At 33.2% G+C, this 72,089-nt stretch overlaps 1 protein-coding gene, 1 long non-coding RNA gene and 1 pseudogene across 2 annotated transcripts; all 3 read left to right on the forward strand.

Annotated features, from left to right (window-relative positions):
- Positions 1-13,206: 13,206 nt before the first annotated feature.
- Positions 13,207-31,444, forward strand: LOC131616751 (flowering time control protein FY-like). Its single transcript, XM_058888184.1, has 18 exons — positions 13,207-13,674; positions 15,261-15,352; positions 15,448-15,516; positions 15,977-16,081; positions 16,731-16,826; positions 16,921-17,003; positions 17,122-17,193; positions 17,286-17,383; positions 17,714-17,773; positions 17,862-17,922; positions 18,001-18,088; positions 18,426-18,489; positions 19,392-19,470; positions 19,886-19,975; positions 20,909-20,994; positions 21,733-22,223; positions 28,288-28,497; positions 31,186-31,444. Exons 1-18 carry the CDS (start codon positions 13,434-13,436, stop codon positions 31,252-31,254), a joined length of 2,154 nt encoding a protein of 717 aa, XP_058744167.1. The 5' UTR covers positions 13,207-13,433; the 3' UTR covers positions 31,255-31,444.
- A 7,166-nt stretch (positions 31,445-38,610) lies between these two features.
- Positions 38,611-41,888, forward strand: LOC131618464 (putative disease resistance protein At3g14460; annotated as a pseudogene).
- A 4,881-nt stretch (positions 41,889-46,769) lies between these two features.
- LOC131618465 (uncharacterized) lies at positions 46,770-47,237 on the forward strand. Its single transcript, XR_009288855.1, has 3 exons — positions 46,770-46,891; positions 46,962-47,038; positions 47,114-47,237. It is a non-coding gene; the product is annotated as an uncharacterized LOC131618465 (long non-coding RNA).
- The last annotated feature ends 24,852 nt before the right edge of the window (positions 47,238-72,089 follow it).

Genomic DNA, 72,089 nt, shown 5'->3' on the forward strand with positions numbered 1-72,089 from the left:
TTTTGACTTGCAACCTCATATATGCTTGCCTCGTCCCACTCTATTTTTTTGCAGGCTTTGCGTATATGAGTATTTACATAAAATTTTATATTTTTAGATCTAAAGAGTGCAAAGCCCGCGGAAATAAGTCATTTCGCCCTCTCTTTTTTAGAGCGGAACAAGATTTTAGGTTTGCCCTGTCCCCTTTTTTCTTGGCAGGATGCTTGTTTGCCACCCTTAACGAGAGATATAATTATTTGAATCATAAATAAAAATTAAACAAAAATATTAGAAATACCCAATAAAAAGTTTTAAAAATAACCTTACAAATCACTATAAATTACAAATAAGTGGGACATCTATAGAGCCAACATATCAAAGAATTTATTGTTGCACGAAAGATTGAAGGGATTTTAAGAGGGGTTTTTCAAAAAAAAAAAATTATCCTCTTACCGGAATAATCCTGATGAACGGATCTTAATTAAACCACTAATCACAAATCAAACACAAATAAAGATTTTGAATTACCTCTTGAAGCGTGTAACACCCCCTTCTAACCCCCAGAGAAATACTATAATTATGTAGCAAGATCAGAGTAAAATTAGTATACATATCTCACAGGGCGTCACATTTATTTTCAAAAACAACAAAACATACACCTGGTTATAATCATAACACTTATTTAAACTTCGTGTTTTATATGCATATCACAGCGAAATAATTCTTTTCTCAATTGATACTAATCATTTCATCTCATGAAATGAATCATGTATCAAGGCTTAGGCACTAAAGCCACATCATCATATAGTCTAAAAATACAATACCAAATAAAAGAGAGTATCACAAGTATCTCTCAAAACAACAACATGAGTTTAAATAACCAATGTGTTACATGACCAGGACATGACTTACTACCTAAGATAAAACTAAGCAAAAGCTAACTCCTCTGACTATTCCTCGCGAGAAGCACCGCTATCTTAAGTACATGAGTGATGTCGTACAAAACATCATTCCAACAGAAGGGTGAGAATTCATATCATCATAAAAATATATATAATACTAATAAGTAATGCATAACAGACATTCAGCAACTGAATTCATCACATTTCACATATTAATGTATTCAACATTTTCCAATACATTTCATAAATTCACGTATGCAACATTGCTCCACAATTTAAGATACCAAAGATAATTAATCACAATAACACAATGTAACAATTAAATTAATTGTCACATATTTCATATCAAAACACAACATTCACACCGACTCACGTGACTCAAATGCAACTCAATGCAATATGCATGTGGTACTAATCGTGAACGTCAAGTTTACTTCGCTCCAGATCCCCACTAGGATCAAAGCCACCAATATGAACATATAGTTCACCGTTCTAAATCCCCACCATAGGACCAGAACCAACAAAACCCGAAGTATAAGCTCCCCACGAATGCATGTTCAAATAAAAACAAACATATACAATTAAGATTATCCATTCAATCTTAATCATACAAGCATATGACAATAATCCATCACATAAGAATTATCCCACCATTTGCACAAACATACATGTATCATGTTATCATCACCAACAATGCATTCACATAGCATTAACCATCTCAACGCATTAGAAATAACATAGAACATATAAAGCCAAACAATGTTATTCACATCCAACACTCATTCTCAAACCAAACAACACAATTACAAGTCATTTACCTAGTCACATTATTATTAAATCATTGATTGCCAACAAGACCATTTTTATTGAAAAGAATATGGCATTAGCTTCCTAATACTTCGAACGGAGACTCAAATGCAGTTACGGTTCAAAAGATATGAATTGTTACAGTTTGAAAGAGAATGCAAACACTCACGCCATGCATTGATACCATAAAACCTCATTACATACTAAATATATTTATTTCCAAAATATGAAACCATTTTTACAAGAAATTACACTGTATTAGGTTTCTCCAGGTTCGAACGGTGGGTCAAAGGGACACTCGAAACTCAAGTTATGAATTTTTGAAGTTTTACAAAAATCCTGCATTTTTTCTAGGAGCAGCTTTAGGGCTCCCACTCAAATCCCCTCAAAATCTCATCTAAACATCACTATAATACAAATTAAATATATAGTAACCTATATATAACATATATCAACAATTAGGAACCTTAAAACATGATTTATAACACAAAAGTTATAATCCAAATCCAAACCCTAACATTTCAAATCTAGCAATTTCAAGAACAAAATCTCTATTTTTATGCTTCTACCCATCACCTGTCATTATATAAACCCATGATTCAAGGAATGTCCACCCTTACCTTAGACGAAGGCACTTATAGGATTCTTCTTCCTCTTATCCTCTTTTCTCTCTTTTATCCTCTTTTCTTCTCTTCTCTTCTTTATTCACTTCTCTTCTTTCTAATTTTATATCTCTCTTGTTTTGTATAATCCTTACTAACTTAAATCCACTAATGGGCTTAGTAATACATACTCTCACTTTACTTGCTTATTATCATTATTAGGTCCAACTAGTTATTTCTATTCTCACACTCACAAACCCAAATAATATATAATACACATACATATATTCCATTTAATCAATTATTCACATTGATAATGCAATTAAATCACATATCCACCAAAACTCAAATAATTAATTATTCAATACATCAAATAATAATTATCATAGAAATTAAGTAATAAAATAATTACTAAATTAAAAAAGTTGGGGTGTTACAAAGCGTGCTTTAACTTTGATCACGAACATGGAAAATATCATTGTCTCTACGAAGTCCACGCGAGTACAAAGTGGAACGCGATGCTAGCCGTTTCTTGTTATGAGAAAGTTGGCGATTAACTTTGATAGGAAAAAGAACTCCTCTATTTATAGAGAGCTTCTAAAACCCCAATGTTCTTATTTTGGGCTTTTCCAAAATAAGTCCAATATTATTTAATTAAATAAATATTATTTATATTTAACTAAACTCTTTTAATTAAGTAAAAAATATCAATTAAATTAAATCATATTTAATTTAATTAACTATCAATTCTCATTTATTTAATTAAATGATATTTAATCAAATAAATTATATACGTGCTAATGTATTAAATAATTTAAATATTAACACATGATTAAATTAAATCATATTTAATTTAATCATTTATTCCACTATAAGTACTTTATGCGTGTGAACTTGTAGGTTCTCGTAACGTTGACAATAATATTAAATCACATATTTAATATTATAAACAGTAAGCAACATCTAGTAACACATCATTGATACCCAAGTGACGAGAATGTCACGTGATCTGACATAATCTTTTTGTGATAATGATTACGTGTACAATTACCCTCTTGCCCTTATATTGATATTGAACATCAAGATGACGGACGAGTCATCATGGTCATGACGCCCGTCATGGCTGATCAGTCTATAAATTTTGCCTTTTTCCCAAGAATCAATTTTCCCATTTCCTCCATTATATCCACCACTCATACACGGTCTGAAATACTTCCAGTATGAGTTTAACACTATAAATAGGATCCTTATGCATAGTTTTCACAATCCAAGATTATTGAATTAGCAAAAAAAAATTCTCACTCGAGGAATATTGTAACTCTAGATTTTAAGATTGGATCTCATTTGTCTGTTATTGTATGTTACTTTAATCCCGCTGGCATAGTTGTTATACAATTTATTTCCAGCATTTTTGTACCGGAATTAAAGTCTCCATTTGGAGTAGTTGATTATTATATTGCAATTTTATTATTCATGTTCCTATTCTCTTATATTTTTACTTTACTGCCAATGTCCGTGTATGTTTTACTTTAATGTTTATTATTTCAAATATGAACATGAATAAATTATGTATGTTTAGTTACTTCACCTTGCTATCTTGAATTAGTCAAGTTCGGAATGCGATGACTGTCGTACCGATGGTACTCCGACGAGTCGTAAATCAAAGTTTATAACGAGAATTGTTTTCATGTCTCATCAAATTATGTTTTCATAATTAAAGTTCACTACGAAAGCAGTAACATAACGATACCGGTTTCAACTCGAAAAGAATGAAACATGTATCTGACGGTTAGAATTTCATAAATTAATTATAAAATACAACGAAAACACTTTTTAATTGATTTGGATAAATTTGATTTTCAAAACATTGATTTTTACTGATAAACGTACATGCGAAAGCAAACGTTTATAGGTAAAAATCTGATACTAGTTACGTGTAAGCAAGTAGTATCTTTAAATTAAGTTTTCTACTAAAAGCAACTTTTTAAGTAAACAAGAAGCGACTATTTTCCAAAAGGGATTTCAGAGTTGTAGTGCACCCACACAAAGTGGTCGAATAGATTACAGATTCGAAATTCAGTGTCTTACATGTGAAAGCGGGAGGCACATTTAATTTAATTCTCCTTTTTACAAAAAATATTTTCAAGTTATAAACTAAAAGACACGACTTTGTGAGTACTAACAGTTGACGCAAATTGCATTCTAGTCTATCGTTATCATAATTAATCTAAAACCTGTTTATTTTCCCATTCACATGAACAACCTTTTTGCATCGCATTAGCTAAACATAGTAATAGTAAAAGGACGATACTTGTAAATTGGTCTATGAGATATCGATAATATTTTGTACTAAACATGATAAAGCCGTGCATTTGCAGGCCTATCAATAACCTTGGATCCATAATGTCACATCGTTGTAGTGCTCGGGAAGATTTGCTCCGTCGTAGTTTCTGCAATCCTCTCCATTTCTAGTTCTGCAACGGAACAAATGTAAACATACAAACGATCTTTGAATTGTATGAACCTAAAAAAACTTATAACAAACCCTTAACAGAAGTTGCATTACCTCTTCTTCCTAAGGGTTTATGTTTTGATTGCTTCTTCTTTTAGCTTTTGGTTTTGTTTATATTGTCATTAAGTTTTTTCACATGATTGTGCACCTAAGGGTTGATTTCTTGATCCGTTTTTACGCATGAATATTATAGTCAAATCAATATTCTTCTATTCAATTTGTTAAGTTTGTTAATCAGGAACTACATTTGTGAATGGTTTAAGTCATAACAAGGTTGGAATCTAAAAAACACTTTACATTTTGCAAAAATTGAGATTTTGGAAGTGTGGTTCGAATCGCACACTTCTATGACACGAATTAGTATTACAAAATGTCTATAACTTGTTCACTTGCTGTCATGTTTCGAATCACAACATCCATGAATCGAATCATAAAGGTTTATTTCAAATTACATATTGACTAGTTTGAATCAGACGCAATTTGCATATTTTGGAATTTGGTTATGTAAATGTGCTTCAAATCACACACTTCCATGACTCGAATCATATGACTCGTATATTAAAAAATGTGAATCAAAGCATATAGTTGATTTTTCTTATTTCTTGGATCTTTATTCGAATAACTTGATCTCTTGACTCGACTCATACTCTTTGCTTATGTCCCGAATCAAATAACATTTTTATCTCATTTTTATGCTAGATCTTCAGCACATATATAAATCACTTTTCCCAAAACCCATTCACAATGTTTGAAAACATACACATTCACTTTTGATTTAGAATTCACAATACAACTATTCTCTTAACTTTCAAAAAAAAATTGAATGTTGTTTTGAGTTTTGCAAACAAGACCTTTCATATTTACTTATTGCTTTGTCCATTTTCATTCATATTTAAGTATCATCTTCAAGGTATGAGATATGTAAGGATGATTGTTATTGTGATTAATGTTTCCTTTAAAATTTTCTTGAGGATTTTAGGGGTTTGCAAATTGTGTGTATGGTTATGGTTGGGGTTGACAAACTTAGCAGAAAAAAAACCCCCTCTCTATGATTACTTTGGCAGAGCTGTATGGAAGCTTACATGCACAATGAAAGTTCTTCTCAATCTTCAGACAAACAAAGGCCTAAGATACCAGTAGGCATATCAATAAATATCAATGGGAAACCATCGAAGAGTGGAATAGGCATATCAAAGACGAATTACTAGATCATTATACATCCAACATATTATTTTCTTCTTTCTCTATTTTAGTTTTGATTAGAATTGCATGGTTAGGTTTATTGTTCCTTAGAACCGCACGTAGTTAGGTTTATTGAATTAATAGTGATTTCGTTCTTAAATATAAGTTTGTTAGATAGGAACCTTGAAACTGTAATTATAGAATATTATTGTATTAAAGTTGTATGTTTACACAAGTTGTGTAAATGGTTTGTAATTCAGTATATAAATTGATTTTATTTGGTTATTTGTTCTATCTATCATTTAATTTTGTATACCAATTGAGTACTTTATATGTCCAAAAACCAAAAGCATATATTATACACACTTTGCTTTTGCATCGCAAACAATTTTGAAACTACGATTCTTTTGAAAATGAACAGATTTTTAATAAGTCAATTTTTAAGGAGGTCTATTCAATCCCCTCTCCGAGACCGCTGCAATATCACATTCTAGCATAGGCATGACAACAAAACTCATACCCGTAGGTACCCACCCGAACCCGCCCAAAAGTTGACAGTGTTGTACCCCAATTTTTGACCCTGAGATCCCACATCATTTGTGCATAGTATGATGATCATCATCATCATCATCATCATTATTGTTCATATTTCATTTACGAACAAAAAATATACAAAAAAAAGAGAGGTTGTGCTTTGCTTGTTGCTTGTTTCCCAAGGTGGGTGGTTGATCAAAAGACTCAGGCAAGATTAAGGTTTTGAGACCCACAAAGGAGCTCAAACATTCTCATATGCTCAAATGATTATCCCTATCAAAATCTAAGTCCAAGTGTGGCTCAATTCAGGATCAACAACTCCCAATGTCATCTGGCATCAAATTAGGGTTTTTGGCTTAATTCACCTGAGCTTGATTCAATAGAAAATCAACTGTTCAAGACTACCTTTGACTTTTAGGAAATTTGGTCAACCATAGACTTTTAAAGATCAAAATTATCAACATATGATTATTGAAGTCACTTGATCAAGAAAAATCAAGAAAGTCAATCAAGAATCAAAAGTAAAAAAAAGTCAAAGTTAAAATACTTAGAATTTTTTCAAGTATTTAGGCTATAACTTCATGTGCAAGTAACTTCAAATTTCAAGTATGCAACTGAAAAGTATTTCAACATAAAAATTGTAGATCTTGATCAAATGAACAACTTTGTCACATACAACATTTTCCCAAAAAGTGAAGCATTTGGAAGATATGAGCTTACCAACTTTCAAGCCAAAAACACTTGGAAATTTTTTAAGTATTTTGACCTAGTTTTTTTCCTAACTTCATGGCCAATTTTCACCAAGTTCCAAAATGATTTTGAAGAAACAACAAACAAATGGATTGAAGTATGTTGCAAAGGCTTCCCAAAGAGACCATTAGCATGAAATTTCAACACTTGAGCCATGAGATATGAATTTGCGAATAGGGCATCATAACACTTGAGTTTAAGTCATTCCATGAAGAACCAAGTTTTAAATTATGAATCAAATCTACATAAAGCTTGTTTACAGCTCCTATAACTTGTTGGAGACACCATAATTAGATGATTTTAAGTGCTTTTGGGCTATGAACCAAGTGCTTTCACCATTGCCCATTGAATTACTCCATTTATGGCACAAAGTTAACACCTCCATTCTTGTAAAGCTATTTTAATCACCAAGTCAACTTGTCTTGAGCCTCTACATTGTTTCTTCTGCAGCAAAAGCAAGTTAAATATCACAAGAAATCTCTTATGATGTTGAGAAAGCCACTCCAAGCATGCTAAAGGCCTTGTATTTCACTTTGGAACCATAACTTCTTCATTTCTTCATGAAGAAGCAAAAGTACACAATTTGAAAATTATAGAGCCATGTGATCTGATTCCCCCCCCCCCTCACAAGTCACATTTCTTGCCTATAAATAGAGGGCATTGCCTTTTGCATCAGACACACAAGAATTCTCAAAGTCACCCTCTCACTTGAAAATCCATTTTTGTGTCATTTGCATTTTTATAGTCATTTCGAGTTCTAAGCTTGTTTAGTGTCAAACAAGCATTCAAACACTATCCACACACCTCATAAAAGTTGTAGCAACCATCACTTTAGGTCTGTAACCACTAAAACACTACCCTCCAATTTTACCTTTACCATTTGCACTTGGATTTGAGTAGAGCTACATAGTCCACTTTGAATCAAACCAAGCATTCAAACACATCACATATCACCTACAGAAGCTATCCAAGTCATAAAATAGCATCTGTAAACACAGAATCATCATCCACCATTGTCACTTGGCTGAGTTGCAGTTGAGGTCGAGGAAGGAGATTCAGAAGCTTTCAATCCATTCTAAGCATTGAGTTAGCATCCATGAGGTACAAAGAGGTAACTAACTGAACTCAAACTCATTGATAGAGGTACCATTTTGATGAAAACTCGATACCATTGTGTTTAGAATTATTTAAGGATCAAAAGCCATCTGTTATCATTATTTTATTCAAAATGTAGACCATTTAATTTAACTTAGAAACAATTAGGGTTCATCCCTTTTTTCCAGAAATTCTCAAGTTATAGGTTATATAACCTTGCAAATGATACATGTCTGGATTCGTGGTTGAAATGCTGAGTATTTTAGCTGTTTACACTTTTGAAAATGGTCGAGTTATAAGGAAGTTCAATTTTCTGGAACTATTGTTCTTGTTGTTGTGCAACGAAGAAGATGAAGTTGAAAAATTTGAATCTTTTAACTTAGTTTATTTTATATTTATTACAATGCGTATAGTTAATGACTAAAGCGTTTGATTCAGATGGCAAAGGGCGTGTATGTTTAAAGTGTGTGTATAGGGACGCGGGTTCGATCCACCCCTTTTACACTTTTGAATGCTTTATTATTACAATGTTCTTGTTTAAAACGTTTGGTTCAGATGGCGTGTGTGTTTAAAGCGTGTGTATAGGGGCGCAGGGGGTGGCAAAACGGCCCGCCCACCCCGCCTTAAGCCCGCCAAAAAACGAGCGGGGCGGGCATGCCCGTCAAGTGAAATGGGCACAAAAACCATGCCCGCCCCGCCAAGATGGCGGGTTGGCGGGCGGCGGGCTTCCCCGCCTATTTTTATTTATATATATTTTTCATTCTTTTAATAGATTAATAGGTTTTTTTTTACCTTTTAATTAAATTTTTCACTTATTTTTTAAAACAATTTTTTATAAAAGCAACTTTTTAACAAATTTTACTTAGAAAAATATTACATATATTTACAAATAAATATATAAAACAAACCATCAAGAATTGAAATTACTAGAATTAACTTAAAAATAGGGAATTTTGGAGGAGCGGCGGACTTTGGCGGGCGGCGGGCTTTGGCGGGCGGCGGGTTTTGGCGGGGCGGGCTTTGGCGAGCGGCGAGCCTAAAATCCCAACCCACCCCATCATTTTTTGGCGGGTGCGCGGGCCGGTCCGGCGGGCCACGACCCGTTTTGCCACCCCTAGGCGCGGGGTCGATCCACCCCTTTTACACTTTTGAATGTTTTATTTTCTTTTTACCATTTCCAACTTGATTTTATATATTATGAATCAGAGGAGCCTTATGATCAATGCATGAAACCTGGCCCAGTAGTTAAGGTTTTAAGTTGTGAGCAAGAGGGCGTGGGTTCAAGTCCCTTTGGGGCCAAACCAAAATTTTAGCACTTGTTTATTTTCTCTTTTTTAACTAGGGGTGGCAAAGCGGGCGACCCGTCCCGTTTAGGCCCACCCTGTTTAAGCGCGTCCAAAAGTGGGGCGGGGTGGGCCTACTTAGGTGTCTGAGCTTAAAAGTCAAGCCCGATCCATTTACTTACGAGTTGGCGGGCCGACCCGCCAAATTTTATTTATTTTTTATTTTATAATTTGATTTACTACATAATTTATAAATTTTTTAATTATTACCAAAGAGGTTGATAAAATATTTTTTTTAACGACGCACAATAAAACTTGAACATGTCTTAAAAATCAATTACAACAAATTTTTTTTAAAATAAACTCAAGCACAATAAAAAAGGTATCAAAATAAATAAAAAATGAGCAATATGTATCATCCTAATCCTATTTAAAAACTAACTACTAAAAGAATCCAATTAAGAATTTACACAGGAGAAACAGTGATAACAGTTACATTGCATAATACATCACAATGAATAAAATAGTAGTGCATAAAATGTGAACACCTGACTCTCTTACTGGTTACATCATATAGACTCTTATATTGATCGATTCCTTAATAGTTAAATCCTAAATTTGTCACACGTTTACACTAATCAAATCCTTACTTTTCTTAAAATCAACATCTATTTCTAAAGAAAACATGTGAGCCAATGTATTGAAAACTTAATAATTATGCATGCCATACAATTGTTATTTTATTTCAAGCTTTTCCAATCAACACATGTATTAGAAAGTTATAGAAAGAATGTTACAATTATAATTCAATTTGTATGTATAATAATTTAGAATACAATTCAATCAACGCAATCTAAAGAGAAGTGTGTTGTTTTTACAGTAAAAGTTGTTTTAATTTTAAATAAAAAATAAAAAGTTTTCACAAAAAGCCTGCGGGCAAAACCCGCACCGCCCTACCCGCCATACTTTTTAAGCGGGTTAGGCAGGGTGGACCAACTTAAGATACCGAGCCGAAACCCTCATCCAGCCCGCCCAAAATGGCTGGTCAAACGGGTCGACCCGGCGGGCCTAACCCGTTTTGCCATCCCGATTCTTAACCAACTTGTTTATTTTATTTAAAATAGCAAAATTATTTATTTTTAAACCATTTTTTGCACAATACTCATTTATATTATCTATTTTATCAATATAATAAAATCTAAAAAATATTATTTGGGGGTTAGGTTAAAATATCCTTGATGACACCATGTGTCTTTAGACCAACTCTCCTTTAGAGTTTGATATTTTAATCAATTTAAAATCAATTAGGTTTAGGTGTGATTCTAAAACCCTAATTTGAACCCTTGATCATAGCTTCACCATGTTGATATAACTTGTTTGCTTTGATCTCTCCTTGTTTATACTTGTACATACTTGTTGATAATTTTGTCATTGTACATTTGTGCTTTATTTATGGTATTGTCATTGTACATATACATTATGTACTAACCCCATGCATGAGATGTTTATCCAACCATCATACATCATCTTCATTCATATATGAAATGATTCAAAAGTATAAACATTCTTTTATCCATCATCATTTTAGTTTTATACATTGATCTCTTTGTTATACTCAGTTGTTTACTTTTGTGACACATGTTATCACACACACACATGAGGTATTCATGATTGATTGCGTAAGTTATTGCTAAAATTCCAAAGGAATGAGAATGGTATTGACTAAAATTGTCAAGGTACTCAATCTCATTTCCAATCTCTTTTATCTTTGTACTTAGTATTAGTAAAGCTTTGCACCCTACTTGTTTTGAAAATGGTTTTGTATTGTTAAAACTCAACCTTTTTGAAATCAACTCTTGGTTTTGTATTGTTAAAGCTCAACCATCTTCTTTTATTAAACCCCAGCCTTGTATTATTAAAGCTTGGCTCATTTTATTAAAACTTGTCAAGCATGTTAAAACTTAACATTTTAAAAACCCATCGAGTATTGTTAAAGCTCAACACCCAAAAAGATTTTGGCCACTTTGACTCTTTTATTTTTCTTTTAAGAGGAACTACAAAAGCTCTGACTTTCCTACTGCACTTAAGGGGTATGTACACCTGAGACACAGTGTCTTACCGAACTCACTTTTAAAACCTTCTTTTCTCATCCTCCCACTCTATTTAAACAAAAATCACACAAGCATTTTCATAATAACAACAAACAGTAATAATAATATTTTTAAAGAGGTTCCTATGAAATACCATAGATGTGAGGGGTGCTTAAAACCTTCCCCTTGCATAACCAACCCCCGGTACCTAAATCTCAGATAAGTTTATTAGTTTTGATTTTAAAAACTTCTGTGAGTTTTATTCACTCTTTCTCCCATTTCCTTTGGAAACAATAAAGCGCAGTGACGACTCTATTTAACATATATGAGGTAAGTCAATCAATGACTTTGGTCTCACAAATTTCACCGCTACAGACGGGGAAAACCCGCTTTGACTGGGTTTGAATTTTCCGCGATTATAAAATATGGGGATGAGTCGGGTAATGGGGACACTAGTACCCACCTCGATCCCGTCCCCGAACCCCCCCTGTTTATTTCATTATGTACATTATTATTTATTTTTGATAATTTAGAATATTAAATATGTTGGCAATGTTTTGATTATTTGATATGTATTTATTATTTAAAATATTTTAAAAGTATGTATAAATTTTTTTGAGATTGTTTTATTTCATTATTTATAATTTAATTTGTTTTTAGAAAAAAATAAATAGTTCTATTAAAAAAACTATTTTACTAAATGGATGATGGCAGAGCGGGGATACCTGAACCCAAACCCAAACCCGTTTGGGACGAGCTTGGGTTTCAATTCTCCATCCCCGTTTAGGTTTGAAGCGGGAAACAAAGATTGTTTGAGGATTAAAATTTGGATTTGGGAGGTAAAAACCGCCGACCCGTCCTGTTGCCATGCCAATCTCGCCAACAATAATGAGATAAACGATTCAAATGAACCAACCAAATTTTATAGATAAAAGACCAAAGTCACAAATTAAAACAAAGGACAAAAATGCATTTAACCAAAAAAAAAAGGCTATTTGTCTTGACTTTTTTTAAAAATAATTTTGATAGTGTTACATAATTTTGTATAAAAATATTTGACAAAGAATTTTTTTATAGAAGCTTCAACTGTAAATTTGATTTGAATAGTTATTTTTAAAATATGATTTTAAATATTTTATTTATTTATGAAAAAAAATTTGGATATCAAAATTTCAAAAAATCACTTAATTTTTAAGCTATTTCAAATAAATTTTCATAAAAATTTTCATAAAAATCATTTTGGAAATACCACCAGTTTTTTAAAAAATTGAAATTTTAAGTAAGTTTTAGTCTTCAATAATATATTTAAGGTATAAGATATCAAAATGAATGTTTTATTTTAGAAAAAAAAACAAATATAAAAAAAGTTATAATATTTTAAAAAATAATTTTAAAAAATACAAAAAGAAAATCCATTTATTTAAAACCGAAAGAAGCTGGCCCTAAAATTAAACACCAAGAAGAAAACTACTCTGAGTCTCACGTGGAAGAAAAACACTATTCTCATTTTATTTCAGGTTAAAACGTCGTCGTTTGTAGGGTATTTTGTCTTCTTACTCTTTGCTTCCCGCTCCGCTTTCATCGTTCTGCTTCAGTCTGAACCAGAATTTGGGGTTTAGGGTTTTTCTCCCTCTTCTCTGCAATTCCAATCTCCATTCTTCCCTCACTTCTCTCCCTGTCTCTACACCGTAGTCGCAATGATGTACAATGACCCTCATAATCCTCAGCACCAGCACCCTTATCAACAACAGCAGCAACAACAGCAGCATTTTCACCATCCGCAGCCAGGCATGGAATTCCACCGTGGACCTCCTCCGCCAATGCCTCAGCAGCCTCCACCTATGATGCGGCAACCTTCCGCTTCTTCCACTAACATCGCCCCGGAGTTTCATCATCCAGGACCTGGAGGCCCCCCTGGTCCTCCTCCTCATTACGATGGTTCGATTTTTCTTCTTCTTGTTATTTTTTTATTATTACCAAGCCAATGAAATTGAATTGAATTGAATCAGTGTCTAATTTTGTGATTTTTTTACCCTAGTTGATGACCGGAGTGAGTAGTTAAATTTATTATGAACTTGATTTGTGGACAAAGAGTTTTCAATCGAATGGTTTTCAGTTAATTGGTAGTAAGGCGGATGGAGTATATGAGATGAAAATTCAGTAAGATTTTGATTCCTCAACATTTTAGAGGCGAGCTTTGTTTTGGGTAATGGACAAAGCACGGACACCTCTAAGAGTAGGCGTGTTGTGGTATCCGACACTTGTATGACATCCGTATGACACGTGTCACAAAAGTTTTACAAGTGTCGGAAAAGTCAAACAAAGGTTCCCCTAAAAAATGTTTAAAAAAATTGTTTTTTTTCTTCAACGCACCTTATACATTTTTTGGACAAATATCTTACACATCTAAAAAGATTAAACATGTACTGTAGCAATGTTATCAATGTAGAATTAAAGACATCAATTTGATTATAATATTTTTAACTTTTTAAATAATAGATGGATAAATGAATGTAAATTACTATCATATACATAGTCCTATGTTTTTAACATAATCGGTGTCGGAGTGTCTGTATTGTGTCTTGGTGTTTGTGTCGGAGTCTGTGCTTCGTAATGGTGTCCCGCAAAGGTTTTAGGTACGATGATGAAGGGAGTGTTGTCGTGCTTATGTTATATAAAAATTGGGTGATTGTACTAGAGAGATCCTTTAGGTGTAGTTTGTGATATTAATGATAACAAGTTGCTTATCAAAACACATGTAAATTATACTGGACAGAATATATGACCGTTGATGCTCTTTGGGGGAGTTAACTGGTTGAGAGTGGATTAGTGACAAGAGCAAAAGACTAATATCTCTGACGAGAATGCTGAGGTGGAACATTATAGGAAAAGATAAGATAAGAAACAAAATGGTGTTGGGGGATAAACCGGAGTAGCACATGCTGAGAAAGAGATAGTTTAAACGGCCTATAGATGGTTTAGTTGCGGTTGAAGATGACCACTAAGAGTGAGAAGTTTTAACTTTTGAAGCCCATTCTGCTAATGACACAGTTTGTTAAATGTTTGCCATAATTATTGTATTTGTTTTCGTAGGAGTCATGCTTATCAACCTTATTTTTTTTGGATAAAATAGTAATATGTTTTTGTATAGTCTTTTTCATATATGGTTATGAAGATTTTTTCCCAAGGCATTGAGTTGAATGGACATTACAGGCTAATTTGTTGAACTTTTGCTTTTAAAGTCGTATTTTTTTCCTCTCTTTGAGAGGATACCACAATTTGATTTTGCAACTCTTTCCCTTTCATTTATTCTTTTAATTCACAACAAAACTATCCTCTACTGCATGCATGAGATGAATCTTGAGATGTAGGAAAAACGTCTCTACCCTCAGATTTAGTTCAAGGCATCAATATTTAAATATCTTCTTCATTGTCTATAAGCTTAGCTAAATTTGTTGAATTTTTGGTTTGCGGTATTACAACTATCATAGTTGTAATTAAATAGAAAACGTTTTTATTTACAGTTCATAATGATATCCATGGGGCAAAAAGAATGAGAAAGCTCACTCAGAGGAAAGCAGTTGATTATACAAGTACAGTTGTGCGCTATATGCAAGTAATGATTACTGCTTTAATCATAAATCACAGTTAAGTTGGAAATCTGTGTGTATTCCTTCTTTAAATTCACGGGTAATCTAAATCTTCTTTCAGATACGTATGTCGCAGCGTGATTCAAGAGATAGGACAGTCCTGCAGTCTACGCCGGCCGCAGCACTTGATGTGAGTGAGCTTATTTTTTATGTTGTGTTTTCTATTTAGTAAGCGTCATGAACCAACTGCCCAAAACCTAAAGCTTCAAAATGAGTACTCATGAATGATTTTTATATTATATCTTTAACACTCCCTCTCACGCAAGTGTCCCTTGAGGGGTGGATAATGCAATGACCTGCCTATGTTTCACTGAAATTTAACTTTTCTAAAGAACGGGGGTGGCAAAGGTTGAGCAGGATACTGTTAGTCAATGAGACTCCGATACTATGTTAAGAATCAACTGTTCCAAAAGTTCAAGCACTTTGGAAGCTGATACATGAATGATTTTTTTAATTGTATCTTTAAGTTTAAATTTGAAAATGTAATATTCCTTTATTTCACAAACACAACTTGGTAATTTTTTGATAAATTTTTGTTGTAATGATCAACCTTTTCTTTAAATTATAATCTTGTGCTATTTTTCATGCAGATGTTGCCAGCAGCAGGCTATTCAGACAATCCATCCACAAGCTTTGCTGCTAAATTTGTTCATACATCTCTAAATAAAAATCGTTGTCCTATCAATCGTGTTCTTGTAAGTTATAATGTTATATCAAAGGTTGTGAACATGTGATTGACTTATATTTTGGGATAATTAGTTACATATTCTTCTTGATTTGTTCAAACACTTCTAAGCAGATGGTGTTCCGTATTTGATTTGATCTTATTATGCTTGGATAGAACATTATGATAGAACTTGATCATGTAGCCGGCCCCACTTATTCTGTTGTGTATACCAAAAAACTGATGCCGATTGTTTAGCACGTAAAAAAAATTGATATTCATTTGACTTGTTTCATTATTTCCTAACTTAGATTTATTGAAACAACATGATTTCCATTAATGCATTTGTTATAACAATTTACTTCAATTTTGTATTTTGTCAGTCACATTGAACTTCTCATTTCGAGTCTTAATAGATTTGAGTTATTTCACGTAGTTCTATTAGTTTTAGAGAATGACACGTTTGGTCAATCGGTTTACATTGCCCCTTGAAAACTAAACGTACTAGTCTATAATTCCATGCTGTGAAAACTGGTATGCATGCAATTTTTGTGTGTAAAATGCACACCCTTCTACTACATCATGAGAAAGAATTTGTCTTTGGAGATTGGTTCATGTGGATGTTCTTAAGAAGTTTGCTGACTTTGTGATGCTATCCCACTATTTATATTTCAAAAAAGTGGACTCCTACAGGTCGGCGTCTCATTACTGGCTCACAGACCGGAGAATTTACTCTTTGGAACGGACAGTCTTTTAATTTTGAAATGATACTTCAGGTACATAACTTTAATTATGGTCTTGATGTTACTACCATAGTCTTCAGCAACTAAAGAGTGTAAGAAGCCAACTTTGAATTCCAAACATGTGCAGGCTCATGATCAAGCCATCAGATCCATGGTCTGGAGTCACAATGACAACTGGATGGTCTCTGGTGATGACGGGGGAGCAATAAAGTAGATATTATACCATGTGATTTCTTTTAAGTTTCATATTGCGTATATTTTATTAGATTTTGTGTTTAAAGGCACAAATCTAATTATAAGTATTTATATTTATGGGTCAACTTTCTAGGTATTGGCAGAACAACATGAACAACGTTAAAGCCAACAAGTCTGCTCATAAAGAATCAGTCCGTGACTTGAGGTAGATTTTTTAATATTTTAAAAATATTATCTATAAAAATAAATTTTATAGCAAAGTGTGGAGGAAAGGTGCTGTAATTCTTTCATAAACAGTTTCTGTAGGACAGATTTGAAGTTCTGTTCGTGTTCTGATGATACCACTGTTAAAGTTTGGGATTTTGCACGCTGTCAAGAAGAGTGTTCATTAACCGGTAATGTGCTTTGAATGGACCAGATATGAGAATGGGTTTTCTGTCTCTAACCTGTACAGGGGGAAGGGTTTCCTGTCTCCTCTTATCTGTTCAGCTTTTTGTAAATAGTTAGATTTTTGTGCAAAAGTTTTGCATATTTCTATTTTCCATGATTATTCCTCTTGACTTTCATACTTTTACTTTTTATTTTAAAGCCAATCAATTTGTTATGACTATGCAAATTTCTTGTAAAATTAGTTCATAAATATAATTTTTTGAAGTCCTTGAATCTATATTCCCCATTTTTATGAACTAACCTTAGTTATTGTTGTGGCATTTGAACTCAGCCAGGCCATGGTTGGGATGTGAAGAGTGTTGACTGGCATCCAACAAAATCTCTATTAGTATCAGGTGTTTTAAATATTTGTTTATAAAATTTATTGTGTTTATGAGATTCAATAATGTGAAATAATTATCCAATGAGATTCTTACGATGTAGGTGGGAAAGACAATCTTGTGAAGCTTTGGGATGCTAAAAGTGGGAAAGAGCTTTGCTCATTGTAAGTATTAACTTAAGATCTGATGTCTATGTGTAATATGTTGTGTTTATATATTCATATTCTTATCTTATCTTGCAGTCATGGCCATAAAAACACCGTGCTTTGTGCTAAATGGAATCAAAATGGAAACTGGGTGTTAACGGCTTCTAAAGATCAAATAATAAAGGTTGGTAACTGTGTCATCTTTTCATACTGCCACCTTCAGTTTTTTGCTCATCATTCCCATTCTCTGTCCTGTTCTTTGACATTTGTGTCTGGCTTATTTTAGTTTATTTTGGATGATTATCTAACCTTGTAGAAATTAAGTTAGTTTTTACTACCAATTAATCTCACCTTGTCAGTTTTTTGTACTTTTGTCCTTTGATTTTATTACCGTGCTGTTTATTTCAATGTTTATTTTGCCAATATCCCCTTCTTCCTTTTTGTTCTCTAACCGAATCCTGTTTGTTATGCATTCCTCTCCCAGAGTTACTAACTGTCATATGTACTATATGGATTTGCAGCTTTATGACATAAGGGCAATGAAAGAGCTTGAATCATTCCGTGGACACCGGAAGGATGTTACTAGTAAGTGACATGTTTTTTTTCTTTGAATAAGAACAGAACAGTTTCTTTATACAAGATGTATAAGCTCATCAAATAATTCAGTAACCCTGGTTATGTCTTTTTTAAACCTGGGTGAGAAAAAAATTAATTGTAACAGGAATGGTATTCTTGAATTTTAATAAATGTCTGATGTTATTTTAGCTGAGCCTAGGTTTGAAAATTTGGACTTATGCCATAATACTTGGTGACAGAGTGCTACTAGTAGTAAAACTGAAATTTAGTCTGAATGATGTTTGACATGCAATTTGCCTGAAGCTAGGTTAAGTTTTGATTTGAAGGAGTTGATTAGTTTTATTGCTTTTAGTTGCTGGAGACTTCAATTCAACCTGCATTATTATGAATTGGTGTTCCTATTGATATTTGGAAAGAGTGATTTCAATTCAACGCTAGCTTCATCTTAATTGTATTATGTTTTTTTTTTTTCTGATTAATTTCCTAGCAAGTTATGGCTTTCATCAATTTACCATGTATTTGGTACTACACTGGGTAAAAATGTACCGTGCCCCATCCAGTTGAAGCATCAGTACATAGCTTCAAAGCTACTTTACAATGACACTGGATTCTATGAAATTCAAACACATTTTTTTTGGTCTAGTTCTAGTAGTCTAATGACCAAAATTTCACCCCTTAAAGGTGAATAGTTGGGATGTCTCGGGTTTGAACATACAATTTCAAAATCATTAATTGACAATGACCCTACAATTCAGTGATTAAATTGGTGATTCACTTCAATATGTTTTGTTGGGCTATTAGGTAGTGTAACATTGCTAGTATTGTGGGGAAAAAATTGCCATTTTCTATAATCCTTCTGCAAGTATGAGTGGAATGTGAATTTTATGACTGACTCCTGAATCTTTTGTTAGCTTTGGCTTGGCATCCATTCCATGAAGAGTACTTTGTTAGTGGGAGTTATGATGGTTCCATCTTCCATTGGCTTGTTGGGTAAATTCGTTTCCTCACTTACATTGCTGTCTTTCTTTTTCTCTTCGTAGTTCTTATTCCTACTATCTTTAGCACAAGTGAGTTGAATTTTCTTAATACTCTTTCCAAAATATTTGAGTATTATTAATTTTGAGTGTTTTTTTGCCTGTATATACATATGTTACGAGAATGCTTCCATAGTGTAGGTTTACAAGTAAATCGTTCTTCCCTTTTCCAGTCAGTATCATCGCCAAGATATTAAAGTAGACATATATTCTTAGTTTCCTCTTTGAATTTGTTTAAGCTATATTTATAAATTTGATTACTTGTATTTATACTTTGTAGTTACTTGCTTAAATGATTTTTTCTCACATATAGTTAGCTTATTTGGTACGTGTTGCTTTTTGTGATCATTAAATTTTTATGTAATTTGCAGGCATGATACTCCACAAATTGAAATTTGCAATGCTCATGATAATAGTGTGTGGGATCTTGCTTGGCATCCTATTGGATACCTTCTTTGCAGGTGAACAAACTTTTGCTGCTTAGTCCATAGTCCTATGCTTGTTTCTTTCCACTTTCCATATGTTTTTAGCTTTGTTATGCTTCTTATCGATGGCTATTGAAGAAACTGACCGTGAATAAATTTTTTTGAAAAGAAATGGAAGGAATATGTTAAAGAGTTCCACATCGGACAATGTATTGTCCGACGTGGGACTCTTTAACACTACTAAATCACTATTCAATTATTCATTCATTTGTTTTCATTATTCTGAAATTTCATGCAAACAAATAACTGACAATCCATGATTAATTGAATTTTTCTATACATGGTGCGAATGATAAACTTCATTTCCTACATGAAGTTATTTGTTGGTGTAAGTCTCCATGTTTGATATTGGCGTCATTTGATCCTGTCTCGAATAAAAAACACATAAATAAGCAGAAAATTTATAAATATCTAGAACAAGTTGCAAACCATTGAATAGAGATTATAAAATTGGACACACTATAACATGTTAAAAGGCGTCCATTCCCACTAAAAATGTGAACAACCTCTGTCAGACCAACTTTTTTTATTGAACACACAAATTGGGTGTCTTGCACTGCATTGTCTGATTCAAGACACTTAAAACCAGCTGTGTCCATGTTTCACAGTCAATTGCTCTCAGTTATGAAATGACGCATGACTTGTGATTTTGTTTTCTGAGACTTGTGATTAATTTGTCAATTCCTATTCATATTTTATACATTGAACACTACATATTTTATATGGCACATTTCAATGTAATTTTCAATTTGTCCTTGGATCTTCCAATTTGATGATTTGCAATTAAAAGTTAGCTTGCAATTCATGATTTGACACCTTAGTAACCTAGTTAATTAATCTATAGATATGTGAAAAAAGTAATAACCAACTTCAAGTTGTATGTCATGACATTAGTATTTTCTCATGCAGCGGTAGCAGCGATCATACAACAAAGTTTTGGTGCAGAAACAGGCCAGGAGACAGTACTCGTGATAGATATACCAATGGCATGCAAGGTATGTTTTGTTCCAATCAAGGCAAATTATGCAGTATGCTCCTTCCTATCTTCAGTTTAAAATCTAAATCTTCTACTGTCAAGGAAAAGGATGCAGTATGCTACCTTCGGTCTTTAGTTTAAAATCCAAATTTTCTACTGTTAATTATTTTCACCTAACTGTTGGACTTTATAGTTAGTGGGCTTAGGTTGCTTTCCTTGTTCAACATTTCCGGATTATTAGCCTTATATGGTAGAAAGAGAATGTGTATGTGCGTGTGTGTGAGAGAGATTGATTGAACGGAGTCTTAAGCCTTAAGCCTTAAGGCATGATTATCAAAATTTTAGAATACAATACATAATATATATAGGCGAGTCCCAAGTCAACAGAACCTGCTGGTCTGATACATTTAGTTACAACTTCCTAAAAGTTAAGATGACTACCAGCTGTACATTCACTTCACATTATGTAGCAGTTAAGCTAACTCCCAACCGTTCGTTCTGTTTGTAAAAGTATGTAGCAGTATGTATCTGTGTTACTCGAAGCTATACTCCAACATGGATAATGCATATCCATACAAGTGCACTCTTTCAATATTAAATTATTCTTTAAACTTGAACTAGAGTTTGTAATATTTGAAGGTTCCTTTGCTGTAGGCTGAACAGAATTTGGATGGTAATTCTTTGATTAGAAACATTGCCTATCACAAAAGCAATTAATAAATCATCTGACATTAGTTTGAATATGTTCATCTGTCAGGATATCCTGAGCAAAATCCTGTTGCTGGTCGCGTGGGTGGTAATTTTGCAATACCTGAAGGCCCAACAACTCCAGGGCCATTTGCCCCTGGGCTGACTCGAAATGAAGGTACCATTCCTGGTGTTGGAGTTGCAATGCCCCTGTCTATTCCTTCTCTTGATGGGCCTCAAGGGGAGCAAAAACAGCCCCATCCTGGTTCAATGGGTGCTCCTCCTCTTCCCCCAGGTCCACATCCCTCTCTTCTTAACCCCAACCAGCAACAACCATTCCAACAAAATCCACAGCAGATTCCACAACATCAGCACCAGGCACTATCACAACAGATGGGTCCTTTGCCAATGCCTCCAAATATGCCACAGCTACAGCACCCTTCCCATTCTCCCATGGTTCCCCACCAACATTTGCCCCGCCCTCCCCCCCAAATGCCACATGGAATGCCAGGATCTTTACCAGTGCCTACATCTCATCCAATGTCAATCCCAGGACCTATGGTATGTGTCCAAAGTTCTTTTCTTTTGTTCTGATTTAATATTTATCAACATACTAAAGTTATCTGGAAGTAGTTCCTATCTCAAGTGTTAGATTGTTTAAGTATTGTAATTTGTATTGGTGGAGAGCTATGGGGGTCTAGATATTGGGTGTTTCGTTTGATCTTTTTTTGCAGGATTAGTGTGATATGCTGCATATTTGGACAGTATCTGATAGACGTAACTGGAAATCATTTGGAAGGAAGTTAGAGAACATCTATGTGCTAGGCCATTGCTAATGATTAAGATGCTTTAATTTCTCCTTATTTTTGCATCTCTTAGTGTTTTTTGGCCTCTCTTAGGCTTTAAGCCAACAAAGTTGAGCTTGTGGCTTTCTTTTAAATATAACTGGAATGACTTATCTTACATATTGAGCAGATGCGTGCTCTTTATGCAATTGAAAAATGTCAGCCATATCTTTCTGTAATTAGTGTCTCATGTTTTATAATTACGCCGCAACTAATTCACGCCTTTATGATTGAATTTAATAAGTTTTTGCCTAAGAGGGTTGCTGTATAATGCATGCCAGTCAAATAACTATAATATAGTTAAGATGATAACTCTCTTATTTGGCAGTCCAGTACACAGACAATCTAAACATATATTTCAACGGATTTTTTTTGAAGCATTTCTATGTAATGCTGGTAGATTTGGGAGATTTTATAAAAGGACACGCAAGAGAGAGAAGAAAATAACAGCTGGCATATAAGACAAAAACTGTGAGGACAGCACATGGGCAGGGCTAGGTGTCCAGCTGTGATTGGACAAACTGGTCTCAGGTTTTAGAATAAATAGCAGCAATCATTAGTGAGTCAGTATGTCAGAATTCAGTACTAAATTCTAGGAGAGATAGGCCTCTCGAAGCTGCCTAGCTAGGGTTAATTCCTTTTCTATTTCTATTTTCAGTCTTAGTACTTGTACTCTACTAGATCCCATTTGAACTCTAGTAGGAAGTTGCTGAAATAATCAAATCTTTCCTATATTCTTCTGTTTTTTTCTGTTGCTTACACTGTTTATATCAAATTGAACCTATCAATTTGGTATCTAGAGCCTTGGTTCGAAGAACACAGTGGATGATGGTTACTCGTAGCGCAATGGAAAACAGAGTCGACTCAGTAGAGCAAAGGATGAACACTTTCGAAGGAACGTTGGAACAGATTCGCTTGATGGTGTTGGAACAACAAGCGAGACCGCACGTTACAGCTGAGCAAATCCGCCAGATAATCTTGGAACAACCACGGCGAAACCATGGAAGGAACGGACGTCCACAAAGGGGTGGGTACGATGACGAAGAGGAAGAAGAGAGCGACAGGAGCTCCCTCTCACGCGAATCGCAACACCGTTACCGGCGAAACAGAGGTGAGGGTCGTCCACGATTCTTTGGAAGTCGTAGAAGGCTGGAGATTCCGCTGTTCAAAGGAGAGGATGCTTATGGTTGGCTGGTGAAGATAGAACGATACTTCCAGTTGAACGAAGTTAGGACAAAGGACAAACTGGATGTAGCAATGCTGGCCATGGAAGATAGGGCATTAAATTGGTACCAGTGGTGGGAAGAACAAACAACTTTGAAAACGTGGGAAGAATTCAAGATAGCCGTGATGAGACGTTTTCAACCAGGGTTACTGCACAACCCTCTGGGACCATTACTGAGTCTGAAACAAAAAGGCTCAGTAGGGGAGTATAGAGAGAAATTTGAGATGATGGTGGCACCTTTGAGGAGGGAGGAACGAATCATGCTAGACTCCATTTTTCTAAATGGACTCAAAGATGAAATCCAGGCTGAGTTGAAGCTCCATGAAAGCCAGGACCTAGCTGAGTTGATGGACAGAGCCCTATTGATTGAGGAGAAAAATGAAGTAGTCACCAAGAAGGGTAGCTCGTGGAAAGATAGAGGAGGCACTTTCAGACTAAAGGATCCTGCAGAGGCTAGAGGATCTAAGAAGGAAAGTGAAAGAAATCAAGGAGGAGGTGACAAGGGAAAGGGTAGGAGGTTGGATCCTGCAGAGTTGGAGGAAAGAAGCAAGAAAGGGCTTTGTTTCAAATGTGGAGACAAGTGGAACAGGGAACATGTTTGTAAATTCAAACATATGAGTCTGAAATTATGTGAAGATAGTAGTGGGGAAGAGGCAGAAGAGGAGCTGTTAGGGGAAACTCAATTGACAGTAGCAGAGAAGGTAGAGGAACTGCAAACCTTGCAACTGTCTATGCAGAGTAGGGATGGCTTTACCTCTAACAAGTCTTTCAAAGTGTGTGTGGAAGTGAAGGGGAAGAAGCTGCTAACTTTAATAGATTCAGGTGCTACCAGCAATTTTATTGATTCAAAAGTAGCAGCAGAGCTAGATGTAAGAATGGTGGAGACTCCTACTTATGTGATTGAAGTAGGAAATGGAGAAAAGGTGAGAAATCAAGGAGTGTGTGAAGGGCTGGAATTCAATGTGCAGGGAGTGAATTTCAGTCAGCATTTTTTCTTGATGGAGTTAGGAGGTACTGAATTAGTGTTAGGCATGGATTGGCTAGCTAGTTTGGGGAAGATTGAGGCCAATTTTGGAGAGTTGAGTTTGAAATGGGGGAAGAAGGGTCAGACCTATGAAATCAAGGGAGATCCTGCCTTATGTGTAAGACAGTCTACTTGGAAGGCTATGGTAAAAAATTTAATGGATGAGGGTGTTGGGTTCTATGTGCAATCCATGGAATTGGGAGCAGAAAGTGAAACAGGGGGCCAGGAAGAATGGGAGGAATTATTAAAGCCTTATGAGGTGATGTTTAATTTACCATCAAGTTTGCCACCTATGAGAGCCCATGACCATGCTATTAGATTGAAACCTGATGCTGCCATTCCAAATTTGAGACCATACAGGTATCCATTCTATCAAAAGAATGAAATTGAGAGGATAGTAAAGGATATGCTACAAGCTGGAATTGTGAGGCACAACACTAGTCCCTTTTCAAGCCCTGTGTTACTAGTAAAGAAAAAAGATGGAGGATGGAGGTTCTGCACTGACTATAGAGCTTTGAACAAAGTAACAATTCCCAACAAGTTTCCCATACCAGTCATTGAGGAATTATTGGATGAACTGGGAGGAGCTATGATTTTCTCAAAGCTGGACTTAAAAGCTGGATACCATCAGATTAGGATGAAGGAAGAGGATATATCCAAGACTGGTTTTAGGACACATGAAGGGCATTATGAATATTTAGTAATGCCCTTTGGATTGACCAATGCTCCCTCAACTTTCCAAGCATTGATGAATGAAGTATTAAGGCCATACTTAAGGAAGTTTTGCTTAGTTTTTTTGATGACATCCTGATTTACAGTAAAAGCAGAGAGGAGCATAAAAAACATGTGAAGCTGGTGATGATTCTGCTCCAGGAACAGCAACTGTATGCTAACAGGAAAAAGTGTTCTTTTGGTCAGCTGGAAATTGAATACTTGGGACACATTATCTCAGGAGAAGGGGTATCAGCTGATCCAAAGAAAATTGAAGACATGCTGAAATGGCCAGCTCCCAAGGATCTAAAAGGGCTGAGAGGTTTTTTGGGACTGACTGGCTATTACAGGAAGTTTGTTAGAAATTATGGGAAAACTGCTTGGCCACTAACTCAATTGCTAAAGAAAGACTGTTTCTTGTGGAGCAGGGATGCTCAATTGGCTTTTGAGGCTCTGAAGGTAGCCATGACAACTGTTCCAGTCTTGGCATTACCTGATTTTGAGAAGGAGTTTGTGCTGGAAACAGATGCATCAGGGAAAGGGATTGGAGCTGTCCTTATGCAAGGAGGAAGACCAATCTCTTATATGAGTCAGACCCTGTCAGATAGGGCACAACAAAAGTCTGTGTATGAAAGAGAGTTGATGGCAATTGTGGTTGCAATTCAGAAGTGGAGGCCTTATTTATTGGGAAGGCATTTCAAGGTGCACACTGACCAAAAGAGCTTGAAGTTCATCACTGAGCAGAAGATTATGGGGGAGGAGCATCAAAAATGGCTATCAAAATTATTAGGGTTTGACAGGACAATCTCCCAGGATTGATTGGATTTTGAAGGAATTTCATGACACAACCTCCCTCCCTTTAACATGTTTGACAGGAAGGAAAATAATGCAGCAGATTCCTTGTCAAGACAGATGGAATATGCTAGCATTACTACCATCCAATGTGAAGCATGGGAAGGGTTAGAGGAAGAAGTTCAGAAGGATGAAAAGCTTAAATCTATAGTGCAGGCAGTGCTGACTGACCCTTCCAGTCAAGGAGGGTTTAAATTAAAGGGAGGGAGGTTGTATCATGAAGGCAGAATTGTGATTCCAAGACAATCTCCCAGGATTGATTGGATTTTGAAGGAATTTCATGACACTGCAATAGGAGGACACTCGGGTTATTTGAGAACTTACAAGAGAATAGCCAGTGTGGTGTATTGGGAGGGAATGAGGAAGAAAATACAAGAGTATGTTCAAGCTTGTGAAATCTGCCAAAGGAACAAATATCAAACCCTGAGCCCTGGGAGATTATTGCAGCCCTTGCCTATTCCCACTCAAACATGGAATGACATTTCCATGGACTTCATTGGAGGCTTACCAAGAACTCTTGGAGTAGACACAGTCATGGTAGTGGTTGACAGATTGACAAAGTATGCACATTTCATACCTGTCAGTCATCCTTACACAGCTAAGGAAATTGCAGAGGTGTTCATAAGGGATGTGGTCAGATTACATGGGTTTCCCAGCTCCATAGTTTCTGACAGAGATAAGGTGTTTTTGAGTCATTTTTGGTCTGAGTTGTTTAAACAAGCAGGAACAAAACTAAAGTATAGCAGTGCATACCATCCCCAGTCTGATGGGCAAACAGAGGTAGTAAATAGGTGTCTTGAGGCCTATTTGAGATGTGTGACTGGGTTAAAACCAAAACAGTGGCCAAAATGGCTGGCTTGGGCTGAATATTGGTATAATACCCACTATCATGCTTCCTTGAAAACCACTCCTTTTGAGGCCTTGTATGGGAGAACCCCTCCTGTGTTAGTAAGAGGGGACATTCCTTCATCAGCAGTAGATGAAGTGAACAGGTTGACTGCTGAAAGAAATGTGGTTTTAAAGGAGTTGCAGGAACAGTTACTTAGAGCTCAAGATATTATGAGGAGCCAAGCAAACAAACATAGAAGGGCTGTGGAGTATGATGTAGGAGATAAAGTGTATCTGAAAATCCAGCCTTATAAAATGAGGAAATTGGCTAAGAGGTTGAATCAAAAATTGAGCCCAAGGTACTATGGTCCCTATGAAATAATTCAGAAGATTGGTGCAGTAGCTTATAAGTTAAAGCTACCAAAGGACACTAAAGTGCACCCTGTGTTCCATGCATCATTGCTCAAAAAGGCTGTATCCCCTTCTGTGGCCACACAACCTTTACCCTTATGCATCAATGAGGAGTGGCATTTAGAACCAACTCCTGAGAGGATTCTGGAACAGAGGCAGAATGAACAGGGAGGATTGGAAGTCTTGGTGCAGTGGAAGGAGTTACCTGAGTTTGAAAACTCTTGGGAAAGTATAGACAAACTGAAGGCAGAATTTCTCCTTGAGGTCAAGGAGAATTTTGAAGGGGGAAGAATTGGTAGATTTGGGAGATTTTATAAAAGGACACGCAAGAGAGAGAAGAAAATAACAGCTGGCATATAAGACAAAAACTGTTAGGACAGCACATGGGCAGGGCTAGGTGTCCAGCTGTGATTGGACAAACTGGTCCCAGGTTTTAGAATAAATAGCAGCAATCATTAGTGAGTCAGTATGTCAGAATTCAGTACTAAATTCTAGGAGAGATAGGCCTCTCGAAGCTGCCTAGCTAGGGTTAATTCCTTTTCTATTTCTATTTTCAGTCTTAGTACCTGTACTCTACTAGATCCCATTTGAACTCTAGTAGGAAGTTGCTGAAATAATCAAATCTTTCCTATATTCTTCTGTTTTTTTCTGTTGCTTACACTGTTTATATCAAATTGAACCTATCAATGGTCATTTAATAGAATTCAAATAAATTTTTTTGTCCCTCAGGGGATGCAAGGTGGAATGAATCAGATGGGTCCTCCAATGCCACAAGGTCATTATGTGGGCATGAATCAAATGCAGAGTGGAGGGCCACCTCTTGGTGGTTTCCCAAACAATATGCAAGGGCCATCAAATACGAGTTATCCTCAAGGTGCTCCATTTAACAGACCACAAGGTGGACAAATGCCCATGATGCAAGGGTATAACCCTTACCAGGTAAGATAGTATGTTGGTTCATAAACTGCTTATTTTCACATTATGCTTCTAACTTGCAAGTACAAGTCAAAACTTATTTTTGTTGTGATCCTCTTCTTTCTCCTTAAACTGTCTTTTGGTTTCTCAACAGAAATTAAACATCAACTTTTAATGTCTAAAAAAAAACTTATTTTAACTTTTAAAAAAAAGAAATTTCACAAGAGATATAACTTGGGACAGCTGTGCAGATAGGAGTATGCATTTATATTTGGTTCCACGTTTTCATAAAGCTTATTCATGACTTATCCCTTTCATTTTGTTTATGTTTTGCCCCTGAAATGAATATTTGTATGTTGTCAAATAGTCAAAAAGCACCAAGAAATGGATATTATACTTTATGATCTCAGGTAGTATATATTTTACCGAAAGTTAGATAATTGATGGCCGTCGATCTTGTGCGTTAACTTGGAGAATTGGATGAGTTTTACCATTCCTTGTAAGTAAATCTAGTTAATTTGCTTGAAAACGTACTGTGCAATAAACTCGGGTAGACTCTTCAAACTCAGCCAGCCTAGTGAGTCTTGGACAAACCCAATGATTTGAATCAGAACGTGCTCAAAACATCCACAATTTATATTTTACGGCCTACACTCAAGTTTTTCAGGAACAGACCATTTCATACTCGTGTTAAGATATAAGAGTCCCACATTAGATGAGATAATGTTTATAAGTGGCGGCATTCATCGCATTACAAGCCGGTTCTATAGGGTTGAGTTAGATCCAATCCAAATTCTAAGATGGTATCCAAGTTTATTTAAAATCTGTTGGGCCACCTGCCATAATACTAGGTTACCACTATCGGGTCACGTTCTAGATGTCCAATGAATCAAAGTCCAGGATTGAATAGATTTCATCTCTAATTTGGAGTAGCTCTGTATAGCACGAAGCTCCAACTCCATCTATGTATTTGTTACCTGTCATTATGTAACTCTGTTATAAATGGATCAATAATGTTTTCACCATTTTAGAAGTTTGGAATAAGTCCAACTTACACCAGGTGTTTTATTTCATTGTTCACCATTTTGTTCCTGCATGTTAAGAGTCCCACATCAGACAAATTGGGCCCGTTTGTTCTAGCTTTTTTTAAAAATGATTTTTATAGTGTTACCAAATTTTATGAAAAAAAATTTTACAAAGAAACTTTTTAAAAAAGCTTCAAATAAAATTTTTGTTTGAATAGTTATTCTTAAAATGTGATTTTAGGTATTTCATCTATTTATGGGAAAAAAATTTGGATATCAAAATTTCAAAAAATCATTTAATTTTGAAGCTATTTCAAATAGATTTTCATAAAAATCATTTTTGAAATACAACTTTTTGAAAAAATTATGATTTTGATTAAGTTTTGGTCTTCAATTATGTATGTTTATGTTATAGGATGTCAAATTAAGTGTTTCATTTTAGAAAAAACGAATATTAAAAAACTTGTAATATTTTGAAAAACGGTTTTAAAAAATCTATTTTCAAAAATACAAAGAAAAAATCCATTTTTTTAAAGCTGAAACAAACTGGCCCAATATATGGCAGAACATGTCCTTATAAGTGGAAGCAATTCTCACCCTACATCCCGGTTTTGTAAGATTGAGTTAGGCCCAAACCACACTTTCTTAACATGGTATCAGAGCCGGATTAAGGACTTCAATGTGGCCATTTGACCCAGGTCCACGCTAGGCGTGAGGGTGGGTGTTGAAGTTTTGTTGGAGTTGTTTGAAGTCTCTCATTATTGTTTCCGGTCTGTTGATTGTATAAATATGCGAGGGCAACCTCGCCCTTTGAGTAAGCTTTTGGGGTTGAGATCCAAACATATTTAACACTGCATATCACCTTTGTCAATATTATAGAGAGTTGGGGTAACACTTAAAGTAGAAAAAATGATGGAAATTAGACTTAGGTGGTTTGGACATGGAGAGAGAAGACTTGCAAATTCGCTAGTAGTAAGAGTTAGATTAAATGAAAGATAGTCAAATTGTTAGAGGCAGAGGATGATTTAGAAAATCTGTAAGTGAAAGCAATAAAGCCATCATCATGCTCTTTGACAGTTATAAAGACAATCAAGACCACAATCCCGTGACTCATTTGTTGGCCCATCTTTGTTCTAACGATGTCAAAGTAGCTATTGCAACTGGATAATATCAAGTTTCATACATTCACATTACTATTAAGAAACGTCCGAAGACATTTTGTAACTTGGAAAAGTCTCCCACATTAAAAAGATTGTAGTACTATACCAGATCTAAGGAATTATTCTGATCTGGACATAGTTTGTTGATGTTTTAGTTTACTTTCAAATGATTTTCCAAAGGTATGATTACGAGTTGGTTTTTAGAGGATATTGGAGAGAATATTTTTGTAAGGGTACATTTATATTTTGATATAAATTTAATATTTTAATTTTTGTTTTGAAAAAATATGATATTATATGCTCACTTATCATGTGTTTTAAAATATCAAATAGTATATATCAAAATATTGATATAACCTTCCAAACTATTGAAACCTAACTCTCAAACTCTGTTATCACGATGGTATCCTAATTGGTAATGTGCTGCTGATTATTCTATTACATGATCATATTTTTGGTTTCATGATTGATTGATTTGTTGTTGGAAATTAAACGGCACTTACTCTTTGTTTTACTCATTACTGCAGTCTGGAAATCAAACAGGGATGCCACCAAATGCACAACCAGGAGGGCCACACTCTCAAATGCCTCAATAAATCAAGGAAATTGCTTTCTTTGTAGTTGCCATTTAAGCTCGTGTAGTTTCCCTGTTTTTAAAACTTCTTAATTTGCTTTGGAAATTTTGGTCACAAGAAATTTTCTTCTTGTGATGCCAATTATTTGTAATGTTCCCTTTGGATGTAATTTATACTTAGTTCAGGTTCATAGTGATCTAGACTTAATTTATACTTTCCATTGTTTAAGTTTTATCGTTTAATTCTATATCTGCATTTGTAAAAAAGAAAGTTGAAATTACTTCATAGGTCCTTTAACTTGATCTCCATATTCAACCTTGATTTGTTTTTTCAATTGGTCAAACACCTGATTAAACCTTGTTTTTTAAATTGCTTCTTGCGTGTTTGTCATATTCATCGTGAGTCAAACATTTGTACATATGCACTTGCTAATATATGATGCGATCTAGATCCTAATTCGATGTTTTATGAGTGAGTTTATGTTTAAATTGTTTTTTTTTTAGTTGACTGTATTTCAAGATTGTTAAAATCTCGATTTAAAATTTAAATTCTATAGATTTTACGTTTCTAGGTCAGCATTTTGTGATAAATTGCAGGTAATTTTTTTTAATGTAAAATCGTATTCCGGAATGATTTTAAGTGATTCAAATCTTTCTGAAATTAGTGAAATCATGTAAAATTGTTGGATTTTACTCTTGGATCTGATTTTACTTTTTTGGGGTCAAAATTTATATAAATCACATTTTATATTTTGCCCCATAAAATTTTCTCTATGGATTTTTAATTTTATTCAGATTTATATCTTGGTTATAATATTAAAGAATCTTTAACATTTAAAGATGGATTTAATCAAGTTGAATATGAATGTTCGAATGAAGATGATGTTGTAGAAGGATTGAATTTTTGATTAAGTTGAAGATGAAGATGAAAAGATTTGTTTTTTTAAATTTGAAAAACTTATAAAACTATTGTTTTTTTAATAATCTTTTAGATGTTACATTTTATAATTTGTTGGACAATTTATGTAGTTTGATACAAGTATGTGAATATTACACTTTATTATGATGATGTATTATATTTTTGTTTTATAATTAAGTTAAAATTTTAAATAATTAATGCATTTAGATTTTACGTTTTGATTTTATCTAGATAAAATGAGTCAAGATAAAAACTCGATTATGACAACCTTGCTGTATTTGAGTCTTTGTTTCTAGGTTTATTGCCATGTAATTTTTTCTTTAGATTTCGACCATCTTTTATTTTAAAAAGCAAAAATTGATCATTTAAATTTTAAGACTTTAATTACAACATAAATAAAAAATGATTAAAAGTCAATTGCATTCATATTTTAATACATGAACAATAAACTCAAAAATATTGGTAGTCCACACTTTGTATTCATTTCCATTCTTTGATTCTCCTTTACTCTCGAAGTATTTTTTTCCTCGGGTATCATAACATTTTCTTCAATCCTCCATAGAAAGTTTTACCTCATGCCCCATGAATTATCCCCATATTTCAACATTAAAAAGTTTTAGAAAAACGTTCTCATATAAATAGTTAATATTAAAAATAGAATATTTTTCCATCCTGCATTTCAGAAGTCTTTCGATTCGCGCAAAAACTCGTCCAAACCGTAACACTTTTGACAAATCTTCTAGTTAACACACTGAAACAGATCAAGTGAGTATTTTGATTTTATGCTTTAAATCGGAACACTTTTTCTCAGTCTTTCGGTTTTGTGTTTTGTTTTGGATCACTTTGGAAAACTCTTCCAGTTTGTGAAGTTTACATACTGAAACACTTTCACAAATTGTTTCGTTTTTTTTTGGATTTTTATATTTCAAAACCTTTTCCAAATGTGTTTCGATTTATGTTTTTTAAAATTCTTTTGATGTATTTTTTGTTATTTTGACAATGGCGCGAACACGAGATGGGAACAACAGGATTCTAGATTGTAGTTTAGCACGGGGGATTACACCGATGTTAGAAGGATTCCAGATCATAGTTTAGCACGAGGGGTTACACCAATGTTGGCAGGAGAGGAAGGGCATATTGGTGCTTATGCATTCGTTCTAGAGCCAGTTGGATTTTCATGAGGATCAATCGAAAGGTGAAAAAAGAAATAAAAAAATACAAACCGAATGTCAAGAAAAGTGTTTTAGTGAACAACAAAACACAAATCAGATGACATGAAGAACGTGTTCTGATACGCAATACGTAAGAACCGGAACACATTTGTGAAATGTTCCGGTCTATTACAATTTTTCATACAACAGCGGGACTCTTTAATCAAGTCTTTCGGAAGTTATTTCTTTCAAAACCGAATGCCTTACTGGAAGTGTTTCGGTTCATATTGTTACATACTGGAAGTCATTTTCAAAGTCTTCCGATTCAGATGCGTGGGGGTGCAATTTTCAAAAGTCTTTTGTGAATAGTAAAAAGTGAAATGAAAAATTAGTTCAAGACATGCAAGGGTAAAATTGGCATTTTTAAAAAAATTGTTGGGGTATAAGTATAGATGTAGGGGTAAAAGGTAAAATTTTCTCCTCCAGAAACCAATTATACTTATTCCTTCTTTCTTAGAGAACCAAAATGTGTTCTCTAAACTTCTACCGACAAACCATTTTTTTCATCTGCTTTTGATTATGCAGTTGTTGCCATTGTTAACTTTGTTTCTAACCTCCATCATAATCTCACCAGTCAATAGCCTCAAACATTGTTCAACATAATTTATTTTCACAAGAATTGATAGTGTGGATTTTAAGAAGAAATATGAAGATATTTGATTGAAAATAATAGAAATATATTCTGGTGTGAGAAAAACCTGACACTACTGTAATGATAGCCATCACGAAAAGGTTTTCGACAAGATGGTAGGCATCTCTGGTGAGCGAGGAGTTTTCTGAAAGGATATCACTCCCACACTCAAGTCCACTAAGTGAGATAAATGAAACTTGCAAGTGAATGAATGAATCATATCTTTGTGTGATGCATACTCACACTTATATAAGAACAACAATTAGAATCGTCACAAGTGGATACAATGCAGGACGTGGGGCACTGTTGGATGAATGTCAACGATTGAAATGAAGGTGGTGTCCTGCTCCAGTGCGATGCTTCAATATGATCATCCATCAGTTTTCTAATTGAGTGGACACTTATAATTGGATAAAGCATTCATATTGGGTCGGTCTTATTGGGTCACTGGCCAGTTCAGAGCAATTGCCTCCATGTTCTTGCTATCAAACTTGAAGCGAGATTGTTGATGTCAAAGCGTTATGACTTGCCCCTGGGTTAGTTTCGTTGTGCGAGTGTAAATTTATTGGAGGAGTGCTCCTGGGAAAGGAGGAGTTTCCTTGAAAAGTTAAGCGGGAGTTGGTGCCTCAAGAACACGTGCATTAAATACCAGTCATGTCACCAAAAATGTTACTGGAGGAAGACTTCCACGTGAATCCTTACACTCACACTTGGGAGGAGACACCCTTAGGGTACTCGAGTGCACTCGAGTGCCATTATGGAATCAAGGTCTTATGCGGACCTTCAATCACGACCTTTGATGCTCTCCCGATTCTTGATCATTGATCTCGAGGCCCCTGGTCACCTATAAATTGAGTGAGCGAAGTCAATTTTTTCCCGCCTCCCTTGCCTCAGAGTGCCACAATTTTCTTTATTTTCTTGTGATTTTGAAACACTTTCTATTTTTCGGCGTTCTTCAATCTTTGTTCTCATTGCAATATATTTTATGGGTTTATGTAAATTTTGCTTCTCCAACCTTACAGATCTGCAAAACATTCAAAGTATCTATTTTTCACCTTTCTTTTTAAGTTGTATGCATTCACTTTCTAGTCATGGCTAACGTAGGAAACCCAAACATCCTATTCTCACCTAACACAAGTAACACAAGTATATAAGGTATCTATGCGAAGAAAAAAAATATGATTCAAATTTATTCTCACTCATACATTACTCCTTATTCCCTCATTGACTTGGTTGTTAAAAAGTGTAAAAAAAGATAAGCTCCCGTCTTCTTTGCTTGGAGAAGATACACTATAGGCCAAGGAAAGGAAACTTCGTTTGGATGAAAGCTAAGTCAATGTTCCAGAAATAAATAATTGTTTCTTTAATACAAAAATGAAAATCAAATATATAGTGCAAGAATTACCGAAACTTTAGAAACTAGCATCGAGTAATGGCTAAATTTAATGAAATTGGAAATTCTCCAACTTCCAACAACTCTTGACTTTTCATTCCATTTTGACTAACGAATTTACAGTCTCTTGTTTGGAAGATTCAACACATATTGATTGATTATCATCAACTTTACCATTGAAAATATTGTCATTGGTGTTGACAAATTCCTGTGAAAAGGAGGTTCTTCTCTCCAAATTACCTTGGTAGTGACTGTGTGGAAGACTACGGAAAAGGTGGAATTCTTATCAAATCTTTAGACAGTTCATCACTCAAGAAATAATTGGGATCAAGGGGTGATTTCCATACACGAAGACTGTGAGCATATTGGTGAAACTGGAAGATTAAGATGCATGAACAAAGTAAATATTACACAGTCTGCTCAAAGAATTAGGAAACCATTGTAGAGTAGAGTAGGAAAAGCAAGGACAAACCCCGAAACACTATATATCCTAGTGTACTATCTCTCTCTGTAATGCCTAAGACTATTTTCAGGATTACCAACTGGCCGCTTAAACCAACACAAGTCTTTTCAGCATTTTTTGTCCTCACTCACACACATTCTAGGAATCTTCCCAGAAGGTCCCAAATACTACTCCAAGTCAAGCACACTTAAATATGGAGTTCTTATCTATTAGGCTACCAAAAAGAAGACGCATCTTGTTGGTATAGGTAGTACCAATCAATCCTTATAAGCATTCCTTCAACAATGCAGTACTATACATACACAACCTCAAGATCTCTCCCATTCCGATGTGAATTCGAAGACCACTCCTCTCCCTCTCCAGCCTCGAGAGTGTCTCATTGTCATGCCACGTGCACCGAAAACAACTCTCCGCCCTCGTTGGCCTCGGGTGTTACATGTCCACCATCTTCCGCTTAGTTCGTTCCCGACCCACGTCGTACTAGGAGAGGTCTGCTCTGATACCATTTGCTACGGCCCAAACTTCTTTTAGGATTATCGACTAACCCTAAAACCAACACATGTCTTTTCAGCATGCTTTGTCCTCACTCACACGCTTTTTGGGAAACTTTCCAGAAGTTCACCCATCCAAATACTACTCCAAGTCAAGCACGCTTAATTATGAAATTCTTATCTGTTAGGCTTCCGAAAACAAGATTCATCTTCTCAAGGTGAGTTTCTTCTCAAATCTTTATATAATTCATTGCTAAAGAAATCAGCGGGATCAAGGGGGTGATTACCACTAACAAAGACTGTGAGCAGATTGGTGAAACTGGAAGATTTAAGAAGCGTGAATCGAATAAAGATTACGCAGAAAAGTTTGACATTATACTGTATACAAGTCAATATCTAGATAGAATATTTTTTCTCAATATTATTGTGCATTAGTGATTGTATGAACTCTTGCATTATTTGTCAAAATAAAAAGGAACAAAGCAAGTTCCAATGGAAAACCATTGAAGAATGGAGTGGGCAAAGCGTGAACGAACGTCGAACCACTGTATATCCTGGTGTACACTCTCTCTCTCTCTCTCTCTCTCTCTCTCTCTCTCTCACACACACACACACACACATTTAATTTTTTGTAGCATATTGAATGCTTAGGTTTTCTAATTTTATCGAAGTTTATCGTTTATTCAATTGGTAGCAATTTATTATGTAAGGTTAAATTTTGTTAGAATTGGTGCCCAATCGAACTTTAATGGTGATTATTATGAGAACTTGTTGATGTTAGAAATCATTTATATTGAATCGTCGTATAAACACACCTTGTGAAATATACAACTGATTACCTTTTGTGTATAATTACAAAACCATCTTTAATATTTGTAAATTGAGTAGGGGTGCTCGCGGTGCGGTTTGGACGGTTTTGACGAAAAAAATCATCCGAACCGCAAGAGAAAAAATAGTGCGGTTTGGTTTGGTTCGGTTGGCTTTTAAAAAAAATCCGAACCAAACCAAACCAAACTAATGCGGTTTGGTTCGGTTCGGTTGGTTCGGTTTTTTACAAATATTTTATTGAGCCATACATACACATATAGATGATAACATAATTTTGTATTTATACATTCATACACTATCAAATAACAACAAAACTCGTCATATTTTGACAACAATTTTCCATTTAATATGTAAAAATTAAATTAGACAAAAGTGGAATATTAAACATAAAATAATAGGATAAAACAATATAAAAATTATTATAACGAAACAAAAAAATAGAAGAGACGAAAGATTAGCGAAAGTGAAAAAGAAAAAAGTGTTGAGAGATTAGAGAAGAAGATATGCGATAAAAACGAAACTGAAATACGGAACATTTACATAAAAATGAGAAGGTGAAAAAGAAAGAATATAGGAGAGTAGAGATTATAGAAGAAGAGGGAAGATGTATGTGGCAAAGAAGGTGCGATAATGTTATTAGAGATTTTAGAAGATCGGGGACTGAAATTATATGTGTAAGGATGAGAAAATTGTTCGTAATCATAATGCTAATGTATAATAAGTTTAAGTTTGGGTTGAATGTGAGTTAGTAAAATTTAGGTTGTAACATAGTGCGGTTTGATTCGGTTTGGTTCGGTTTACAAAATACAAACCGCAAACCGAACCGAACCGTGCGGTTTTGTAAAAACTGACCCAAACTAATCCGAACCAAATGCGGTTTTTTGCGGTTTCGGTTTGGTTTGGTTTGGTTTGCGGTTTTCTATTGGGTTGGTTTGGTTTTGATCACCCCTAAAATTGAGTAAGTGCTAACATGATCAAGTTCCACTAAAAGTATAATCATCACATTTTCGCTTAAACCTTCCGCGCACATTTTTGAAAAACCTCTGATAATTCATTTTGGAGAATCGGTCAAACTTTACAATAAATATTTTTTAAAGGGTCTATTCACCCATATAGATCGTTTCATTACTCCATATTCTCACCCAACACAACCAACACTCATATATAAGGTATCCTATGTGAAAAAAAGTATAATTCAAATCTATTATCACCCACACATTACTTCTTATTCTCGAGACTTGATTGTTGAAAAGTTTTAAAAAATAAATAGTTGTTTCTTTAATACAAAAATCAAAATCAAAATGAAAATCAAATCTATAGTGCAAGAATAACTGAAACTTTAGAAAGTAGCATCAAGTAATGGCTGAATTTAATGCAATTGGAAATTCCCCAACTCCCAATAACTCATGACTTTTCATACCATTTTGACTAACGACTTTACACTCTCTAGTTTGGCTATCATCAACTTTACCATTGATGCAAACTCACCATTCATAAAATTGCTGTTGTAACTTAATTTTCATTAACATTGAACTTCATATTTGATCATGGCAGTTGAATTCGTCGGTAGTGCTCTTCTTTCAGCTTCCCTTCAGGTTGCATTTGACAGACTCGCTTCTGCCGAAGTTGTTGAATACTTTCAAGGAACAAGATTCAATGATAAGCTACTGAAAAAACTCAACATCACGCTACTATCCATCAGCGCCGTGCTTGACGATGCTGAACAAAAGCAGATCAGAAACCAACACGTGAAAGCATGGCTTGTTGCTGTCAAAGAGGCTGTGTTTGAAGGAGAAGATTTGTTAGATGAAATTGAAATTCAAGTTTCCCGATGCAAACGCGAAGCTACCAAGTTGTGGAACTTCTTCTATGCTTCTACAAATTCATTTGACAAAGAAATTGAATCCAAGATGCAACAAGTACGCGTAGTATGAAAGTTGCTTATTCTTCCATGCGGTCGGCTAAAATACATCCACTAGAGAAATTAGAAGAAGAGCATTGCTGGAAGTTGTTTTCCAAACATGCATTTGTAGATGAAAATCCTCAACTGAATCCTGAGATGTTAGAGATTGCTAAAAAGATAATTGGAAAATGTAAAGGGTTGCCTTTAGCCTTGAAAACAATTGGAAGTCTCTTGTACACAAAATCATCTTTGGTGGAATGGAAAACGATATTGGCAAGCGAGATATGGGACTTACCTGAAGAGGTTAGCAATATCCTCCCCGCTTTAAGACTAAGCTATCACCATCTTCCTTCTCATTTGAAGAGATGCTTTTCTTATTGTTCATTATTCCCGAAAGATTATGTGTTTGAAAAGGAGTATTTGATTTTATTATGGATGGCAGAAGATTTTCTACAATATCCTCAAATTCAACAGGGTAAGAGCATGGAAGAAGTTGGCGAACAATACTTCGATGATCTGTTGTCAAGATCTTTTTTTCAACAATCAAGCAAAGACAAAAAGTGTTTTGTCATGCATGACCTTCTCAGTGATCTAGCAACATATGTGTCTGGTGATTTTTGCTTCAGACTGGAAGTTGAAGAATCACAAAATATATCGAAAGTTACTCGCCATTTTTCGTTTTTGAGAAATAGATATGAATCGTCTAAAAGGTTTGAGGCCTTATGTAAAGCTGAAAATTTGCGTACATTTCTACCATTTAGTAGAAACTACACAGTACCGCCGCCTTTTCCTTTTGAATTCTGGATGTCTGGCCCTTTGGTGCATGACTTGCTTCCCAAGTTTAAGGTCTTACGCGTGTTATCTTTGTCGGGATACTGCAATGTGACTGATGTTCCTGACACAATAGGAAATCTTAAACATCTTCGTTATCTTGACCTTTCTGAAACCAACATAAAGAAGTTACCCGATTCAATATGTTTTCTCTATAACTTGCGAATACTAAAGTTGAAGAATTGCCGATTTTTGAAGGAGCTGCCTTTGAATTTTCATCAACTAACTAACTTACGTTTTCTTGATTTTAGTGGAACTAAGGTGAGGAGTATGCCAATGCATTTTGGAAAACTGAAGAATCTTCAAGTGCTGAATTCATTCTATGTAGGAAAAGCTAGTGAGCTTGAGTCTAATATTCAACAGTTAGGCGAACTCGATCTTCGAGGAGCACTATCAATTTCAGAGTTGCAGAATATTGTCAATCCCTTTGATGCATTAGCAACAAATTTGAAAAACAAAGTACACCTTGTGAACCTACATTTAGAATGGAATACAGAGAATGAAAACTCACAACAAGAAAGGGAAGTGCTTGAGAAGCTACAACCATCAGAACACTTGAAGGAGTTGTCAATCAGGAGCTATGGCGGAACAAGATTTCCAGATTGGTTTGGAGATAATTCACTATCTACTTTAGTGTCCTTGAAGTTGAGTAACTGTGAAAAATGTATCTTGCCTCCACTTGGAATTTTACTATCTCTCAAGAAACTATGCATTTTTGGGCTCTCTGGCGTGGTGGTTATTGGCACTGAGTTTTATGGGAGTAGCTTTTCAACTGTTCCATTTCCATCTTTGGAAACCTTAGAATTTGAGGACATGGAGGAATGGGAAAAATGGGAATGCGTAACTGCGAAAAATGCTTTTCCACATCTTCAAAAGCTTTCTGTAAAAAACTGTTCAAATCTAAGGGAGTGTTTGCCTGAGAAACTTCCTTGTTTAACGGTGCTAGAAATTTCTCATTGTGAACAGCTTGTGGCTTCTATTCCTAGGACTCCATTCATTCATGCATTATTTCTAAACAATTGTGGAGAGCTTCAATTTGATTATCATCCATCTACTTTGAAAATTCTGAAGATCGATGGATACTGCATGGATGGATCACTTCACAGGGTTGAGTCTATCATATCCATTGTCTCTCTTGAAAGAATAAAGATTAACCGTTGCCCTGAAATGAATATTCCAAAACAGTGTTGCTACAACTTCCTTGTAACATTATACATTTGGAGTAGTTGTGACTCTCTAACAACATTTCCTCTTGATTTGTTTCCGAAACTCAAGGAGCTTACATTTAGAGACTGTGCTAATCTTGAGACGATTTCACAAGAGAGTGCTCACAGTCACAATCTCCAAATGTTGCAAATTTCTAACTGTCCTAAATTTGTGTCATTTCCAAGAGGAGGATTCAATGCACCCGGGTTATTGGTCTGTCAATTACATAAATTAGAGAACTTGAAAACATTGCCTGAATGCATGCACAGTCTCCTTCCATCAATGTCTTTTCTAGTTGTACTAGATTGTCCACAACTTGAGCTGTTATCTAATGGAAGTTTGCCATCAAACTTGAAATCATTGTATCTCCGCAATTGTTCCAAACTTTTGGAAACACTGAAACGTGCTTTGGCAACTACCACCTCTCTCTTTTCTTTGTATATCGGAGAAGGTTTCATGGAGTCTTTTCCTGAGCAAGGGCTGCTTCCGCATTCTCTTAGTTCTCTATCCATCACTTGGTGTCCAAATCTTAAAAAGCTCAATTACTCGGGTCTCTGCCATCTTTCCTCTCTTACAAGATTGTATATATCTAGCTGCCCCGTACTCCGATGCTTACCTGATGAGGGTCTTCCCAAATCCATTTCTACTCTACAGATTTGGGGCAACTGTCCGTTGCTCAAACACCGTTTTCAGAAACCAAATGGTGAAGATTGGGAGAAGATTCGTCACATTCAAAGCATAATAATTGACGACGACATAATAACATAAATTGGAACTAATGCTTGGCAATTGGGAGTGATGATGTAGCTAGTTTTGATTTCCATAAGAATGATGGTTTTAGTTGTAAAAAAAGTTTGATGTCAAGAAATACAATGTATAATAGTACACAACAAATACTGATACTCTAAAAATGCAGAATGTGGTTATTTCATTAACTTGGATCTAACTTAGATGAGTTATTATAATCAAGATGATGTGCATAATTATTCATATAGTTTTAACTACTTCAACATGCAATGCAACTATATCTCCTTAATGAGAATATGAAGAATTCACATTTCATGCAACCTATTTCACTTGGAAAGAATGTGTCTGGATTTGAATTATACTCCTTTAGTTCACAAGTAAACTTCACCCAAACCATGACAAATCCAGTACATAACCATTTGATCTATGGGCCTTTTATCATGACTTGTAGAATCACGCGCTATAGTCCTCTCAGAACATCAAAGCTAACTGTTCATTAAACTCGGACCACACGTCTGTTTCAGCTTTAAAAAAATAGTTTTTTTTTTTTGTATTTTTTAAAATAGATTTTTTAAAACAATTTTTTAAAATATTACATGTTTTTTTATATTTGTTTTTTCTAAAATGAAACACTAATTTTGACATTCTATAATATAAATATACATTATTGAAGACCAAAATTTAATCAAAATCGCTATTTTTTTCAAAAATTTGTATTTCAAAAATGATTTTTATGAAAATCTATTTGGAATAGCTTCAAAATTAAGTGATTTTTTGAAATTTTGATATCCAACATTTTTTCCAAAAAATAGATGAAATACATAAACAAAATTTTTATTTGAAACTTTTATAAAATTTTTTTTTTAAAATTTTTTTTCACAAAATTATATAACACTATAAAAATCATTTTTAAAAAAAGTCAAAACAAACGGACCCTCTAACAGTTCAACAAAACTCTAAACTTTCTAAACAAGCTAACTTCTCCCTACAAACTTTGTCACCATAATACACCTCTACAGAAGTTGTTTGATTTGTAGTTGGTACATGTACAATTTAAGTCCCATCGAAATTTCAACACCAAAAAATAGCGTTTATATAAAACTTTCACACGATGGTTGTTGTAATATCGGGTAATGTACTACTCTTTTAGGCTTTGTTTGGATGATAAAGGAAAGTGAAAGGAAAGAAAGTAAAAGGAAAGAATATTAGAGGAATGAAAATGAGAAGAAAGTGAAGGAAAAGTGAGAAGAATTTTTTATTGTTTGTTAAAAGTGAAAGTGAAAAGAAAATGAGAGGAAAGAAGATTATGTAAATACAAAATGACAAAAATATCCTTAAATAAAAATAAAATGTATTTTGACAAAAAATAAAATATTTTAATTAATTTAAAATAAACAATCAATTATAATATAAGATAAGCTATTTTAAAAATCAATGATTTAACAATCAGTTACTTTAAAAATATTTTTTCATTAAAAATATAGCAATGAGTTTGAGAAAAAGAAAAATCATTAAAGTATAAAAAATCATCAAATTCTTGTAATTTGTTTAATATTTTAGGATATAAATGTCATTTCATTATAAAAAGCAAAACATGTGTGGTTTCCGTCCAATTTTGGAAGGATTGGATTTTAAGTGGGTCCCACCACAAAACTTTCATTCCTCCCTCTTTTGATGGGATACCAAACGAAGGAAAATAGAATAATCTTTAATCTTTCTTTCCTTTCTATTTCTTTCCTTTTAGTTTCCCTCAAACCAAACACAGTGTTAAAGAATTTGGACCATATGTCCAAATACTTATTTTAAAATTTGTAATAATTGATTTTTAACTAAATATTTCTATAAAAATAATTAGATTTATTAAAAACATTTAATTATTAAAGAAAGTTTTAAGAAAATAAAATAACAAATTTTTAAATTTTAAATATTTTTAATGACATGTAAAAACTATCACCTCATAAAATTCAAATGCCACGCATACAAATAAGACTGTTTTGTCAAGGGAACAAAAAAAACATGAAAACTGATACTAAGAGATCATAAAGTTATTTGTTTTCTTTCTAAATGGAGACTAAAAAGTTATCAAGATGAATATAGGAGGACTAAAACTGCATTTAAGCTTATCTATAAATATTAGAGCGAAGACTCATTTTGGTCCCTCACAAAAATTGCAGAACCCCATTTAATCAAAAAAAAAAGACTCAATTTAATCCCTTATAAAATTTAACCGGGTCATATTAGTCCATTTATTAATATTTTATTCAAACCGGTTTACTGAACCACCAAGGATCTTATTTTTTATTTTTCATTTTTAAAAATACTTAATTGATTTTATGTTTAATTTTGATTTTAATTTTAAAATAATTCATATTTGAAAATACCCAAAAAGACAAACTATGACCTTTAAGCCATGTCCTACACCTTTAGCACTAAGCCAATGTATATTAATGACAAATAATTCTCAAGATTTATACTAATGATAAATAATTCTGATTTTAAAACAAAAAAATATAAAACATGTAACCGTGGGGTCACAATTCACAAACCCAAGTCCCTTCAAATTAAATGATAGTTACTTTACTGTAAATATGAAATCTAAGAGGAGGGTGAATTAATTAGATTAACCAATATTAGTGAATTTTTCTTGATTATGAATGTAACCAATATTGTTCATATTTTTCCGTAACTGTTATGAATGTTAAAGCACTGAAAATAAATCCAGAAAAATAATTCAAATGAATATAAGTTAGATTGCTTAGAAACTTTTCTAGAATATGATGTGAAAGTTATGCAGAAAAAATTTCACTTAAATTTTTTAATGATGAATACTTAACTTAATAATTTAGAATATACAATTTTACTAAAACTAACGATGTATTTGTTTTTTGTTACTTGTTAAACATGACAAATCATTGTATATAAATCTAATATTGAACTTTGTAGATAAAACCGTAAGTTAAAAGGTCCTAGGTTTAATATAACTACAAATCATAAGCATTTTCATTCACTAATGTTCATTGGCCTAGTGGCAAAGACATGCAATCTGTCTTAAAGGTCTTGGGTTCAATTTTTTTCTAAAAACCAATTTTAGTTTTTTTTTAATGTTTTTAAATCTGAATTGTTTTAAAATAAATCTAGTATTTTAAAAAAAAATCCAAGTAGTTGAGCCACAGTTTAAAAGTACGATAAAAATTCGGTTTGAAAAAAGTATTAATAGAGGACTAATATGACCCAGTTAAATTTTATAAGAGATTAAATCTGATTTTTTTTTTTGTGAGGAATTAATTTGGAATTTGTAATTTTTGTGAGAGACAAAAGTGGGTCTTCACTCTAAACATTAAACAACATAAACACGATGGCATATAGATTCTTGTCTTTTCATATTAAACGAGAATGTTTCAAATTCAGTTTAGTTTAGTTACATGTCTATTGAATTAAGGAGATTAATGATATGCATGTTTAGACGGATTGAGATCCTCTCAATTTCTATAAAAGAGATATCCATTACTAGTGTTTTGGATGAAATTAATGATATAAATATATATATTTTGAAAATTGTTATATTAATTAGACATTTATAAATAAAAAAATCATAGTAATGGAGATGTCAATATCTCCTAGGAAATGGAGAATCTCTACTCCGTTTGGCCATAAATGTAGGTTAATAGACGTTGTTCTATGTTATCAAAACATATAAGATGCAATATAATCATGCGTTGGGAAAGAATTCGCTGTGTTAATCGACGTTGTTCTAGGTTATCAAAACATATAAGATGCAATATAATCATGGTTTGGAAAGAATCCGCTGTGTTAATCACCAAGGCTGGTGTCGACACAAACAAATCATTATGATAGGACAAATATTAAGAGTGGGAACAAAAAAGCAGATTTAAAAAGAAGTTACCATACAAATTCAATGAGTTTATCTGTTAGAAAATTAATTTGAAACAAATGAGTCGAGGATAGAATCGTGAACGGTGTCACTTTTCATATAAGTATTTTAAGCACTCTCAAATATGTCTTAGAGTTGAAATGTAGGAATAACCATAATAATTCAGTCTTTTATGGAGTTTGCGCAAGACCGACGAAAACTCGAATGTAGCGAAGAGTATATGAAATTAATGGTGAGGAGTATCTGATTTTTTGATGTACTTTTCTGAATCCAAAATGCTCAATTTATAGGACAAACTGGTGTTGTTTCATAAGGTTGCGACCCTTGATGAAACACTCACTTTCAACATCACTTTTGCTAAGTTTTGCATTGTTTCGCCTACAACAACACTTTTCAAATGTTGCACTATTTCTCCTACAACAACAATTTTCAAAAGTTGTACGGTTTTGCATTCTGCAACACTTCACGAAGTGTTGCCTATTTTTAAATTCAAAATACAAACTTCATATGGACAAATTTTTTGTCGTTTTGGAACACTCATGGTAATTAATTATTATTAATTATTAATAATTTCCATCAATCCTCCATTTGTTCTATTAATGACAAGATTAATTCCAGAAAAAGCGAAACAAAAAATGTTAATATAGTTAAGTATCTTTCAATTTTAAACTTAATCTTAGAAAGGACAACACAAAGTCTAACACTACTAAAAATATGACATTTGCTTAATGGATTTTACATCAGGTATCTAAATATATGATGTGAGAAATATTTGTTAAAATATTTTACATCAGACATTTATTTCCAATGATATGAAAAACATATGAAAAAATGAAAAATGCATAACATAATGGCAAAATTGTAAATAAAATGAAAAAAAAACACACGGTGGCACAGTTGTAAATAAATGAAATTTTGTTATAAGTGGCCGTTACATCGGGCCTTGGCACCAACCGATGCGAAACTAAGGGAGTAAGGTAGGTCAAGTGAAAAACAAAACCCTTAATTTGTAGAGAGTATACCAGCAGAGTGAATCAGTGGAAAGCCCTAGACGCACACAAACTCATCGCAACGGCGCTTGTTAATCAAATCCCTAACATCTCCGGCGAACGACAATCTGGCAAAGACGTTCGCATCTAAAACGGTAACATATCTCTCTCTCTCACGCATTCTCGTTCTCTAATAACAATCGTTTTTCTAAAACTCTTTCTCAGTGAATGAACGATTCCAGTTGTAGCATACCATCGCAAACATCGTCAAAACCTCGTTAGTTCCCGTCGGTCTTGACAAGGTATAAGATCCGTGATTCTCATCTTCACTATCAATTTCTTTAGTTTTTCACTTCATTTTCATTTTTTCGTTTCAGATCCTTGTTGATGACATCAGTAATACTATCACTAACCACTACAAGAAAAAATGGGATCTACGACACATGAATTGTGACACTTCCTTCAAAACTATCCTAATTTCATATCTAGGTAGGTTTCCACGGCGGTAAGTGCCAACCTTCGCCTTTTTGTTCGGTAAAGTGAGACCCCATAATGATGTTTAAATTGTTATTCGTCTGAAACTAAGTGCACAAATTAGATTGAATCGTGCGTCTCAAGTGAAACCCCATAGTGATGTTTAAATTGGGATTTGTCTGAAACTAAGTAATTGATAAAACATTTGTGGAATTGTAGCTTGTTGATTGTTTTATTTTACACCAATTTTTACTTCTCTCAATGGTTGCTTCATGCTTAACTTCCAAGCATTGCATAGATGCTTTTTCCATGGGTCATCAATTTACAACACTTTTAGATTATAATGTGTTATGTCTTGGCTTTTTTTCAGTTGCTTTTAAGGATGAAGGTAGCAATGCTCTTAAACTATTAATCTATGTGATTAGATCAGCGTTACCTTACACACATTCTTTAACGATTCTTCATCTACATTTCTCGTCTAGCACTTACTTACGACCACATGCTTTCTTGTTTCATAAATTTTTCGTGAGAGAAACTCCAACTCTCACTTTGAGACGGCACCATCTCGAAATTAACATAGGTGAAGTTTACATTGTATCCTTTTCCATGAGATACTTATCCTCGGTGTTGAACTTCATTAAGAGTTTGAAAAACTCAACCCTCAATTTAATATAGTCACCATTATCACCAAATGTCCGACAAACATCCAAATCAACGACTTGTTATTACCCATTGAATCTTGAGGTTAATGTTCTGTTAACTTAATATTGGGTTGCCGCTGCTGTTGGAACTCTTATTCAAGGAGTTTCAACCCCATATCTCTCGAGGCTGTCTTTAGTAAAAATCTGGCCAATGGTTTAGTAAATGGATCATCCAAATTATAGATCAACCGTATATATGTGAGTGAAGTGATTACATCTTTAATCAATTTTATCATGAAAAAATGTCTAATGCCTCGGTGCCTAGACTTTCCATTATACACTTTATTGAATGCACTATCTAAATTTGTTTGAATATCACAATGTATCAACATTTTTGAAACATTGTCTTTTTCCAATGGAACTTCCAATAAAAGGTCCCTCAACCATTCATCTTCTTGACTAACAAAAACGAGGGCCACCAACTCTGATTCCACGGTCGAAAGATTAATACATGTTTGTTTCTTGCTCATCCAAGAAATCACATTTCCAGCTAGTGTAAATATTCACTCAATTATAAATTTATGATCTCCAACACTCAATATCCAACTCACATTGGTATATCATTCTAATATGGCAAGAAACCTAGCATAATGAAGGTCAAGAGTTTGGTTTTTAAAAGATAATAGAAAAATCATTTTGATGACCTTCCAATGCTCACCATTTGGATTGTTAATAAATCTACTCATTTACTAATTGTAAATGCTATGTCGGGTCTATTACATTGCATCAAAATATTGGACAACCAATTTGCACTTGCATATTTCAATTGAACCACGACTCTTCCATCATTCTTTTGAATTTTGACACTAGGATCAAATGAAATACTTACTTCCTTGAAACATAAGTGTTTGAACTTATCTAGTGCTTTTTAAACATAGTATGTTTGACTAAGTTCATAACCCCCACTGTTTTACTTTACTCTGATCCCTAAAAAAGTGTCAATTTGTCCAAGATTTTTCATCTTGAACGTGGAGGTTTTTTTTAACATAGTGTGTCTGCCTATGTTTTTAACCCCCATTATTTTGCTTTACTTTGATCCAAAAGAGTGTCCATTATTTCAATATCTTTCATGTTGAATGTGGAAGCAACAAACCTCTTTGTTTCTAAGATTGAATTCATCTTGTTGCTAATGATTAACATGTAATCAACATAGATACAAATAAATATCACAATATTTTCACACAACTTTGTGTACAAACACTTGTCACACGAATTAGATGAAGAAAGATTTCAGTCGATTGTGTATGATAATGCAAGAAGGTTTTAGATGAAGTAAGAGATGAAATTTTGAGTACTTTAAAGTAATATAGTATGAATTGCAATGAGTATCTTAGTTATGTTAATTTTTCTCAAATTTTCACTTGAATTATATGTTCAACCTTTTTTATCAACTTCATCATTGATATGTAAGACATTTTTGATCCTTTCTTCTTTGATTATATTTGTCTTCATCAAAACTAGATATAAGATGTATTATTCACAATCTCCCCCCCTTTTTGATGATGACAAACTCTTTGAATTCGCGTTTTGATAAAATTGATAAGTCTCCCCATAAGTTGCGTGTCTCCCCTTTAATTTGTGAATCTTTTAATCATCATCAAGAAGCACATAACTCTCTAGTTGCTCCATGTAAATATCCTCATCGAGATCTCCATTTTAGAATGTTGTTTTGACATCCTTTTGATGAACAATAAGGTCATGCAAAGAAACTAATTCAAACAATATTCTAATTGTCGTTGTCCTTGCTACTAGTGCATATGTGTCGAAATAATCAACACCTTCCTTTTGTCTAAACTCTTGGCTATTAATCTACAATTGTAGGTGTTTAGTGTACCATCACTTTGATACTTCCTTCTAAATATCCATTTGCATCCATTGAGTCTGGATCCTTTAGGTAGATCGAAAAATTCCCAAGTATGGTTTGACATTATTGAATCAATTTCGTCTTGGATAGCATTATCCATAAGGAAGAGTAATATGACCATCTTTCACTTGAAGAATAATAGGAATCTTACGAACAAAATTATCTTTATTTCCTTCTACTTGAAGAAATAAGTCAAGAATTGATTTTGTTTGATCCTAGGTCCTTAGTCTTTCGGACTTTCTGCTTATTCTAAGTTCAGATTGTTTTTCAACAATTAGTGATGAACTTTCGGTTTGTGTTTCAACAATCTGTGGAGACCCTTCCTCACGAGGTTCTTAATTTGTGAGAATATCGAATTTCTTATCATTTAAAACATATAATCAAGTATAATTTCAAGTCTATAGTAATTCATGAAGAAAATAAATCAACAAAACAAAATTAAATATTCTATTGGTCTTTTTGGTAAAAATAACAGTTGACTAATAAGCTGGCTGATAACTTATAGCTTATGACTGATGGTTGATGACTGATAGCATATAGCGGATGGTTGAGACTGATAGCTTATAAGCTAATTGAAGTGTTTAGTAAAATTAGCGGTTCAATTAACTTATAAATGTAAAATGACATAAAATATATTTAATATATAATTATTTTATTTTAAATTAAAATAAATAATAAGGGTTAAAAATGGATATTAATTAAAATAATAAGGATAAAAAAGGAAGAAAAAATAATAAGCTATAAGACATAAGCTAAAACGCTATTTAAAATAGCGTATGGAAAATAAGTTATAAGCTATAAGCTAGTAAAATAAGCTATAAGCTTGTGATGAAAAGACTGTTACCAAACAGGTCTAAATTATCATACGAGCTTATAAGACATAAGACATAAGCTCGAAAACATGTCTTACCAAACAGAGCCTATATTGATGTAGTATCATTTACCACAATTGATTTATATAATTTCAAATTATAAACTTTAATTGAATCCAAAATAATTATAATAGTAACAAAACATATAAGTCTGATACACGTGGTAATAATCTTGCACTTTAATTGAACCCATCATTATATAGCCATTGGATTTAAGATATCCATAATAATAATCTGCAATTTTTTTCACATTTAATTAAACCAAATAACCATGAATCCTCATACATTATGTATTACATTACTTCTTCTACACACCCATAATTACTATATGATTCGTTGTTATTATGGCGTAATAAATATTGATAACATATTAATTTATAAAACTGAGTTTCCTATCCAAAAAGAAAAGGAAATTCTTGCCATATTTGTAACATCAATTTTGTGTACAACTTCACATATAAGATTCAATATATTTTTAAATAGGTCATTCTTTGATATAGGACAATTGTATATTATACTATAATATCAGTATGGCATTTTTCGAATAATTGTATTATCATCCATACAAAACAACCGTATAATATTAAATAATTCAAAATACTATTTATGCCAAATAATTATTATCATAATCATAACATTGATATTATATGGAAAATAATAAAAACGTATTTAAATTAATGATGACGATTATTGTTCTTCGTTCTTGATACAAAAATCTCCGTAGTCATTATGTGTAATACTTAATTATAAGATTGTTAGAAAATTAATTTGAAACAAAAATCGATCGATGCTAGAATCAGGAACAAAGTCACTTTCCTTATAAGTATTTCAAGCACTTTCAAATATGTATTAGAGTTGAAATGCAGGAATACCTAAGATAATCCAGTCTTTTATCGAGTTTGTGTAAGACCGACAAAAACTCGAATATAGCAAAGAGTGTTTGAAATTAATGGTGAGGAGTATTTGATTTTCAAATGTATTTTCTGAATCTAGAATGCTTAATTTATATGCCAAATAGGTGTTGTTTCATAAGGTTGCAACCCTTGATGAAACACACACTTTCAACAACATTTTTGCTAAGTGTTGCACTGTTTCGCCTAACAACACTTTTTAAATGTTGGTCTGTTTCACCTACGACAACAGTATCAACAATTGTTATGTTTCGTATTCTGCAACACTTCACAAAGGGTTTCCTATTTCAGAATTCAAGATACAAACTGCCTACTACAACACTTCACGAAGTGTTGCCTATTTTCAAATTCAAAATTCAAACTTCACATGCATATTTTTCTTGTCATTTTGGAACACACCCATGGTGATTAATAATTATTAATAATTTTCAACATTATCTTAAGAAGTTAAGAACAAAGTAAAACAAACCACACATTTCTTGAAGAAAAATGTAATCCGACTCAAATGAGTTGATCCATATATCATTACAATAGAAGTACTGTATAGATACATTTGACGCATGTTGAATAACAACACTTGTAGGAAAACACAATTCAAATAAGAGGAATTGCTAGAAATACACTCTTTTAACACTTTAAGAAAGTGGGTTTTTTAGAGAGTGTTAAAAGGAGAGAGTTTCTAATATTGCCAATAAATTATACAACTTTAATGGTTAAATGTGAATTAGCAGTCAATTATACAACATTGGTTTATTCTTCATCTTCATTTTTGTATTCTCCACAAACTATCTGTTTATCCTGTAATTTTGTAAACAAGCGTTAGTCTTCCAAAACAAAGATTTTGATTACTCACATGAACGAATAGATTGATTCTAGGACGATGAGTTTAGTTTGGTGATCTATGTTATTCGAATGTTAATATTCTCGAATGTTATGGTTATTTTGTAAGTAACTGTGATACTATGCAAAGTAAATACAGGAAAATAAAGAGACTTGAACTTAAATGTAAAAGGAATTAAAAGAACTTTTGTAAAGACAAATTGACAATTGGATAAAACTTGGTGAATCATACGTAGATTCTCAGAAACTCTTTTCTCGATAAACGTTGGTACTTCGAGTGATATTGAGTATTTGTACGGGATTTGAGCATACTAAATCATAACCCTAAGATTTTAATTTATACTTACTCGACCATAACGGTATTTTCCTAACAAAATACCACATTTGCTATTTGCATGTCCTTCGGATCCCCAAACTCCCACGCGCCCTTTTGGATAATACTAAACTTTGAATTTCAAAAACTCCTTCCTTTCGAAGCGCAAAAATCAACCAACGTGACTCTCAAAGTATTTCTCTTTGAAGCTTCAAATGTCTTAAGTTTCATCTATTCACAAAAATAAGACTGTTCGCGAATACTTGGCAAAATTAGACTACCCATGAGTCAGTTAGTCGAAATCTTCACAAAATAAACTCAATTTTTTTCCGAACTAACTCTTCTTTCAACAATCATCATTTTAACTCAGCATTTCCATGTCGTCGAAATTCCCATCTAATACAGTCCTCAAATAAAAGTTATAAAACATGGAACAAGTATTTTTGTTTCTCCAATTCGTTTATTTTATGAATCAAATGCATCATAATCTTCTTAGGAGAAAAACCTTGAAAAAGTGCAGTACCTTTAGGGTTAAAACACCAAAGTATTTTTAAAGGTGTGCCCATAAGCTAAATCAACATTGAACATAAAAATCCAATTTAGAAGGAAATACTATATCAAAACAACAATGGTATGAAGGATCTATAGCCTATTGGAGTTGAAAAATAAAAGAAAAATGTATTGATAATGATGGAGAGAGAGAGAGAGAAAGAGAATATTGAAGAATGCATTGAGAGAATTGAAGAATGCATAGAGAAGATGAAATAGAAAATTAAGAAGTTTCTATTACATTGATTTAGCTTTGAATCTCAAAGAGACTACAATCAATTGTATATACAAGTTCTCTAACCAACTAACAAACTAAAAATTGAAAACATAACGTTCTAACTAACTGTAATAGAATTTCGAAACCAGAGTTTCCCAAAATGGCATGTTAGTTGATTTCTAAAATAACAAGTAGAATGCATCTGCCAATTCTATCTAACACCCTTCCAAGCTCAAGCTTCATGCTTTCTAACACCCTTCGTTAAGCTCAAGCATGATAAATATCTATCATGCCAAGCTTGGATACGAATGAATTGAACTTTGTTAGTTGTAGTGGATTTGTAATAAAACTCGGCCAACTGCTCTTGTGAAGGAATTGCTAATAACTTTATTATTCATTGTTGAACCTTCTCACGCGCTAAGTGACAATCTATCTCAAGATGTTATGTTCTTTCATGAAAAATCAGATTCGATGCTATGTGAAGTGCACTTTGATTATCACCATACAAAACCTGAGGTTGGGAGCATGAAACTTGCAGGTCTCTCAACACATATAAGAGCCATACCAATTCACAAGTAGCTAAGCCTAGAGCTCTATACTCAGCTTCATATGTTATTTTTAACATAATTTTTTGTTTCTTAGCTTTCCAAGATATGAGAGATGAACCTAGAAAAAAAACAATAACTTCATGTCAAGTTCCTTGTATCAATGCATCAGACCTAGTCTACATCTAAGTATCATAGGACTTGAAATTTAGATGATCTAGGGAACATTAAACCATATCCAGGATATTCTTGAAGTATCTAATAATTCTTCAGGCTGCTCGATAATGCATTTGTGTAGGTTTTTGGAGATATTGGCTCAACTGCTGTGTGGTAAGTGTTATATCTGGCCTGGTGTTATTCAAATATATCAACATTCTAATCAATCTTCTATATGCAGTTATATCTCTGAATGGTTCACTATCATCTTGGTGCAACTTAAATGATGGATCCAAGGATGTTGTGGCTGGTTTTGATGCCAAGGACATGTATGATTCAACAAATCCAAGCAGCATTTTCTTTGTGAAGTGCACTTTGATTATCACCATACAAAACCTGAGGTTGGGAGCATGAAACTTGCAGGTCTCTCAACACATATAAGAGCCATACCAATTCACAAGTAGCTAAGCCTAGAGCTCTATACTCAGCTTCATATGTTATTTTTAACATAATTTTTTGTTTCTTAGCTTTCCAAGATATGAGAGATGAACCTAGAAAAAAACAATAACTTCATGTCAAGTTCCTTGTATCAATGCATCAGACCTAGTCTACATCTAAGTATCATAGGACTTGAAATTTAGATGATCTAGGGAACATTAAACCATATCCAGGATATTCTTGAAGTATCTAATAATTCCGCAGGCTGCTCGATAATGCATTTGTGTAGGTTTTTGGAGATATTGGCTCAACTGCTGTGTGGTAAGTGTTATATCTGGCCTGGTGTTATTCAAATATTTCAACATTCTAATCAATCTTCTATATGCAGTTATATCTCTGAATGGTTCACTATCATCTTGGTGCAACTTAAATGATGGATCCAAGGATGTTGTGGCTGGTTTTGATGCCAAGGACATGTATGATTCAACAAATCCAAGCAGCATTTTCTTTGTGAAATGACGATATCCTCCTTGGAATGAGCTACCTCAAATCCAAGGAAGTACTTTAAAATTCCCAAGTCCTTGAACTTGAAGTTCTCGTGTAAAATGAGCTTGATACAATCAAACTTTATCAATGATGTTCTTGCTAGTATAATGCCGTCCACATATACTAGCAAGATTGTAATATGATTTCCCTTTTTGAAAGTAAAACATGCAAATCAATTCATAATGAAGACTGCATGATTGACAATAAATGACCAGAATTTCTTAGGAACATTGGCCTGAAAAAGAAGGGACCTAACTATGTTCAATATATGTTGATGTTTCCTCTCCACTCTACCATTTTGTTGTGGAGATTCAACAAAAATTGTTTGATTAAAAAATACCATTTATTCATAAAAGTTTGGCATGATGAACTCGGGTCCATTGTCTTTTCTAATGGCTTTAATATTCGTGTGATATTAAATTTCAACCATTTTAATGAAGTTTACAAAATTTTATGTAGTTTCAGCTTTTGTCTTCATTAGAATGATCCATGTATACCTACTGAAATCATGTACTGCAGTTAGAAAATATGAGTGACCATTATGAGGCTTAATGGATAAGGAACCACATACATCAAAATGAACTAATTCAAAAGGTTGAGAAGATTTATTAAAAGTGGAAGAAAATGCCAATTTCTTATGTTTGGCATAATGGCATACATCAAAAACTGCTTTTTGATGAACAACAAAGGGAAAAGTAGAATGTAAAGATTGCATCCTATTGCTTGATAAGTGTCCAAATATAAAAATCCACATGGCACCGTCAGGTATAGTTTTTATAGAGGTATTGTTTATTCTAGAGGTGTCTTCATGCTTGTCTTTGAGGACTAGGTGATACAATCCTTCAAACTTTTCAGTTAAACCAATAATTTTCATTGATTATTGATCCTAAATGAAACACTTTAAATCATTAAACCTAACAATGTACTTAGAATTTTGACATAGTTTTAGAACTTAAATGAGATTGACAAAAAAAATCAGGAATTTATAATACAATAGAAATGCTAAAATCAGAAGAAAATTTAATTGGGCCAATACTTTTAGCGAAAGCAAATTGACCATTTGGCAACTTGACATCAATGGGGTTAACTTCACTAATATGATGAAACCAAGAGCTGCTAGAGCAAATATGATCAATAGCTTCTGAATCAATGATCCAGGAGTCAAGAGTAGAGAATTTGTAAATGAATGAATGAGAATTACCTTTAGAATTTACAGATGAATGACCTGTAAATGAAGAAGAGCCAACTTGTTTGGAAACTGCAAAAGATGGTCCTTGGTTGATGGCTGAATTTTGAAGAAGGTTCACCAATTTATCATAGTATTTTTGAGTAATTGGTGCAGATTCATGCTTCTCATTTTATTGTTGAATAGAAGTGTTATCATCATCTTCATTTTCACTTGCAAGGACATTTTTGGACATGGAACCTTTACCAAAATGAGGTGGAAATCCATGATTCCTATAGCAAACTTCAATAGTGTGGCTAGTTCTTCCACAATGAATGCATACTTTAGCTTTATATGTATTGGATTGGAAGTTGGAATTACCAAATTTTGGACATGACTTCTTGAAGCTTACAACATTTATCAATGCTTGAGAATCATCAGAGAAAGTAAAATTGCCATGCCTATCATGTTGTAACACCATAGAGAATATCTCTTTCATGGTTGGTAAAGGATCCATCCACATAATTTGTGATTTAACCACAACAAAGTTTTTATTAAAAACGGTGAGAAATATGATAACATATATTAAATTATGATTTTTTTGTGAATTTCTCATAGTTGCACTGGAGCATCTAATGCAACACAAGCAATTTAGAATGGGCATGTATATTTCTAATTTTTCTCAAAGAATCTTTAACTAAGAAAAGAAATATTGAAGAATGTGACTCACGCAGTTTAGAATATTGAATAATTCTTCCCAAGAGTGTAATGCCTGTTTTTACTTTAATTATTTTTGTTATTGTGTGTTGTGTGAATTAATTGACAATTATGTGGATTATGTGATAACTATGTGTGTATTTGATTTTTATGTTATTTTATTTGGGAATTATTAGTAAATATTATAAGTTAGTGAGGCTATTAGTTATTGGGCCTAAGTTGGTGTTAGTCATTGAGGGGTACTAATTAGAGCCCATTAGCATAATAAGAAAATAGTAAGGGTTTAACAAAAATAAGGGTTTTAGAGAATTAGAGAGTTAAAAGCTTATTTTGTGAAAATTAGGAAAAGAAGAGAAAGAAGAGAAGAGTGAAGAGAAGAGGAGAATCCAAGATTGAAGCTAGAGTTGTCTTCAATCCAAAACCTAAGGTAAGGGTGGGATCCTTTCATGATAGGGGATTGTATGATGATGTTTAGGGTGGGGTTTTGATTTATGTCTAGTTTCCATGAATGTGTGTTATAAATTGGGATGAAATTGATATGTTAATCCATCAATGATGTGAAAATCTACCTTAAGATGATGATTCTATGCAAGATTGTGAGTGATTATGTGAATAACTTATGAATTGATGTGTGAATGTAAATGTTGGTGAAACCCTAACTTTGAGATGTTAAGAGAATACATGAAATTACCTTGTGTGTTATGATTTGATGGTTATCATTGATTCTATGTGTTATATATGTGTTATAAGCATGAAAATCGTGATGAAAACTGAGCTGGAAATGATTTTTGGGTTGAAAATGGGGGTAATGGGTTTGCTGTCATCGGGGAGAAAATTTTGCAGAAAACACACAGAGCGCGTCGCAAGGTGAAGCGCGCGTAGCGCGTTGTTGAGTCTCCGCAGACCTTCTTGGCAAAACGTAGCACGCATCGCGCAGGTACGAGGGCGCTTAGTACCGAACGTTCTGACTTAGCGCGCGTAGCGCGGTTTGTAAATTGGAAACTTTGAATTGATGTATCTTTTGATCCGTAACTCCTTTTTAAGTTCCGTTTGAACCTCCGTGAAGCTCTAATTGATGTCTTTCTAATGAATATGATTTGAAAATCTTTGAAAACCTTTTTGAAATCTTTCCTCGAATTGTATGTTACTAATTTAACAATGTCTTGTGAAGTTGTATGTGATGTATGCTTGTATGCCGTGACGACGTGATTGAGATGTGGTAAATTACTATGATAGTAATGATATGGTTATCACCATAGAACCTTGACCTTGAGTTGGTGTTATTTGAGACGATGTATGACGTATTGCTTATGTTGTTTATGTTGCTTATGTTGTTTAAGTCGTGTTTGTGGATGTGCATCATTTGAGTCGCATCCATTACATTGTTTGAGACGGCCTTAATGGAAAATATTTGAGACGGCCCTAGTGGCAAATGTTTGAGAAGACCCAATGGAAATTGTTTGAGAAGAGATTTTTACTCCAATGATACCACATGCATGTGCGTAAAGTCAATTCGCATATTGAATGTTTCTGATTATGACGTGAATGTTGTCATGTGTTGAGGATGTAGTCGTGCTATTGAATATGTTATTGTATTTGGATAATAACATTGTTGTTTGTGATGAGAAGTGGTGAACTATGTATGATTATTTTCCTTGCTTTGAATATTATCATACATTCCTTTATATTGTTTAATATCTCACCCATTCTGTTTGAAAGTTACCCTTTGTTGGTAAGGTGCAGGTAACGACGTGGAGTAGCCGTTTACCTTATAACTCGAGTCGGTGTATCTATGATTTGATACGTAGCACTTGGGGATGTTTGCTTGTTTTTGATTTCGTTGTTATATCTGGTTGGATTTTGTTGATGTTATCGTTTTGTTGAGACATGTTGGATAGTTATTGCCATGCTGGCAAAGATGTTATGATTTGGATTTATGTTGTCCTTTAATTTCTGCTGCGATATTATGAACTATTTGAGTTTGATGTGTAATGAAGTATGATTTATCCATTATAAGTGTTATGTATCTTTATATATGAGCTTGCATGAGATTTGTTTAAGTTGATATATTTGACGCCTCAAATGTGATATTTGTTTTGAGATTTTTGTACTATGATTTTCCCATTAAATTGCGGGGTGTTACAAAAAGCATCTAATGCAACTCACGCAGTTTAGAATATTAAAGAATGCATGGAGAATTGAAGAATGCATGGAGAAGATGAAACAAAAAATGAAGAAGAATCTACTATTACATTGATTCAGCTTGAAATCTCAAAGAGACTACAACCAACTACATATACAAGTTCTCTAACCAACTAACAAACTAAAAATTGAAAACAGGAAGTTCTAACTTATTGTAATAAAAATCAGAGTTACTAAAATGATACGTTAGTTGATTGCTTGAATAACAATTAAAATACATATCTCATCTAACACCTTTGCTCAAGCTTCATGCTTTCAGAGAGAGAGAGAGAGAGAGAGAGAGAGAGAGGAGAGAGAGAGAGAGAGAGAGAGAGAGAGAGGAGAGAGAGAGAGGAGAGAGAGAGAGAGAGAGAGAGAGAGAGAGAGGAGAGAGAGAGAGAGAGAGAGAGAGAGAGAGAGAGAGAGAGAGAGAGAGAGAGGAGAGAGAGAGAGAGAGAGAGAGAGAGAGAGAGAGAGAGAGAGAGAGAGAGAGAGAGAGAGAGAGAGAGAGAGAGATTTTAAATGTCAAATTTATTGCTAAAACATAATTGTAATTATTTCAGTTAAATTGGATGTAATCTACATATATATATATATATATATATATATATATATTATATATATATATATATATATATATATATATATATATATTATATATATATATATATATATAATTAAGATTCTTAAATTTGTAATAGGTTTTTCCAATATATCATTCATGTAAAATGTAAAAGATGTATGTTTCATGTAACGCATGAATACGTTGGTTAATGATCATGTACATTTTCATATAACAAATGAACTATTTTTTAACACAAAATTATGAAGTTTTTGGTTGTTATTCATCTCCACCTTCATGTAACCCAATCACACTTTAAGATTTAGTCATCGGTGGAGTATGTTTCATGTGTTTATATAACACATGATGCTTTTGCTTTTTGTTGTTGGTTATAAACTAAATTGGATTTGGTTTTTAGTTAGTTTTTTCTTTTTCATATTTTTCTACATTTCATTTTCACATGTCTTAGTATGAACTATATCTGATACCAGTGATAGAAAAGATATATAGTGTTTGTATTTCTTAAAATTTTATGACGTCTCTTATTATTGTACAGGGTTTCAATTTTTTTACAGTTAAATTATATTAAATAATATTTCTTAAATTTTTTTCATTATAAAATCATACGGAACTTCCAAAAAAAACAAAATAGAGACAGTTGAAAAATCTCAATCATACTTTTTTCATAGCTCTAATTATGTAATACAAAGTATCTTTATATTCATATGTTTTAAAATAAGTAATAAAACTTATCAAATATTAGAAGTATTCTAAACATAAATGTAAATTATATATCCTATTAATATTTATTTGAATACTAAATATTATAAAGATATAGCAAAATATGATTCTCTTCACAAATATTGTAATTTATTATATATTTACTTTGTTAGGAAGATATAACCATATAGGTTTAACAACTATTGATAATATAATAATATAGTAGAAAAAAAACTATCAAGTTTTAAATTTTTTTTTTATTAAACTTGTTTACAATTTTTTAATGATTATGATTTTTTAGTTTTTTTATTTTAAATTATAGCTTATTGATCTGTTATCTTACCATTTTTAAATTTTTGATTTCGTTTTACTTTCGAGACGAAAGGTGGGAGTGATGTGACATTAATAATTAAGATAAAAATAAAATATAATGTAATATTTAAGATAATTGATATTATATTTTATAATAGAATAATAGTTTTATTATTTTATTAAATATAAATTTACTAAAAAAATTACAAATTTATAAAATTATATTAAACATAATATTATTAAAAAAATTACAAATTTATGTAATAATAAAATTATAATATTAATTAATATTTATAATATTATATAATAATATACAATAATAAATTTATTAAAAAAATTAAATTAACTTATTATAAAATTCTACTTTTATTTAATTATAGAATTAATAAATGTTTTCAATATAGATGAACTATTTCCATGAATTTAACTTATTATTTCAATTCTTTGATAACCTTATGCATCATCTTCATTGTCAAACTATACAACTGTCTTCTTGCAAGGGGCTCTAGTCCCCTAAATGTTAACATAATTTTAATAAATGTTGTCTACTTTAATCCATTCTTTAAAGAAAATTTTAGAAAGTTAAAAGAGATTTAGAAAATAAATTTAAAAAGTTAGAACAAGTAAATTGATTCATTATTATTTCCATAGCTCTATCTAAGAATATATTTCATTTTTGTTGAGATAAGTTGATGATATAGTTAATGTATTTATTTTATGTATTGATATATTTAAAAATATATTTTCTATATTGATATAATTAGTTTTAATTTTTTAAATTTTAAGATATTTTGGATATTCATTGAGAGTTATTTTAAAAATAAACAAAAGTTGTATTTATTAATTTGAAAATATTTTTATATTTAAGTATAATTTTTCATATCTAATACGAATTTAAATTTAAAAATAGAGAGAACAATTTTAGTATTTTATCTTATAATTTTTATTACTTATTTAAGACGAAACAAACCCATTAATATAAATCTATCCTATTTTAAAACTAAAAATTGTTTTAGATATATTAAAGACTACCTCTCTCTTTATTAGAGAGAATTTCTCTATATAGCATTACATGGGGATTCACACCACCTTATATCAAATAACAAAGCAAAAGACACAGTGTCTTGGGAGTGAATTCAATAACTTTTAGAACGATATAGATTAAAAGTCACCAAAATCACCAGGATTAAATTCACTCAATTATGGTCTCTTGTGATAATGTCTCCAAATTTTTAATAAATTTACGACTTAAAAATCAAATTAGATATTACAATAACATAGAGTCAATAATGTAATAATAAAATATACCCTATCATAAAATCAATAATAAAATAATAAAAAGTTGTGATTAAAAATACATATAATTTTTTTTTGGTTTAGTCCATCCATATTTCACTTTTCCCACATCCATTGAATTGATCAGAAGTGTTTCATTATCTAATACAATTTAAAAATTAATTTATGCTAAAATAAGATTCTAATTTTAAAATAAAAACTTCGATAGGAAGCTTTTGAATTTTTTTCTTAAAATGATTACATGTGTAGATGATTTTGTCATTTGCTCCAACGAAATTGAGTAGTTGATTATAAAAAATCTATAGGTAAAAGATGTGGATGTGGAGTTTTTTTCTAATAATAATTTTCTCCATCTTTCTAAAAATCTTGTGCTCACTAGAATTTTTTTATTATCCCACTAAAATGGACTCTAAAAATCAACATCTCTTTCAAAAAGAATTTACATTGTGATCTTATTTGACAGGATCATTTTGTGATAAAGAAGATAAAATAAAAATTTGTTTAATTATTTTTTAAACTCTTAGATTAATAATTCAACTATCATTTTCTATCCCGTGAAAAAATTACATGTCAATTATATAAAATGAGAATCAAATATTCTTTGTTTAATGTAATTAAAATCTATATTATAGAGATTATGTCAAATACTATAATCTTATATTATTAATAAAAGTTTATGAATATTTGTATTATATTCTCGCTAATAGTTCAATTAAAGTCTAATTTTTATTGTTGCGTTAAATTTAATATGTTTTTCAATTGTGTGACTATATTTGTAGCATTTTAATTTTGAGTGAGTTATTAAAATTTGGGTTAAATATATTTTTGATCTTTATAAATATTTCAAATTTTAATTTTAGTCCTTATTAAAAAAATATCATATTTTGGTCCCTACAAAAATTTTATGCATGCAATTTTGATCCCTGCTATTTTTTAAAATTTTGAAAATTTTTTAATTACCTTTTAACTTTTAAATGTTTGAATAATTTTTTTCATATATGTTTAGAATAGTGTAAAATGTTTATTTTTCAAATATTAAATTTTTTTAAAATGATAAGAATTAAATAAGACTTTTTTTAATTTCAAAAAATAATGATAAAAATAATGAAATTCTCTCGACTTAGAAATCAAATTTTGAGTTTATTTTTTTAAGAAACTTTTTTTTAACGTTTTAAACATATTTGCAAAATAATCATTCAAATATATATATATATATATATATATATATATATATATATATATATATATATATATATATATATATACACATTTTTTTAATAGTAAGACTAAATATACGTGCATATTAATTTTGTAGGGACCATACCATACAATTTTTTTATAGGTACTAAAAACAAAATTTTATAATTTATAAGGACTAAAAACATATTTAATCCATAAATTTTTGTACAAAATAATATTATTTAAAATATAGAGATTTTATCTCACTCATATGATCGTAAACCATTATATGAAATTTTATTTTATTTACGGCAATTTATTTAATTTTTTTTTTGACAAAATATTCTCTATTATAAACAATTAAATGAAAAATCCATATCTCCTAAATTCTCTATGAAAAATATGGTTGAGTATGAAACTCAAATTTTGATAAAAAATAGTCAAGAGTTAAATTATATATTGAGTTTCATATTAATATTTTATTTACGTGCAACATATTTGATTAAATTTATAAAACTCTAATGATAATATATTATACTATTATTTCTCTATATCGTTTTTGAACTAAAAATAAAATAAAATAAGTATAGTTGTTTTTAAATGTTATATCATTAGAGAATTTAATGTTATAAGACTCTGATGAATTTTAATCTTGTTTATTCACGTTGGATCCATGAAAATGCATCTGTACACAATCATATTATCTTAAAAATTTAAAATTATTATTCTGAAATGGGGAAGAAACTTTGTGATGCCATTTTCAAATTAGGTATTGTTAGCAGAGAGGATAGAAGTGATTGTATTAAGTTGGCAGAGGCTATGAAAGTTAGAGATAAAGAAGGAATGTTAAAAAAGAGGGCGGATATATTGACGTTGCCATGAATATCCTCTCTTTTAATACCAGAGGAGGTGGTGTAGTTTCAAAAAGGAGGCGAATAAGTCATTTAATTCAGTCTGATAACATTGAGTTGTGCTTCCTCCAGGAAACCAAAATTCCTCAGTTTGAGGACTGTTTAGCTTAGTCTTTCTGGGGAAATAGGAATGTTAAGTGAACGGCGAGTAATTCTAGAGGAGCTTCCGGAGGTATGGTGATTTCATGTAGGAAAGGGTGCTCAAAACCAAACCAACCCAATAGAAAATCGCAAACCAAACCAAACCAAACCGAAACCGCAAAAAACCGCATTTGATTCGGATTAGTTTGGGTCATTTTTTAACAAAACCGCATGGTTCGGTTCGGTTTGCAGTTTGTATTTTGTAAACCGAACCAAACCGAATCAAACCGCATTATCTTACAACATAAAATTTACTTAACTCACATCCAACCAAAACTTAAACCTATTATACATTAGCCTTATGATTACGAACAATTTTCTCATTCTTACACATATAATTTCAGTCCTGATCTTCTCAAATCTCTAATAACATTATTGCACATTCTTTGCCACATACATATTCTCTCTTCTTCTATAGTCTCTGTACTCTCTTATATTATTTCTTTTTTAACTTCTCATTTTTATATAAATGTTATGTATTTCAGTTTCATTTTTATCGCACATCTTCTTATCTAATCTCTCAACACTTTTTTTTCTTTTTCACCTTCACTAATCTTTCGTCTCTTCAATTTTTTGTTTCATTATAATAATTTTTATATTATTTTATGCTATTATTTTATGTTTAATATTCCACTTTTGTCTAATTTAATTTTTACATATTAAATGGAAAATTGTTGTCAAAATATGACGAGTTTTGTTGTTATTTGATAGTGTATGAATGTCTAAATACAAAATTATATTGTCATCTATATGTGTATGTATGACTCAATAAAATATTTGTAAAAAACCGAACCAACCGAGCCGAACCAAACCGCATTAGTTTGGTTTGGTTTGGTTCGGATTTTTTTTTAAAAACCAACCGAACCAAACCAAACCGCACTATTTTTTCTCTTGCGGTTCGGATGATTTTTTTCGTCAAAACCGCCCAAACCGCACCGCGAGCACCCCTAGGAAAAACTGCTTTGATCTCAATTTCAGAGGTCCAGGTTTTGTGGGGATTAACATAAGATGGAAGGGTGAAGTTTATAATTTTGTTAATGTGTATGCATCCTGTAACGTTAACGAAAGGAAAGTTATGTGGAGGAATTTGATTGAGAGGAGGATAAATGGTATCAATGAAGAATGGTGTTTGGGAGGGGATTTCAATGAAGTGTGTTGCAGAGAGGAACAATTAGGAGTAGGGGAGATTCACAATAAAGAAACATGGAAGCTTTTAAAGAGTTTATTGAGGATATGGGTGTGACTGATGTCCCGTGTATAGGAGGACAATTCACTTGGTTCAAAGGAAACGGTAAGGAAATGAGTAGGCTAGAGAGATTCTTGCTATCTAGTAAGTTGATTGAAGATTGGAATGTTATTGATCAAAAGGTGCGTAGTAGAGACATTTCTGACCATTGTCTGATTCGTTTGAATACGAGGAAGATTGATTGGGGCCCCAAACCGTTTAGGTTTAATAACATTTGGTTTAAACACGATGGTTTTTTACCGTATCTAAAAGAGGAGTGGACAAAGATTAAGGTGGTTGGGAGAGGTGATTTTGTGTTGTATGAAAAGCTTAAGCGGAAGATCAAATTAGAGAGTGGAATCGTTCTACTTTTGGGTGGATTGAATCAATGATTGGGATATGTTGGTAGAACATCATGGAAAAGAAACTGATGAAATGGTGAAAGAGAGATCCAAAGATACGAGAGAATTATGGAACAATTTAAACTTGAAAGACAATATGCTTAGATTGAAGTCGAGACAACTTTGGTTGAATAAGGGTGATAAGAATACTCATTTCTATCATAATGCGATTAAGGAGATAAATAGAAGGAATGCGATCACTTCGTTAGAAGGTGTGTATGGGAGACTGGAGGGTGTTAATGAGATAAAGGAGGAGATCAAATCTTACTTTGAAACTTTCTTTAAAGAGAGCAATCAAACGAGATCGATTTTGGAAGAGATTGCTTTTAAATCTCTAAATGAGAATGATAGGGATTGGATTGAAAGGCCATTTTCGGAGGAGGAGGTGAAGGATACAATTTGGTCTTGTGATGGCAATAAAAGTGCGGGGCTGGATGGGTACTCCTTTGAATTCTTCAAACAAAATTGGGTGGCGATAAAGGGCGATGTGATTAGATTCGTTGAGGATTTTCATGAGAAGGCAAAACTTACTAAAGCTTGTACGTCCTTATTTCTTACTCTTATTTCGAAGGTGAAAAATCCTCATGCCTTACACGAATATAGGCCAATATGCCTTGTAGGAAGTTTGCACAAGTTGTTATAAAAAATTCTCGAGGCAAGGCTTTAGAAGGTTGTTGGCAGCGTAGTGAGGGAAAATCAGTCAGCTTTTGTCCGGGGGAGAAGTATTGGGCATGGGATTTTGATAATAAATGAGATTTTGGACATGGAAAAATGAGAGAAGAGAAGTTGCGCGATTTTGAAAGTGGATTTTGAAAAAGCCTATGATTGTGTGAGTTGGAACCTTTTGAGGTATCTTTTATCGAATATGGGGTTTGGAGGAAAATAGTTAAAATGGATAGAAGGAATTGTTTTCACTAGTACGATGTCGGTTTTAATCAACGGTAGCACTACGAAGGATTTTAAAGTGAATAGAGAACTTCGTCAAGGAGATCCTATTTCTCCATTTTTGTTCGTGTTAGTAACAGAGGCCTTAACGTTAGGGGTGGAAAAACGGGCCCAGCTCGTTGGGCATGCCTGTTTTGCCCGCACTTTTGTGCAGGACGGACAAAGGTTTTAAGCCCTCACCCCTCTAGTGTGACCGCCCCGCCTGCTCCATTTTTTATACGGGCTTTTGCGGACACGTGCGTTGACATAAATTTTGTTTTTTTAGGCTTAAAAAGTGCAGTGCCTGCGGGCTTAGCCGGCCCTGACTTTTTTGCAGGGAGGACCAAGGTTTCAGGCTCGCATCCTTAACTATGACCACCTCGCCCCACCCCATTTTCTTGCGGGCTTTTGTGGGGAGGGCCTAAATGGGGCGGGCATGCCTGTTTGTCACCCCTACTTAACTTGTCTTATGAATATAGTTGTGGAGGATGGGAACTTCCGGGGTTTTAAGATAAATGTGGAAGAGGAGGTGAATTTGTAGCAATTTGCGGACGATACAATTATGGTGGCGGATGAGAGTAATGATAATCTTTGGAATATAAAAGTGATTCTAAGGGGGTTTGAATTGATGTCCGGATTGAAGATTAATTTTAATAAGAGTAATCTCTATGGTTTTCATGTAGGATATTTGTTATTGAATGCGGCGTCGGCTTTTTTATTTTGCAACATTGATATCTTTCCGTTCAATTTTTTGGGTGTGAAAGTAGGAGATATCCCTAGGAAGATATCTTTGTGGAGGGAATTGATCAACTATATTAAAAAAAATGTTGGCGGGATGGAAAGGTAAATATTTTTCTATGGTGGGTAGAGTTGTGATGATTAATTCAGTTTTGAACGTCATCCCGATCTATACTTTATCTTTTTAAAAGGTGTCCGTTAAAGTTATTCAAGAGATTCAGAGCATTTAAAGTAATTTTTGTGGCAAGGTTTTGAGAACAAGAGAACTATTCATTGTGTGAAATGGACTAAAGTTTGCATTTCAAGGGAGAGAGGTGGCCTTGGTGTGAAAGACGTAGAGGCGATGAATACGATGCTCTTGAATAAATGGAAGTGGAGGATATTGACGAACCAAAATGCGGCGTGGAGGAAAGTTCTATGTTATCGCTATGGGAATATTGAGAAAAAGTTGTTATTGGTGGTAGCTCAGTGTTGAATAATTATGATTCTATTTGGTTGAGGGACCTTGTGCTTGTCGACTCTGAATTTACATCTGCTGCAAATCGGTTTGCCAATGCTGTGTGCAGCAAGATGGGAAATGGTATTGAAACGACATTTTGGTACTCTAAATGGTTATGCAATCAGCCGCTGCGAGATGCGTTTCTCGAAATCTTCGAGTAGGCGCTGAACAGAGATAGTAGCGTGGCTGAAACATGGTCTTGGGAGGGATTAGATTGGAGCTAGGAGTTTTCAGAAATTCTGCTGCCTGTAGGAGCGCCTGTTAAGGGTTTTCTAGCAAATTTTTCTGTTGTTTTCAGCAAGCTCTCTTGACGCAGAATCAACCGGATTCTTTCGTGTGGAGGCATAATCGCGAGGGGGTTTTTTCCGTTAAGTCTTACGTGGAAATTTTGACCGAAAACAGTTTGTCAACAGTTCCGACAGTGTTGTTAAATCCTATAAACAAACTGTGGAAGATTAATGCTCCTCCTAGTTTGCTTATTTTTGGTTGGAGGTTTTTGCTTAATAGAATTCCGACTCAGGATCAAATGTTCAAACATGGAATTTTGTTGGAACATAGAGACTTATGTTGTGTTTTTTGCGCTTCGGAGATTGAATCGTTATCGCATTTATTTCGGACATGTACGTATTCGATGAGAATTTAGAATAAAGTTTATGAGTGGATGGGGATAGAGGCGAATTTTTCTTTGGGTGAGTTTGTGGATTTCCTCATCCATTGTGATAAGGTGAAGTGTAGTTCTCAAAGGACAATTATGACGGTTGTTTGGATAGCTACAGTTTGGTCGATTTCAAGGATTGTTTGTCAACTATCGTCTCGAGGTCAGGGAAGTGGCTTTGCTCGTATTGTAAAATAGCCGATCCTTGTAATTTTTATTATTGGAATACTCTACCTCTCCCTTGTTTTCGGAAGTAGAAAAGTAGAGGTTTTTCGTTTTTCTTGTTGTGGTTTGGAGTATCCCCTATATTCCCCTTAGTGATATATTTGTCTATTAAAAAAAATTATTAGTCAAATATCGTCGTATATTCTTGTCCGCACTATAATATAAAATATTTTAAGAATTTTTTATAATTAGTCTTACTCAATAATATATATAGAAGGAGTTTTGGAAGGAACATAGAAAGAACTCCATAGCTAAAACCTCAACCTTGCTGCAAATTTGAGGTAAGGGGAAATTATTTACGTATGAGTGTTTTAAGCATATGGATAACGAGGGGTCCTTACCCTTATTCCCTATTCCATTTTTCTTTTTCTCTATGATAATATTTAAAGGCAAAAGAAGGTTTGTGCAAAATCTTTCTAAGACGGTTAATATGTGTCATAGGTACCCTAATTTTTTCCTAGGTAAATTACATCGGATTCATCTATATTGTTGCATCAAAATCATGTCATGTGATCATGGCTCGTCTTATGTTTTCATCTGTATCACCATTGTATCATAAATGGTCACAATCATCCATTTGCACGCATCATTTGAATTTAAATAAATATATGTCTTAACCTTTGTTAAATTTAACGCTTGAGGATCATCCTATTTTTATTTTGACACCCTTTTCATTCAATTTGTTGCCATTTGCCGTATCATTTTCAAGGCTAAGTCACATCTTTGATTTAATGTTGAATTTAAGTTTGCATAAATTGCTTTGCATTTTTAAAAGATAAAAAGGGAGAAGCTTTTGATTTAAGTCAAATTAAAATCAAGTTTAAGTTGGTTCAAACCTTTTTTCAAGTGATTCAGTTACTTTTGATTTTAAGTCAAGTTCAAATGAATTGGTATGCCATTTTTTTAAAGTCATACTAAGTGTCGATTTAGTCACTTGAGCCATATTTATTTTTTCTTGAATTTTCAAGCCGAGTTTGTTAGAATTAAATCAAGAATTCTCTAGAATATAGAAGCTATTGATTAGATATTTTTAATATTTCTTAATTACTAAGTCTTAGCTAGAAATATGCTTAAGACCTAAGATACTTAGCTTAGTGTCCAGCTAGTACACCACCATACTTTCCTTACCGCCATACTTTCCTTAGCCAATACAGTATGATCAAAAGCCTATATAAAGGCACCCTTGTCACAAAGAAATATATGTATCAGTTTTAGAAATATAAAGAGAATTAAATTATCTCTTCCTCTCATTCTCTCTATTATAAGTGTGTGTATTATATGTCCCATTAGATATCAAATTGGTATCAGAGCAGGTTAGGTCCTGCTAGTGTAAGTGTCAAAAATATATTTTTGAGTGTGTGAGGAACAAAAGAGTTCTCATTGTGTCAAAAATTATTGTGAGTATTTTTGAGAGATATGACAAATTACAATTTTGTCTGGTCTGGTCCAAAATTAACCACAGAGTTAGATTTCAGTTACTGGGAACTGTTGATGACAACACATTTAAAAGCTCACAATGTTTGGAGCTTTGTAGATCCTGATTTACAAGAAGGAGCCGATGAAGTTGCTCGTAGAAGGGACCAGTTGGCACTTTCACAAATTCATCAAGGAATTGATTACTCAATATTTGGCAAAATAGCAAATGCCAAAACTGCTAAAGAAGCGTGGGACATATTGAAGCTGTCACATAAAGGAGTAGAGAAAGCTCTGAAGTCCAAATTACAATCGCTGCGTAGAGAATATGAAAGGTACGAAATGTCAAATTCAGAAATAGTAGAACAATATTTTTCTCGTGTTATAAATCTCGTCAACAAGATGCGAGTATATGGAGAAGATATTACAGATAGCAAAGTGGTAGAAAAAATTCTACGTACGATGCCGATGAAGTTTGACCATGTGGTGACTACAATAATTGAGTCCCACGATACAGATACTCTGTCCTCTGTCTGTAGCAGAATTACAGGGAAGCATTGAAAGTCATGTCAACAGAATATTAGAAAAGACCGAAAAAATGGTAAAAGAAGAAGCTCTAAAGAGTCAGGTGAATTTCAACAACACTTCTGACTCAAGTCATATTGTAGAAGAAAGAGGTCAAAATACTTTCAACAGAGGAAGAGGAAATTATAGAGGCAGAGGCCGAGGAAATTATGGAGGAAGAGGACGTGGCAACTTTAACCAGTGGAGAGACAATAATTTCAATCCATCCAATCAAGGAAGAGGTGGAAATAATTTTGGATACAACAATCATGGTCAAGGAAACAATTTTGGATTCAACAATCGTGGTCGAGGAAGAGGTATCTACAACCAAGAAAGGACGAATTATAGTTGTTATCATTGTGGAAAGTTTGGACACAAAGCAGCTGATTGCAGATACAAACATCAGGCAAATGTGGCAGAAAGTTCGTATCAAAATACAGGTGAGTACTTTGAAAATCCACAAAATTTATTTTTGGCCAGTAATACATTTTCTGAAGAAGAGGATATCTGGTATCTGGATACTTGGTGTAGTAATCATATGTGTGGGAAAAAGGAATTATTCTCTTCTCTAAACGAAACGGTAAAATCTACCGTGAAGTTTGGAAACAATTCAAATATTCCAATTTTGGGGAAAGGCCGAATTGCTATCAGGTTGAAAGATGGAACTCAAAACTTTATTGGTGATGTTTTCTATGCTCCTGGTCTTCATCACAATCTCCTGAGTATGGGACAACTGTCGGAGAAAGGTTATAACATGCAGATTCACAATGGTTTTTGCACGTTGATCGATAGAAATGGCAGATTCATCACAAAGGTAAGAATGACACCAAACCACTTATTTCCTTTGAAAATTCAACATGAAAAATTTCCTTGCTTGAGTTCTATCATTCCAAATGATGATTGGTTATGGCACATGAGATTTGGTCACTTTCATTTTTCTGGCTTGAATTACCTGTCGAGAAAAGAATATGTTTCTGGATTGCCTGTTGTGATTATTCCAAATGGAGTATGTGAGACTTGTCAGATTGGCAAGAAGCATAGAGATTCATTTCCAACTGGAATGTCTTGGCGAGCAAAGAAGCTGCTAGAGATAATTCAT

The sequence above is a fragment of the Vicia villosa genome, linkage group LG7, assembly GCF_029867415.1.
Source record: "Vicia villosa cultivar HV-30 ecotype Madison, WI linkage group LG7, Vvil1.0, whole genome shotgun sequence".
NCBI lineage: Eukaryota > Viridiplantae > Streptophyta > Magnoliopsida > Fabales > Fabaceae > Vicia > Vicia villosa.

Bases quoted from the DNA above. Each gene is read 5' to 3' on its own strand.
- LOC131616751 (XM_058888184.1), top strand. From the start codon at position 13,434: ATGATGTACAATGACCCTCATAATCCTCAGCACCAGCACCCTTATCAA. The intron at 16,082-16,730 runs GTAAGTTATAAT...ATTTCAAAAAAG, and splicing joins GTCCTATCAATCGTGTTCTT to TGGACTCCTACAGGTCGGCG. The intron at 17,004-17,121 runs GTAGATATTATA...TCAACTTTCTAG, and splicing joins GATGACGGGGGAGCAATAAA to GTATTGGCAGAACAACATGA.